This window comes from Dipteris shenzhenensis, chromosome 9 (genome assembly GCF_047967505.1).
Source record: "Dipteris shenzhenensis isolate YYH24624 ecotype China chromosome 9, Dip_SZ_1.0, whole genome shotgun sequence".
In the NCBI taxonomy this organism is placed as follows: Eukaryota; Viridiplantae; Streptophyta; class Polypodiopsida; order Gleicheniales; family Dipteridaceae; genus Dipteris; species Dipteris shenzhenensis.
Window position 1 is genome coordinate 50,805,651 of NC_141604.1, and position 72,089 is coordinate 50,877,739.

The window sequence follows — 72,089 nt, forward strand, 5'->3', positions numbered from 1 at the left end:
GTATTCTAAAAACGTGAGAAATTCGAGCCAATTTTGCTCAATTTTAGTTGGTGCACGGGTCTTTACACACCTAGGCTCTACCCCAATGGGAGTAAATAAAACTGACGGTGGGCATTGAAGGCTTTACACATCACTCGCCACATGTATCTCCTTGCATCCTACTTGGCTGCCATGTCATGCTCGAAATATGCCCATCCATGGCTGCCATGTCATGCTCGAAATATGCCCATCCTTGGGCAGCCAACTTGGGCTCCCATGGAACCACTATTCGAGCCAATGGCTTGCTTTCTCGCTAAATGAATCCAATATATGGAGTGTTGAGATTTTTTATACATGTTGGGTGGGCTGTGGATCTGTAAAGGCTTTGCCGATGGCAACTTGCTCGTCCCGTCCCAACAATGGGTACTCAGTGGCCAGCTTCCATGGTGGTCTGTAAACACCCTAAAGGGAGGTTTTTTCCTAGCACTTGTGCACTCACATATGTGGTGTGCCCTGGTTTTGCTACACCAAATTATTAACATGAGTGCGTTCAAAAGGGGCTACTTTAGCTTAAGAACTTGTGTAATGGTTTAAGGGGGTTTCACGGAGGGCTCTTCTTTTCTTCGACACATACTGGGAGAAATTTGAGATAAAATTGAGTCACTGCAAGATACAAGAAAGGGAGGTTTTTATGTAGGAGTGGTTGCACAACTCAAATCTACGTGTGCCCCAATTTTGCCCTTTCACCCGATTTTGCTTGATTAAGAGTGAAAGGGCAAAATTTTATTAAGATGAATGAGGTTGAAAAAGGGCAATGTTAGTATAACGAAGTGTTTAAGGGAGCTTTCATGGAGGCCTCTTCTCCTCTTCATCACACTAGTTCTTCTTCTTCTTCTTCTTCTTCACAGATCCAACTTGCTTCTTCTTCATTTCCATAGCCTCCTCCCTGCTCTCGCCTTTCCCATTTTCTCCTCCCCAACCATGGCCGCCATCAAATCTGTTGCCAGATCTGCCATCGTCGCATTCTCCCCCACTGCCCCCGATGTCCTCGCCACTGCTACCATGGCTGGTGCCATCGATCTCGCCTTTAGCTCTTCCGCTTCTTTAGACGTCTTCCACCTCGACTTCTCTTCCCCCGATCCTGAGCTGCCTTTGATCAAGTCCTACACCGCCAGCGAGAGATTTAACAGACTGTCCTGGAGCAGCGCCGGAGCTGGAGGCGAGGAGTACCCGTATGGTCTCATCGGAGGCGCCCTGGCCGATGGCAGCATCGGTATTTGGAATCCGTCTCCTCTCATGAGGTACAGTGGAAATAGAATTCTGTAACTCATTCGAATTTGTTAGAGCCTACCTTGATAAATTCGCGTACTCAAAGGCGGGTTTCCATCTTACAGAGGTCGAACTTTACGCTTTGATTTATTTTCCTCTTGGCAGCAATGATCCTGGTATAAACGTTGACACTTCCCTGCTCGCGAAGCTGCAAAAACATACTGGTCATGTAAGTCCTCACCGATCTTTGCTTTCGACTGCACACACGTACGCACACACACACTTAACTGCCCACAAGAACTCGACGCCCGACGAGTCGGCAGTGCCAAGAGGACTTTTTTACGATCGCCATAGTAGCATTAGTAGAAAATTGCCTGAATCGAACGACAAAGTCGAGACAGGTAATGTGCAAGAGCCGAGGCTTCAATTTTGTCAGGAGATTTCTAAGACCGGTTTTGTCTAAGAGGAGCTATTCCGCCAGAGACAAAATGATGATTTCGGCAGGATAGTCTGGTCGCTATCTAGTGCGTGGGTGGTTTTCTGTGAATGCCATAATCTATACCCTTTGTGAGTGATGAATCACAGGTGAACAATAGTTCCCTACATCTTACATAAGAGTGTAATCGGTCCCTACATATGAGTGTCAGTCTTGATAATATAAATCAGGAGTCCCTTTTTCTCCAACAAATTTTAGAAATTGTATCTCATCGTATCTTTTGATGACCATTTAACACACAGATAGATCACTGGCTTACTTTTGCTTGATGCTTTGTCTCTACTCAAAAGCTGCAATCTCAGTTTAGTGTATGATCTTCCACACGAATATGGAAGCACTATTTTCTGCTAGATTTGCACCTTTCTCTGCCAGGAACAAATAGCTTTTGCAATTTCTAATCTGCAAAAATGCCGTATTAGCAGACATGCAAATTTCACCTTGTGAAGTTTTTGTCCCAGTTGCGGCCTGCTGGTATTGTGATAATTCTTTCTATCTTAAATGGTGCCTTGCCCTATCAGCTAGATTTAGATGCTCGTTTGGGAGAGACTAAAATGAGATCGTTTAGACTTCACAAGCAGTTGTAGCTTGAATGAAGAGATATTGGACTACTTTTTGATTAGCCTTCTCCTTTAGTGCTAGCCTTCATCCTTAAATGGTGCCTTGCCCTATCAGCTAGATTTAGATGCTCGTTTGGGAGAGACTAAAATGAGATTGTTTACACTTCACAAGCAGTTGTAGCTTGAATGAAGAGATATTGGACTACTTTTTGATTAGCCTTCTCCTTTAGTGCTAGCCTTCATCATGGCGGAGTCTGCCCTTCACCTGTGGAGTGCTGACAAAAATTCAGTATGAAGACTTTGTGGGGGTGTGGATTTGTATGTGTGAGAGCATATTTTTATACTATGGTCTACACCCACTGTTGGGCGCCGATGATGTTAGTGGGGATGTCATGGCAGCTAGTCCTTGCTATGCGTGGAGTTCATGGTTTTCAATCTTATGAGTGACTATCGTGAGATTGAAACTGCACTATGTTGTGCTTTTAGAGGATGAGTTTGGGAATGTTCCTGGATTCATCTAGGTATATAAAAATGTTACTGCATCCAATTGCTGTAATCTTAGTGTGCAGATTATAATATTTGCACTGGTATTATAGGATTTCAAATATTGTTCGTTGGCAGCGAAGGAGTTTGAGTATGTTCTGGATTCATGTAGATATATATTTATTCACAAGCAGCAAAAGGGAGGATGAAGAAGCCATGATCTTGCAGAGTTGATATATCAAGAAATAACAGGGGAGGAGAACAGGAAAATGCAGTGGTTGTAAAATATATCTGCTCTTCATATAGAAACAGAAGAAGGGAAAAAAATTGTTGGTGATAACTTTTTAATCATTTAAGCTCTTTAGTTAGGAGATAACTTATCTGCATGAGTTTTGAAGCGTCTTGAAATGTGTGTTCTTAAACATTTTTTTTATGGGCTCACTGGCAGTCGGTTGGGCTGCTGAAGGGGTATTATTGGATCATGAATGATGACGTTTTGAATGTCAACCAATAGTATACCTTGTCTAGGATGCTAAAGGTTGGCATTGGGGAAGGACCTTAGTAGAGCCTTCTTTGTTCCCAAGTTGGATGCTTACATATCCAAATGTTTCCAAACGTCAAAAAAGCCTCTGAACGAGTGGACTGATCACTCTGTCTGAAGTCACAGGAGTTGCAGGCAAATCTGGTAGTTGACTAGGTATCTGAGAGCAATACTTTTTTGTGCACTCTCCAGGATCTATTAATCGGAGATTTGGTTCCGGGAATTGCCAAACTTCGGCATCCTTGTGAAATGTATCACGATACTTGGGTAAGTTGAGAAAAGATTACCAAGCAAAGCCTTCACAATGTGTCTGTGAACCTGAAATTATTATCACGAGCTTGGCCTATAAATATCAGAGTGTGAATCACGATATTATCTCTGGCCTAAGAGTATCAGAGGGTGTGCTGTAAAGCATTGAAAAAGAACCCATAAGATTTTGGTCAATGATGGCAGCTTATGCTTGGGTGCTGAACAGAACATAAGGGTAGCTGTGCCTTGCTAAGTTATATTTCCCTTTTACTTTTAGTTCTGTTTCATGCCTCTTCTGAACTTTCTTCTTCCGTTGTCTCTCTTTCATTCTCCTAGCCATCCTCTCTCTCTCTCTCTCTCATTAATTTGTAGGATAGAATAGATTTGTCTTACTAAGGTATGCACATTTTGTCTTTGTATGACCTCGAAATCTGCAAGGATTGTATAGATCAAAGTCTCAACTTGTGTGACCTCGAAATCTGCAAGGAGTTTATAGATCAAGTTTCAGACAGGGCAGTTGGATCCGCTTGGAGATTGATGCAACTGACTATCCATGCCTCAGCATGCATGTCGAATGCCAATCTACAGAGCAGAATAAAATTGCTTGTTATAGTTTTTTGAATTCTGAGTCATCCTGTGTTTGCTATGTGTCGGAAGCACTCTCTGAGACATTGCTCACATACCTGGTCAGCCTTTTTGTTGGATAACCTAGGCTTGTACCCTATCACCTTGATACCTAGCTAGACCTCCTGGAAGAACAGAGAACCAACAAAAGATTTTTCATCTAAAGAAAACACAGATGTAGATCCAACTTCAAAGAATATGTGTGCTCACAAATCAACTCACAAACACTCAGACAGCAATAGAACAGACAAAATAACTCTCAGTATAATGTCACCTGCCGCGAAGGGATGCATATGCATTTGGATGCTAAATAGAGGTCTCCTTTGCTGCTTCTAACTCTGGCCTGCATTCATAAGGCTGCGTGCTCCTGTGACCTTCAGTGGCCTTTCGGTAATGCTCTATGCCAGTCCTCCATGGGGAGGGGCTGGTCTGCCCCCCCCTTCCCGGTGCCCCCGTTGGAGGTCAACATGCCCTGATGTCACTCTAGAGAGAGAGGGCCTTGCTTGTGGGTGTGCCTGCCCAGTGTGAGGCTAGGTTAGGTTGAGGGAGGGCCTGTGTTGTGGGTGTGCCCACCCCCTGTGAGTGTAGAGTAGTGTAGGCCAGATCTGCCCATGTGGAGGTGGCTCGGGACCGGACGGGGGCCATGATGGTGGTGCGCCTTGGATGCCAGCGTGGCCTTCTGTGAGGAGACCAGCCCCTATGAGCCCTCTATAGGCTGAGGTGGGCCGACCTGCTGGTCGGCCACCTAGGCCTGTAGGTCGGGTCATATGCAGGGGGGGGGTCAGCCCTCCATATAACTGCGTGGCAGCCCCTATATGGGGCAGGAGGCTGGTTGGCTGTAGTCGGCCCTTGAGGCAGGGAACCAGCCCTTTGTAGGGCTGTTGGCTGAGGGGGTGGGCCCCTAGTAGGAGCAGTCGGCCCTGTACCACCATTCGACTAGTAGGGGGAGAGGCTCTATATGTTCCCCCCCCTCCATTGTTTGCATGATGCATTTCAGTGCGGCGCCTCTTTAGCAGGGTTGTGCAGCTCTTGAGCAGTCTTCTGTGTAGAGGTTTTCCCCAGCAGTAGAGGGGCTTTTTCCTGAGATCACTTGCAGTTCTGTCATCTCTCTCTCCTTTCCTGTTTGGTGTGTGTGAGGTTGGCTCTCTCTCTCTCTCTCTCTCTCTCTCTCTCTCTCTCTCTTCCTTTCTGATCAGTTCCGCTGCACTTCTCACATGGTATCAGAGCCACGGTTAGCTAGAGACCCGAAGTGTGGAGGGAGTGTTTTGCCAGCAAACAAAGAGGAGGTTTGGGGCTGTTGTTCGGAGGTGTTTGTAAGGAGGATTGTGTGAGGTGTGGACTGTTTGGCAGTCGAGGAAGGTACGCAGACTTCGAAGGGTGTTTTCAGTTTCGAAGGGAGCTTGTCTCAAGGGCAGGACAGCGACGTGTGAAGGTCTTGTAGGCTCATAGCCTCTTCATCACCAAATCCATCCCTCTTCTCCCCTTCTTTCCGTCCATCCCCTTCTCTCCTTCTATCCCATCCACCCTCTCTTCTCAGTTTCATTCCCTCTTCACTCCAACATATCAACCCTGCGTGAGATTGCAGAGAGCAAGGCAAAAATTTTAGTTTTGCCCACCTTCCCGATAGACTGACAAGTGGATGGACTCAATTACGATGTTTGGCGGGTCATGATGGAGTCAGTGCTACAATCATATGATCTGGCGGACTTCATTTTGGTGGGAGTTGCTAGGCCTGATCCCCTTGCGTCCAACCTTGTCATCCTTGAGCAAAAGGAGGCCAAGACCCTGTCTCGGGACCGTGTCAATGCAAGGGTAAGGTCGTTTATCTTTCTTAATTGTACTCCTCAGGTGATTAATCACGTGAAGCGCATGACGGTAGCCAAGAGTATCTGGAAGCACTTGATGTCCCTGTACAATCGAACCTCTCCCATGAAGAGGGTTTCCCTGGGAGTCTAGATGCGATTCTTGGATACCAAGAAGTCTTCATCGATGCGGTAGCACATTATCAAGTTATAGGAACTTCAACAGAAGATCCTCCAGGCAGGGAAGCAGATATCTTTCGAGGACATGGCCATAACTCTACTGTCTATTCATACTTGGTAACCAGTGGAAGGATGAATGCGTTGACCTCATAGGAATGGTCCCGATGGTGCTTGACCAAGAGGAGAGATTTGTAGATTGTACCTATGAGAGTCAGCTTGAGGCTTTGGTAGCTGAGCAGAGAGGACGGAAGCAGTTGACGGTTGAGGAATGGGAAGCACTCAAGGCGTCACGTACATGTAACCGATGTGGCTAGAAAGGTCATTATTGGTGGCAGTGTCCTCAACGGAATAGTGAGAGGACCAGTAACCAGCGGGACGGTGTTACTGCCGCTATGAGCCTATGACCTTAACTCTAGCCTTCTAGTAGCATGTGGCAAGATGCGTAGCCAGCAGGCTTTCTGGATCCAAACAGAGGATCGCTTGCTTATTTGTGGCAGCGGTACCTGCAAGATGCAGTGGCAATGGAATCTCTGATCGAGGCAGGCTTTCAGGCAGGACCTCGAGCCACAAGGAGTTGTTCTCGCTGACTCAGGAGTCAGGTGGCAGTACGTTACCAGTATGTATAATGTTTGGACGTTATGATCTGGTAGAGAGGGGTCTCCTAGTGTTTTGCTGCAGCTATTGTCTGATGAGCTGTTGGAGATCCGGATGTATTTTCTAAGTTAGAAATGTATTTTTGCCTCTTTGCAGAAACGAGACATAAGTGTAAAGTGCCATTTAACTTTTTATGTTTTAAATAAGAGAGAGAGAGAGAGAGAGAGAGAGAGAGAGAGAGAGAGTTTTTTGGAAGTTTTTGTTTCTTGACTTGCTTGTTTATTTTTGCTTAAGTCACCTGCTTCGTTTCTTCTTTATTTCTTGTTTTCATTCTGTTTTGTTTATTTGATGTATTTTAGTAAGCACTGGGTTTGCCCAAGAGACTCCACGGGTCTTTAGAAACCCAGTATAGCTGCTTATGCTTGGGCATTGATGACGACATAAGTGTTGCTTTGCTTGCTAAGTATGTCTTCCTTTTGCTTTTCATAAAAGTTTTTGTTTACCTCTTTTTTCTTCTCTTTCATTTTCTCTTTTATTTTCTTTGTAGATTTTTGATCTTTAGAACAACAAAATTTCTAAATTTGTATGATTGGACTTATTCTAGTCTTACAAAGGTATATGTTGGAGATCCGGATGGGTGAGAAGATTGCCATTGCGGGAATCCAGACACAGTTTATTGATCCTTGTGAGTTGTAATATGCCCATTGTAATTGGAGCACTGAAGTTCATCGATCTGGGGACAGTGTACGGGTTTGGACTTGAGAGGGGGGTTGTATAGCTCTGAGATACAGGTATCCATGTAGGGAAGCAGACCTTGCACAGGGGGCAGTATCAGTTGAATTACTGTTTCTGTACCTTCTGTTGGTGTGATGTACCAGCACTAGCAGTCGTATTGTTGTAGCAGATGACGTATTGTACCAGTGCCGGACCAAAGGAGTGTATCTAGCACTTGTGGTCTCGTAGCAACAGTTCCGGGTTTCCAGCGATCATGCTGAGGCAGTTCATACCAAAAGGGGGCTTCTTCGACAGTACCTGTGGCAGTCTTCAGTGATGGAGCATCTCATGACGGATTCCTCTCGTTGCTCCTGTGGCACACGCTCCTTGGCGCTTGAGTTCCATCCTGGAGCCGAGAGGGGGTGTTGCAGGTCATCTCCTGATGTCACTCGAGAGAGAACCCTTGCTTGTGGGTGTGCCTGCCCAGTGTGAGGCTAGGTTTGGTTGAGAGAGGGCATGTGTTGTGGGTGTGCCTGCCCCCTATGAGGGTAGAATAGTGTATAGGCCAGATCTGCCCATGTCAAGGAGGCTTGGGACCCGATGGGTGCCACTATGGTGGCACGCCTTGTGCTGGTCAGCCTTGGATGCCAGTGTGGCCTCTCTGTCAGGAGACCAGCCCCTATGAGCCCTTTATAGGCTGAGGTGGGCCGTTTTGCTGGTCTGCCACCTAGGCCTGTAGGTTGGGTCATATGCAGGGGGGTTCAGCCCTCCATATAGCTACATGGCAGCCCCTATATGGGGCAGGAGGCTGGTTGGCTGTAGTCAGCCCTTGAGGCAGGGGACGAGTCCCTTGTAGGGCTGGCAAAAGCAGGGGACCAGTCCCTTATAGGGCTGTTTGCCAGCCCTTATAGAGGGCCGAGGGGGTCGGCCCCCTAGCAGGAGCAGTCGGCCCCTAGGGCTGTGGGTTGGTCCACCTACAGGCTGCTGGTCGGCCCTGTACCACCAACCGACCAGGAGGGGGAGAGGCTATATATGTGCCCCCCCTCCACCCCTCCATTGTTGTTTGCATCTCAGTGTGGTGCCTCTTGAGCAGGGTTGTGCAGCTCTTGAGCAGTCTTTGTGTAGAGGTTTTCCCCAGCAATAGAGTGGCTTTTTCCTGAGATCACTTGCAGTTCTCTCTCTCTCTCTCTCTCTCTCTCTCTCTCTCTCTCTCTCTCTCTCCTTTCCTGTTGTGAGGTTCTCTCTCTCTCTCTCTCTCTCTCTCTCTCTCTCTCTCTTTTCATTTCCGTTCCGCTGCCCCCGCCCGCCCCCCCCCCCCCCCCCCCTCTCCCCCCCTTTTCCTTTCCTGGATCTGACCCCTTTTCCAGATCTGGCCGACGTGGCTAGATCTCAGAGATGGCCAGTCTGTAGATAGCCAACCAGTCTTGATTTTCCAAATCCACGGACAGCCCTGAAATGGCCGACTGCCGCAGGGCTATATGCCCCACAACCCCCATTTACTTGGGTCGTTGGCTGGGCTTCTATCTGCCCCAGCCTTTGCCTCTTTATTGCCACTGCTTCTTGCCTGCATTTGCAGGCCACATGGGCTTATCTGTTCCATCAGACCCCCATCCATTGTCAACAGATTTGCCAATCTCACTCCTCCATCTTCAAGCTCTGTTTGCTGCCCACGTGGCTGTCTTTCTGCTCTCCATGTGCGTTCGCATGCTGCCATAAACACAGCCATGTCAGCATGTCTTCATTCTTCATGCTCCCCACATGTCAGCCTTCATGCTGACCATGTGACATCTCAGTGGACAATCGTTTCCTCCCAGGTCTACCCATGTGGCATTTTCCTCTTATGCCCACTGGGCAGCTCCTCTCAACTCCCAATTCTATGCAGGCTTCATTTCCCTGTGCTCTCCTCATGGGGGGGCTTATACGTGGGATAATAAACCCTCTACGCCCTGCAATCTCTCGAAATGGAAGGTGCGAGCTCGATGATGTAGATGATGGAATTGATGCGGTTAGATGATGGAATTGATGCGGTTAGTAACTGCAATATATGCACATCCTTTTTGAATAGTGGAAGCAAGACTCAAATAAAATGTTGCCCCAGAGACTGCAGTACCCTTTAGACATTCATTCTAGCAGCATTTGATGGGTGTTAACAGTCGATGTGACAGTTGAAACATGAAATTAGAGAGACAAGGGTTTTTGATCATAGGATGAATCTTGCCTTGAATGCACACACATACACATGATGAAAACCAAAAGCACATACAAATACCAAAAATAGTGCACATACATAGACGATAGTACACATACAGAACAAAAAACAAAAGAATTATAAAAAACATGCTTTATAATGTTTCGTTTGGAAGTGCCACATTTTGTAGAAACGTTTCGTCTTGTAACACTCTTGTCAACATGATGAAACACATTTTGGTCACCATGGGCAAAGCATGTATCCCCATCAGACAACATGTAGTCAACATTCAGCAAGTCCTAACTAACACCCATAGAACCCAAAGAGTAAACTGCAATTTCCAACTACCACAACAACTCAAACGCTAAAAAATACATCTGCATCACAAAAAATATAGCTCAACCGGACACACAAGACAGAATATCATGTCAGATATGAGGGTGCACTGGCTGCCCATCACGGATGGAAAGTGCACCAATTAGATATAAAAGCAGCCTTCTTAAATGGGGATTTGTATGAAGAAGTTTTTGAGAATCAACCCATTGGTTTTGTTGCATCTGGTCCGGAAGCCAGGTGTTAAGCTCTATGTAAGTGACTCTCATGAGATTCAACTGCACAGTCTTGTGTTTTCAGAGGATGAGTTTGGGCATGCTCGTAGATTCACTCAGATATACGTGTGTAAGCTAAGAAAATCGCTTTATGGTCTCCAATAGATCTACACCCACCGTTGGGTGTTGATGACATTGGTGGGGATGTCATAGTATGTAGTTCCTCCCATGCGTGATAGAGATTATGGTTTTCAACCTTGTGACTGTCATGAGATTGAAACTGTTCTATGTATTGTGTTTTCAGAGGATGAGTTTGGGCATGTTCTCTTGCTGATATTGTGATGAATTCTTTCTATCTTAAGCGGTGTGTTGCCCTATCAGCCAGATTGTTTAAGCATTGCTTAGAGAACTAAATCTTCTTTTTCTAAAGTATCATAAGACGCTAAGGCTGAAGAATAAACACATGGAAAAAAGTAGAGAGGCATAAGAAACTGAATTTCTGCTTGGTTAAATAAGCTGCTTGTTCAGACACTTGCACTTGCTTTTCTCAAGTTTCACAATAATGGCAATCTTGCCTGATCAGTGAGCCTGCATCAGCATTTCGTGCCCCTTCTTTTGGAAGATGAGGTAGTCTGGTTCTGAAGACTTAGCAAGCGGATTATCTGTATCTGTAAGTCATATTTTTAGCTTTGGTTGGTTTGCAGCAATCAATGCTCTGCTGATTTGACAGTACTTGTGCAGGTTGGTGGGTTGGAATTCAATGTGATGACTCCCAATCTTCTTGCTTCTGGAGGGGATGATGGAGAGATTTATATTTGGGACCTGGCCAATCCAAGTTCCCCTTCCCATTTTCCTCCTCTAAAGGTAATAGAATTTTATTGTCATTATGGGTTGTAACCCTGAGCTCAATAGGAAAAAGTTGCATACTGGTGTAACACAATGAATGCCTTCAAATTCTTTCAGGGTGGGGGAGCAGCTCAAGGAGAGATTGCATCCCTGTCTTGGAACCGCAAGGTTCAACATATCCTGGCTTCAACTTCCCATAATGGGATGTCAGGTGCATATAGACAGACGCGCTTGTCTTTTGAGTTCCTTTGATGTTCCTTAATGTGGAGGGACTAATGATTTGGATTTTTCACTTTTGCAGTGGTGTGGGACTTGAAAAGGCAAAGACCTGTGATCAGGTATATCTCTTGTGCTGAGACTATCGTGTGCAATATTATAGATCACTGGGTATATATATGGGGCACAGGTTTAAGGAGGGTCTCTTTAACGTTTTTATTCCCCTGATAAATGGGCACAACCTCATAAGCTCAATTTTATTTTATTGTAGTGCTCCATCTTAATTGGTTTCTGTGAGTCTGTTTGTCATTATGATCAAGCCGTATCTTGCCTGTGTCGTTTTAAACTTCCAGTAGTATCCAATCTTGCATGCCAGTACTTTCGCAATGCAAATTTAACATGGAGTCAGGAAACAATAACTGTCTTTTGTATTGGTAGCAAACCACATGGTTGAGCCTATTTTTATTGTTGATCAGGCTGTTAGAAATTCTGTATAACTGGTCTGCATATGGATGTTTAAACTCAGAAACAGACATATTTCTTAACCACCCTTGCTTCCGAAGGCAGTGTTGAATAAATGTTCTTTAATTTCTCTCTTCCTTTGTTCCTGGGTATGTCATATATGATTCAAAAACATAGGGAATGATGTCTTAGGGAAAAATGTGAAAAGATGCTTAGGACTCCTATGAATTTCACTTCATTCATGAGATAAGTCCATAAGGAAATGACATTTTAGTGATGGCCCTTTAATCAACAAGGCTGCTGTCGGTCTGTGACCCGTTAGTGGCAATCTTGTGGATGTTTGCCCGCGGCTTGTCTCCTAGATGCATTGATGCTGACTGGGGTCGGATGGCCTGCTTGTTCGCGGCCACATGTATGATAGCTGAAGACATGTGCATGAAGAAGAGAGAATCCGCTCACGTGTGTGGTTCATGTAATCTGCCTGATGATCAAGCCAGAGGTTTGCCCTCCTCCCCTTCCTTGTCACAAAAATGAGGACGAGGGTGTAGTATCTGTTTGTGTAACAAATGAGGGTTGCTTGCTGTATAGCAAACACTTCCACAGCGGAAGAATATGCCCAGGAGTCTCACAATGCATAGATCATATCTCACTCCGTCCACTGTGCGCACAAGTATTACTGAGGTAACTCACAAGAACATGTCCTTGAAGTAGAATAGCCAACATGTAGATTAGATTGCTCCAAAATGGACAAATGCTGATACAAAACATGGTGCACAACCAGCCGCTATCTAGCAGCCTATGTGCTGCCTGGTCTTTCTGCCTGCAGAGGGCACCTCCAATGTTGTAAACCTACGCGCTCCAAAGGAGCTTCATTGAGCTGGCAAGATGCCGCTGCAATGAATTCCTTGCTGCTCTCCTTCTAGTGAAGCGCTGCAGCCAAACTATGAGGCTCTCCTGAATACTGATTTGTGTCCTGTCTGCTACCCTGAGTGCTACCAAGGCAGTGAATGGGCCCCCATCATCTGCTACACACTGCTGCCTGCACCTGTCCTCTGCTGATCTGTTGCAGGCCATGGATGGGCCCTGAGCAGCTCCTAAACAAGCTGCTCCTGCTGCTCCACATACTGCTGCAGGTGCATGCTCTTCTGCCCTCTTCCAGGGTTTGCGTAGCAGTCCCATATGCTCACACATGGCATCCTGCATGCCGCCCATGTGGCAGCCCTAACCTTCTGTGGCAGCCTCTCTGATTCCATCCTATGCTGCTGGTACAACTCCCCCATGGACTCCTCATGGGGGTGCATTGGGAGCCATAGAGCATGATATGACAGACTTGTCATCGTGTTGACCAACACATGACGACCGTTGACCAACACATGATGACCATAGATATCTCCTCCTTACTCTTTTGATTGGGGAGATAGATGACAGTGGCGCTTTCTTGAAGACCACAAAGGGGAGAGAGGGGTTGAGTATCAATAGCAATCTATAACTAAGTTCCTCTATTGACAACGCTAGCCTTCAATAGATCAACTGTCGGTCGAGATTGTTAGAGTCGCTCTTAAGGTGAATCGTAAATTCTAGCTGAATTACTTAGTAAACTTCCAATAACAATCACAATTTCTTGGATTTAACAAATTGCACGCTTATCGATACACATCCACATAGAAAAGGGAAAATAGAGAGAAATATAAGATTCCGACACCAGGTTTAAGCCCATGTATTTATCTATATTCCAATGATGCTTAGTTCCAATTACAAAGGTAATGTAGACCTTCGGATAGAATCCCAACTTGACTATGACATAGCTTTACAAGTTCCTTTGATTCAATGACCTATTCTCTGAAGAGGGTAAAAGAAATATGATTCCAGAGTGGGAAAACCACAAGAAAAGTAACCAGTGGAAGCCCCTAGTGAAAACCCGGCGAAAAGAAAACCAATACTTGCTAGTCTCTGAAAAAGCTCTCCGGAATTGTTATTTTGGCACCAACCTATCTCTTAGACTCTGAAACACATATCAGAAACAGTTCGCGGTTTCAACCTAAATGAAGTTAGGACCTTTGGAAATTGAAGGGAACATGTTCAGTATAAAAAGCCTTATGAGTTTAAAACAAAATCTGGAAACCATTGTTTGGTGGCCTGGAAGACAAAAAACGCTGATTTTCGAGGAAACGGCATAAAACAAAAACATAGGCACCATTAGGGACCCAATTGTGGAGCGCATACTTGCTTGGTGGCTGGCTCTGGAATGGGAATTGTAGAAGCAACGACCTATGGCAAGAATCCAAGAGAATTCTCAGCAAGACTTCAAATTGGAGGTGAAGGAATAACTGTAGGAGTTGGGTGAAGAGTAAGACAGCAAGAGATGTAGCAAACTGCAGAATTGGAGATATAAGATGAGTGATGAAGGTAGAGGACAGCAAGAGCACCAAGCACTTGCAAGAAGATGAGCAACTAGATCAAGAGTGCAGCTTGGGAGTGAGAGGAACAGGGCGTAGCCATGTAGCAGGAGGAACCGGGCGCTTGGGAGAAGTGAGTCATCAAGCATTGGAGGCCCTAATTATATAGATTTCAGATCACATCCACCTCTTGGTTCAATACTAGGTGATCTTGATTTGCCCTCATTGAGCTAAGCATCATTGCCTAACACACCAAGGCTCACTCCCAAAGCTAGACTAAAGGTGCTAGGAAGTAAAATTTGAGTACTAAAGACCTAGCGGTGGCTAGGAAATCCTTGTGGATGTGCGGAATATCGTCATGCTGGCACGGCATGTCGGTAATTTTATATTAGTTGGAGGGTCACCTGGTAAGTCGACTCGTAACTTGACTAAAGTGAAGTTCACTCCATGAACTAGCTCCCAGCATCCTGTCACTAGATGTGACTAATATGGATCCATCACCATACAGATTAGGGTGTGCTTGATGTTGACGCAAGAGAACAGATGCTTGATTTAGTAGATGTTGCATGCATTTATGTGGCATATGGCTTTGTCATTGTTAGTGGCATACGGCTTTGTCATCATTAGCGGCATATTGCTTTGCCATAATTTGTGCAACATGTCTCTTTGTCATTTTTGAGCAGCTTGATATAGTGAGCACAGGTGGAATAATAACAATTATGGTCGATATTTGGGCATATGTTGAGCTAATGAATCAAGAGATGTATTTAAATTACTTTGAATATTGTTTTCAAAGGCATGTGGATTAACTCTAGTTTGGTAGAAGGACAAAAAATGTCCTAGGACACTTTTATGTCGTGTTAACTTAGCCATTCCTAGAATGTACATAGAAATTGTCTTTTAATAAAATTGGCTAATCCGCAAGCCTTATTCATCTCTTAGAGGCCGTATAGCCAACTCTATTCTACGGCATTGATATTTATTTTGGGGTTTTGATCTTGGACCATAATAGCTTATGTGATGAGAAAAACTTGTAATGAGTATGGATTGGAACTCACACCTATGCATTGAGTTTTATCTAAAGTTTTGAGGTCGAGTTGTCGTCAAAATTTCAATTTGTTTTATAATTTTTAAAGATAAAATGGCCATACTTTTTTATTAGAATGAGTTTTTTCATAGTTTTAAAGCCCCATAGTGTAATAAGTATGACACATATGTTTAGATTGCTTTTGGGGTTAGATAATGATAATTACTATGATTTATGGACTCAAATTTAAATTTTGTGAATGCTGATAGTTAGGCAAAGTTGACATTATATGACATGTATAACAAGTTCCAACTCCACCATACTTTTTGTGTCTTCAATTTGATATTATGGAGTAGCATTAGTTTTTAGGGGACCTAATATGATGTAGAACATCAAATTCAAACCTTATTTTGATTGTTGGTTATGTTGCTAATTTTAAGATACAAGGATTAAGTGATATCCTAGGAACTTACTTGTAGAGTGGCTCTAGTCATGAATGAGTGATACCAACAAAAAATGCTTATATGTAGAACACTTATGGATACTTCAAAACTATAAAAGCGAGATTTGCTGTGAAACCTGTTTTGAACCTTGCCTGGGTGAACCACTTTGTTACTATACTTTTGTGGGCACTTTTGTAATCATGTGTGATGCTTCTTGTCAAAGAATTGCAACTCAATATTGGAGGGGACTTGGTTTTAATCCCTCACAAAGGCCGAAACCTGAGGTAGATAATATGGTTCCATCTTCATGTTTGCAATCTCCACGCACACCACATAAGAACATTCGAAGATATGTTCCACATACATTTTTGGGAGCTGTAGCACCCCTTTTGTTGAATCTCTCATAGACTGCATTCCATCGTCCAGACAATAGTCACTATGGCCTACCTCGCGAAGTCCTGATCCAGGATGCATCAACTTATATTCGTTATATTTTTTAAAAATTGTCTTACGAGTCTACCTTAAGCTAAAGGTCGAGAGGAAATTCTCAAAAAATATATCTAGATGAAGTTGTGAATTTTTGGCTAATACATCAAAAGGACACTTTTATGTCTTGTTTTGCTACTAAAGTAGTGTTAAAGACTTGTACTTGGTTGATTCATTAGTAGACAGCTTTTTGTGACTTTATGTGGGTGTATCTTAAAAGATGGGGGTTTTCATTTTCCGAGCAAAAAACCTCCGAGCGACGAGCGGACAAGAGGTGGGAGGGGTCAAAATATATAAGCTCAAGTCATTTTTGGGAAGCACAAAATTTTAAATTATTTCAAGGAATATGTTAGTAAATTTGCAATATTGATGAATAGAGATAGATATAAATATACCTTTATATAATATTCATATATAATCTCCAAATGGCGACTTATTTTATGACTTTCAAATATCCTTTCTTTTCCTTTCACCATTGATTGGATCATAAAATTTTGAGCAAATATTCTTTTTACAGCTCCTCAGGATGAGCTAAGAACAATATATAACGTCTTTTTAATAGATCCTCTAAGTGTATTTTGCTAGAGGAATATGGTTTGAAGAGCTTGTTCCAAGACTATTTCGTCGGCGGAATACCCTTGGAGAGCCTACAAATAATGGGTCATAACTTTTGCTCCTTAGCTCAGATTGAAGAGCTGTAAAAAGGAAAAATATTCAAAATTTCATGATCTATGCAATGGTGGGTTAAAATTATAATTTTTATAGTTATAGAAGAGATAAATTGGAAATTTCAAGATGTATATGAGAGTTACAACTTTTTCCTAATTCATATTATGGTACGAAGGAGTTCGGTAGGGACCACATTTCCTTAAAAGTACTTAGGTTTGGAGAATTGGGAATGTTTTTAAAATACCTCCCTTGCTTTCCCATATTTGATAATGTATTAGAGATTAATTTATGATTGATAGTAATGGCTTTAATTATGAGATTTTTAATATCCTTTTCCTACTCATCCAAGGAATATGGTATACATTGTTACTGAGAGCTTCTCAATACTTCAAATATGGGATTGCTAAAGCTAATGGAAACTCTTTTAAATCAATGGAATTACCATAATTCTCAAAAGAGAGTATGGTAGGGAGGGATTTATAGGAGTTTCTAAAGTGTTCACTATTTGTTCATATGTAGTTGATGTTCTCTAAAAGAGGGGTTATAAGGATAAATAAGTAAGTATATGGTTCCATAAATGAGAAATTAAGAAAGAATTGTATATTCCTTTGAGAAATATACTAGCATGGTTGGTGCCAAACATTATCGCTCGGACTTTTCTGCTCGTAGGTTTTTGCTCGAAAAATGTGCACATCCCTTAAAAGATAAATATGGTTTTGTGTTTTGGTAGAATTTATTTGGTATAGTTGCAAACATTATTTGAAATTGAGAGCATAGTTTATACTATGGTCTATACCCACTGCTGCTAATGACGTCAGTGGGGATGTCATAGTAGCTAGTCCCTACTATGCGTGGAGTTTATGGTTTTCAACCTTATGAGTGACTATCATGATATTGAAACTGCACACTGTGTTCTGTTTTTAGAGATGAGTTTGGGTATGTTCCTGGATTCATCTAGATATATATTATTGAAGTTGAACTATTATATTTGGTTTTGAGAAGCCCTTTGTTTTAGACTTGTATTAGTGGGGTTTCTTGGGGTATGTCTTATCCCTTTGCAATTGTTATCGTTACAAATAAAAATTGAAGCATAGGTTGAAGGGTACTCTCAATATTTTGAATCTCCCGTTTCAAGTCTAAGGCTGGTAAACATTGTATGCCCACAAGTCCAGCATGGGTTCTGGAGACTCTAGACTGCAGATTTTTGGCAAAAGTTGCAGTGGGTTTTGCTGTTGGGTATTTCCTTCAAACGTTGTGTTGGCTTGCACAAGGAGACTACAACTACAATTTGGAAAAATCAATAAGCACATATTGCTTGCTTGTGTATTCAATAACAATATTAATTTTGTTTATGTCCTTAGACACTTGCAGCTGAGCTTATCTCTTTGTTGAGAAGGTCAATGCTCCATCCTCTGTTACCCTTCACTGTAGCTTAGTTGCTCACCTGTGAGGCCGCTGAATGAGGAGAAGCCATGAGCATGTGGTGAAGATGAGATGCATAGGCATCTGTATGCATCCATCATCTTGATGAGATGGGCTTGCGTGTTCTGGCTGTCCAGACACCTTTATGCATCCATAAGGATTAGAGCCTGAGGGGGCACCAAGCCTCATGGACAGCCCTCCAAGGTGCTGATTTTGCACGCTGTATATGTGGCAGCTGTCTGGCACTGATGTGGCGGATTGATGGAAAGTGCTGATGTGGCAGACACCACGTGGACACGTACAGAAGCTGCTGATGTGGTAAACAGCCACACCGGAATGTGGCAGCATACGATGCTGCTGATGTGGTGATGTCGCAGGGGATGCATGAGCAAGTCGGCCTGCCATGTGGAAGGCCAGCCAGGTTGGCTACAAAAGCATAGTGCATCCTTGCGATTAGTTTATTCACCTCTTATCTCCGGAGTTGTGCAAGGAAAGGTACTGACATCCAAAGGAGGAGAGTGTGGTTTCCAAGAGTACTATTTCCTGGTGAGATTCATTTTCATGATTAGGCTGTGTTTATACAGATCTACTCTCTCTCTCTCTCTCTCTCTCTCTCTCTCTCTCGCTCTCTCGCATGAACTATTTTTGTTAAAGATTGTGTCCGCTTTGTGCATCACATGCATGGTTAATCTCTCTCTCTCTCTCTCTCTCTCTCTCTCTCTCTCATAGTGGGCCACACTTAGTACACACTAAGTTGGGTGCAATATTAAATTGGGAAGAAAAAGTTTTTGTTATATTAGGATATCATCATCATCATCATAAGTATTTACATGTTCTTTGGTAAAGAATAACCAGCCCCCATGGGGAGAGTTTCATCAAAACATTTCTGAGTAAAACATAAACAGTAGTAGCAAAATCAAAAGAGAGGGACATAGGAGTCCTCAGTGTCATCTGTATTGTCATCATTGAAGTAATCAGAGTAATTGAAACTCTCTGAATCTCCAGAGCTATCAGTGTCATTTGCTTTGGCTTCACAAGGTAAGTCAGGTTCCTTTTTGACCTTTGTGGAGGGTACTTGATTAAGAAACTCAGTGATCTCAGCAGGGACTTCAAAGGATGTGGAATTATCAATCCTAAAGCAGCTTTGAGTGTGTTCTTGTAAGTCAGCATTAAAGATGGCAACCTCTGCTTGGAAAGTGTGGATCAGTTCTATGATTTTCTTATGGTCCTGTTCAGCCAGTTAACAAACAGTAAGTCAGCTTGCTAAATAACTTGATTAATCTGAAGATTATTCTTGGTTACCCATATAAACCAAAGTGCATGTGCTCTTAGGGGTGACCAAGTGTCCTGTTTTGTCCTTGAAGAGTCTCCAAGCAAGATGGCTTTCCAATTCACTGGCTCCCCTGTCTCCAGTTGGACTATTTTCCATACCTTTCTAGCCACTGGACAAGCCACAAAGAGATGGAAGATACCTTCATTAGTAGAGAGACAATTCATACATTTACCATTACCCTTCCCAATCCTGAGTCCTCTGATAGTGGTCCACACAGCTTTATGCAATATGAGCCACATCAAGGCAGATAGTTTGTCCGGAAATGAAGGAGATCAGATGGCACAGAACCTGAATTTCCATTTCTCTTTGGAGTCATGAAGTTTCCACTTGTTATTAAGAACCCTACAGAGATCACCCATGTCCCTGCTTGGTGTGGATATGGGGAAGAAAGAGGAACTTTCCACCTAGCTGAACTCCCTACTGTAGATAAGGAAAGATCCCCTCTTCCATTGTTGGCTGCCACTTCAAAGTTGTAATCTACTCATTATAGCAAGTGGCTGGCTTTTGTTGTTTAGACTGAACTCTCTCCTAATCTCTACCCAAGTCTTCCACCTTAGTTCAAATCTATTCCACAGTTGCCCCCAGCTTTGCAAACCCTTTTTAAATAGAAGAGCTGCCTTGGCTATCTCTTCATTAGAAAGAACAGCTTTTTTGAAAATAACAGAAATCCAAATTGAATCCAAGGTCATAAAGGCACCTTTATCTGAAAAGACAATTTGGCTTTTAATCCCTTCAAAAGCTATCCAAAGAGAGACCCAAAGCTGGCTGCCTTTAGGTTTGCAGGGTTCTGGGTTACAAATAGCTGATAGCATGGGGTAGTTTTTCCACTTGAGAACTCTGAGGGGTCTTAGGGAGCTGACATTCCTAAGGAGAAGTTGAGCCGAGCCTTCTATATTGTTTAGGATTGCCTTTAAAATTCAGGTTGAGAAGAGTTTTAGAGTAGCCTGTTCTATGTCAATAACTCCTAATCCACCCTCTTGCCGGGGTTTAGTCCCACCTGAACTTGGGTATCTTGCCTCCCCACATAAAAGATATGCAAGTTTTTATGAATCTGTTAATTTCAGCTTTGGAGGGGGACCAAGTTGTGAGGTAGAAGATAACAATAGGATAAATGCAATGGTTAAGAACAGTTCTTCTTCTTGCCAGAGTACCCTGAAATCCTCTCCATTTCTCCATCTTGTTTTGGAATCTGTTCATGAAGTAGTCCCACCTTTGCTCGAGGGAAATATCAAACCCCATGGGGATACCCAGCAGCCTGAAGACTGAGCCATGCTCGACTCTTTGGCATCCCATCCCTTCCAACACTTGCTGTTCATCACCTTTGAGCATTGCATATCCAATTTTAGAGTGATTGATTTTGGACCTAGAGGCTTTGCAAAAAATATCTAAAGACTCCATGGCCACCTTGATATATCGTGACTCATTCTTGAGGGTTAAGTTTGTATCATCAGCAAACTGTTGACAGATAAGATGCTTGCCTGAGGGTAGCTCAATATTTTTCAACTTGTTTTCTTAGCTTTGTTGATGGAGAAGCCATCCCAGGGAGTCCGCTGCAATTGCAAAGAGTAAAGGGGCAATAGGGCACTCCTGCCTTATAGATCTTTAAGCTCAAATGGTTGGCTCATGATCCCATTAACACAAATCTTTGCTGTAGCATTTGTGAGGAGGAGTTTGATAAAAGAAATGTAAAGGGGGCCAAGATCCATATCAGCCAGAGCTTGGATGATGAACTCCCATTCAAGTCTATCATAAGCCTTGTCAAAGTCAGCCTTCAAGAAGCATATGTCCTGTTTTGTTTCTCTAGCATACTCACATCCCTCCCAAATGTTGATGATAGCTTCAAGTAAATGTCTGCCCTTTATGAAGCCTTTTTGCTTTGGTAGGATCCACTTGGCCATTCCATTTTTAATCCTCAGAGCGAGAGCTTTAGCAAAGATTTTATAGCTACAGTTGAGCATAGTAAGAGGTCTCCAGTTCCTTAGCTCAGTCTTATCTCCTTCCTTAGGAATAAGTTTTATAACACCACCATTGATATGTGTAGGCAGGAACCCACTTTCAACACTTTTCTGCCATAAGAGAAGGAGGTATGGGCCAACAGTGGACCATAGAATTCAATTGGTAGTCCATCCTCTCTTGGTGTTTTACTACCATCAGCCATCACCTTGATAGCTTCAAAGAGCTCCTTTATAGTCAGAGGTTTCTCCAAGTACTTGTTATCAAAGCTAAGAATAGTGCTTTTTCTAGCTTCCTTGCAAAGTTCTCTGGCTTTAATCACTTCATTGTCTACTTGAATGGTGGAGGACAGTAGACTCTGAAAATGAAGCTGGATGAGGTCAATGTTCTCCTCATTAGAAAGGGCCAAAGAGTTGTCAGCTTTTCTAAGAAGGGATACCTCTTCATTAGACCTTTTCCTTCTTATACTTTTGAAGTATTCCTTGGTAGGTCTGTCAGCTTTGCCAGCCCACCAATCTCTGAAGTATACCTTAGAGTCATTTAGAAGAATCTGCTCTTGAATCCTAAACTCATTTCTTTTGAGCACCAAGTCAGCCTGTGCCTGAGGGTCTCCCTGTCTAGCTAGGGTCTCCAGGGTAGTAATCATGCTCTGAATGCTATCCATCCTCTTTGCCCTAATTTTAGCTCTATCCTTTCTAGCTTTTCAGAGGAACTTTTGAGTCTGGTTAACTGCAGTATACCAGGATTCACTGGTAGAAGGAGACTCAGTGAAAGCCTTGAGCCAAATAAGTTTAACACCTTCTTGAACACTCCTTAAGTCAAAAAATTTGGGATCAGCCTTAAACCATGATGTGGTTTTTTGGCCCAGGCCAAAGTCACACTTGAGCAGGATTGGCTTGTGGTCTGAAAGAAAGAAAGAGGAAAAGACCTGGGTCTGGCAAGAGCTGGTTTGGCTAACTAGATCTTGTGAGACATATATCGTGTCCAGTCTGGCCTCTCTTGTGTTGACCCCCATTTGATTGTTTGATCATGTGAAGGTGTCCTTCATCCCCATGTCCACTAGACTTAGCTCTTCTTTCAAGTCCTCCCAGCAAGTCAGTTCTTTGCCTCTGATGATTGTTCCTTTACCCATCCATTTGTCCTTGGAGGTTTCCACCATGTTAAAGTCACCAGCCACAAAACATTTATTTCCTGTTAGTAGGAGTGATTTTCAGCTAGCCATTCTTTCCTGTGAACTGTTAGAAGCATAAAGTGACACCACTGAGAATGCTTGTCCATGTATCATGCATTAAACCATAATCCATCTGTTCTGTGTATCCACTTCCACATCCAAAATACCCTGAGCATAGTTAGATAGTATACCAATTGCTACCCCACCCTTGTCCTCCTCATGGTCAGTGAAGTACCATTTCTTTCTGTTGTCAATAACAGTCAGTCTTTTCTCCAAAAAAGGTTCAGAGACTTTAACTTCTTGCAAAGTAAGGAAAGTAGGAGAAAGAGCATTAGTTCTTAACCAATAAGCTAACTCTCCTTCTCTGCCAAGGTCAGTGAGACCTCTGACATTGAGTGAGAGGATGGCTATTGGTTTACTTGACATTCTTCTTAGTTCCCTTTCTAGGCTTGGGATTGGGGCTGTTTATCTGAGGGGAGGCATTTTTTCCTTGAGAGAGTTTTCTCTTGCTTTGTACCTGAGTAAAAGCCTTACCTTGGTCAGCAGTATCCTTTTCAGCCCCCATATCTTGATCACCTCCTAGGTCTTCCTCACTAATTTTTGAAGAGGCCATCTTATCCTCTTTGTTTATATTCTCCTCAAAATCTTTTGACGAGCTTGCTTCAATCTGAGAGTCAATGTCCAAGTTTTGATTTTTTCTTATCCATTCCTCAGTTTCACTGTCTGTCAGGGTGTCAAAAGCATTGTTCAGAGCTATGGTGTCATCAATCATCCCTTTGCCTTTATCCTGGGGGAGCAAGGGTTTGACAGAGTTTATCTTTTGGAGAAGAGTTTTTTCAGTTGAAACTGAGTTGGGGATCCCTTTTTCAGCTTGTTTACTGCTGGTTGGTGCAGCATCGTTGGGCTTAGCTTTGGTCCTCCTCTGTGGGCAGTTCTTAACTGCATGACTAGAGAGTCTACATGACTAGAGAATTTGAAAGATTTTTGTAGAGAAGGGGTTGTTCCCTGTACACACTTCCATTCCTGTTGACCATAACCAAGGTGTTGGGAAGGTCCTCAGCAATATCCATCTTAATACACACTTGTGGGTTAGCTCTAGGATTGATGAAGTTTTCCTTCTCAACTCTAACTACCTCACCCAAACAGTTGCACAAGGAAGCTAGTTGGTTGCAGAGAGAGAGAGGGGCAGATCTGGGAGCTCTACCCACACAGGAGTAACAGTGGATCTAGGGAGATCGGGGTTAAAGTTGTGCTTTCACTTCTCTAAGTAGAGTGGTTGGTGTCTGACAGTTCAGAGAGTGCAGTTGAGAGCCTTGGAGGCCATGCTTGGAGGCTCAAATAGAAAGACAAAGAAGCCTTTCCTTAGAAATCTAACATTGGTAACACTAATGCCTTGTCTAACCCAATTTGCTCTTACCCAATTCTCTATGAAGGCTAGAGGAGGTCTAGGCCCTAGGAGGAAACCAATTAATGCATGGGTACTAAGCCAATCAATGGAATCAGAGAGCAAGTCTTCATTGATGAAGGCAGCAATCTGCTTACCTCTTGTAGGTTCTTGGCCCTCACCACAAGTAGCCTCGTCTTCTTCAGCTGGTTTGATGCTGTCTTCTGGGGTCTGTGAGTCATTCTTTTTCTTCTCGCAGTGAAGGGGCTACTTGTTTCCTTCTTCTCCTTCCCCTTGGGATCCGTCGCTCCCGCTTCGGTGGATTTTGGCTCTTGGAGAAGTTCCAAAGGTTCCTCTTTCACCTCCTTTGCTACGATTGAAGAGCTTTGAACTGCTATGGGGGGATCTGGTTTCTTGTGGGTTGGGGGCTGAAGTAGAGGCAACAAGTCCTTCTTTGGCCTCCTCTGTCCTTCTTGAGCTGGCAAAGCGAGTAGTAAGCTTCTTTCTCGTTGGGAGGGAGAAGAACCCTCCTCTAGCTTTCTGAGCAGTAGCCGAGTAAGATATCGTGGCGCCTCCCCTCCCAGCTTTGAAATTTGGCGACGCGTGTCCATTCTTTTCCTATGGTGTTGGCTTTTCACTCAAGGTGGGAGAAAGTCTGTCTTGTCTGAGGGTCCTTGAGCCCCTTTTAAGGCTCGACTGGCGGAGGTTGCCAGGGAGTGTTCTTTCTCTGGGGAGTCCTGGAAATGTGTTTTCAATGGTTACATCAGAAGACCAATTTGACTGGGATCGATGATCCTGTCAATTCAGGCTCTTAGTTCTGTTTGCTGACACCAAATCTTCATTATAGTCATTTCCCAGACCTTGTCCTTTGTGAGCACTCAGTGGTGGGCGGGGGGAATCTAGTGTGTAATCTTCCGTCTTCCTCTCCATCTCCTTCGTCAATTTCCATCATAGCTGTAAGTAAAACTGTATTATTAAATTGGTTTCACCTCAGAGGTTGACAATATATCACTGTTAGAGGTTTTGTGTTTGATATTTATTAGCTTGAACTGGATGATGCCTTTGGGGCCCCCATTTTGGATGGGCAAGGCTTTCAAGCTTGCAGAAAATTTTCAGGTCTGAAAAGAATGCGGGCAGAACTGAGAAGACTGACTAGACGGGTTTTTGTCGGTGGCCTAAGGCTGACAAAAGACCATGCTCTGTGTTCATCAAAAGCAGACATATGAGCTTGTTGGCATATTCTCTGGTTGATGGAACAACAAAAATCTAAATTTGTATGATTGGACATATTCTAGTCTTACAAAGGTATATTCTCTGGTTGATGGAGTTGGAGAGGCACGGATTCCTCAGGCCTTGTGCAATCCACCTAGCAGGCCCTCTGTGCTGCAAGATAGCACGCAATTAACATGGTAGAGTGGTATTGTTGAAGCTTTCAATGCTAAGCAAGAATGCAGGTTCTTACTGCACAAGTTTCTACCCACAAGTCTTCTATAAAAGGAGGGTCTTGGCACATGAGAGCAGAGGCATGAATGTTAGAATTATTATTATATTCTAGGCTGTGGCCAATGTAATGTAATAAGTGGGTTAGGGGCACTTTTCCCTCTTAGAGGTTTTTTTTCCTAACCACAGTCTAATCCCTAACTACGGTTAGTGATTAGATAGGGTTTTGTCACTTAGACAAAACCCCTCATCTTTTCTTTGTACTTCACTTCATTCAGTCCACTATTGAGTGACCTATGTTCAGCTCACTCTCTCTTGCTCGCTCTTGCTCTCCTCCTTTCTCACATTTGGTAATAGAGCAGTGTCTTCTTCTCGGACCTGCTCCCAGCTCCCGCATCTGCTCTCAGTTCTCAGCTCTCAGATCCTGTCCATACAGCTCACGCACTTCAGCCCGCTCCAGCTCGAGATCATCATTCCGTACAGCCCGTACGACTACGGATTCTGTACCGTCGTACGGTTCTGCTCACATCTGGCGTCAGGTCCAGACGTCTGTACAGCTCCCGTGCCACCATTCCGTACAGCTCCGTGTACTGCAGTGCCGTACAGGTCGCCGTACAGCCGGCGCTATTCCGTCTGTACTGATTGCTAGTCGTCTGTACACCCGCAACATTACAGCTCGTGGTCAGCATCTGTACTGCTCGTGGGATTCTGTACAGCATCTGCGTCAGTGCCATCCATACCATCGCACCAGCTCCGTACACATTTGGTGTCCGTACATTCTGCAAGTTTTTACCTTGCAGGTGAATCTTGTAGGTGGTTTTTGTGGCATGCATTTTTTGTAGACGGCTCCATTGCTTGGCTTAGATCTTGCAGAGAATTTGGGGCATTCTGTATTTGTGGGCAGACATTGTAGTTAGTTTGCAAGTGTTGAAGAAATGTGGGGCTTTTGGTTTTACACTGCAATTTTACAGTGAAATTTGGGGCTTTTGTAGGCAGAGTGCAAATTTTGCAACATTTGGGGCTTTCAGTCTATTTGCCCTCTTTTGTATGCAATTTCCCACAAGAAATTGGGGCTTTTGCATTTGGGTTGCAATTTTGCAATTGAAAGAGCATTTTGGAGGTTTGCAAGCAATTCTAGACTCAGTGTGAGTCAATTTGCAGACTTTTGCCACTTTTTGCAGTTTTTATTTGCAGATTTTTGAGCAATTAGCAGAGCATTGTGGTGCACTTCGAGCCTTTGATAGGCTGTGATAGTATTTGTCACTGTGAGCAGATTTTCTTTGGCAGATATTACTTGTGCATTTTGCATCCGAGGAAGGGATTTTACTTTGTTCAGTTTGCTGTATTTTTGAGTTTATCTGGCAAAAATGGCTCAGAACAACCCCAATGAGGTGTTTGGAGTCCTCACACAGGGGGATAAGTTGGATGGCACCAACTACTCCTTATGGTTTGCAACATCTTGGTTGGCAGGCATCTCTGGGATTATGTCAATTGAGATGAAGCAAGGCCAAATACAGTGGCTACACCTGTCACTCCTACAGTTGGAGGCAGGGGTAGAGGTCAAAATGCAGCACAAGTAGTTGGAGCTGCTGCTCTAGGGGCTCCCATAACAGAACATAAAAGATGGGATTCTAGAGATGCACAAGCTCTATCAGTGATTTCTCTTTTTGTCAAGAGGTTCATGATTCCTCACATTCGGTCATGCAAGACATCAAAGGCAGCTTGGGAGATATTGGAGAGTATGTTTGCAAGAAGAAATGATGCTAGAGTTTCCTTTCTGTAGCGAGAGCTTTCCGATACGCATATGGATGAGGGAGATTCCATGAATACTCACCTCACAAAGCTTCATGATTTGAGGGAGCAATTGTTGAATATTGATGAAGTCATTCCGGATTCAGAGATGATTACCACCACTCTGAATTCTCTTCCTTAGTCCTATATTAGTTTCCACACCTCGCTGAATTTGTCATTGAGGGGGGCAGCAATCGTCTCTTTTTTCATGAGTTGCTAGGGCTTCTGTTGCAGGAGGAGCAGACACGAAGAAATATGGCAACACGGGTTGGTGAGCATGCCATGCTTTCAAGCCCAAGGGAAAAGGGCAGCAAAAGCAACATGCGAGTCAGCCTGCACATCAGCATAAAGCTGATTCAGGACCACCCTCTTACAAGGCTAAGGGTGATGTAGATAAGCCTAGAAAGAAGGGCATTTGTCACTACTGCAAGAAGCCAGGTGATTATATTGGTGAATGTAAGAAGCGCATAGCTAAAGAAAAGAAAATGGATTCAGGTATGGCTGTGTCAAATGCATTAGCTCCTCATTCACATGATGGGGGAGATGCTACAACCAACTTGATGGAAGAGCACTATTGAGGATGACCCTTATGCTTTCTTGACTTGCAGTTATGATCCTTCAAAGGATGCATGCTCTCTCAGTGTCAATGAGACACTGAATACTTGGTATTTTGATATTGGTGCTTCAAAGCTTATCACTTCTAATAAGAGCCTTTTTGCATCTCTGCACCACCTACTAAAAAGAAGGTGACTTAGGGTTGCATCCTTGGCAAGATGCATAGATTTCCTTTCAGGAAGGATGATGCAGTGAGAGCTACACGCAAATTACAGGTCATTCACAGTGATGTCTGCGGTCCCATGAGGACACCTACTTTTGGAGGTTATCTTTATTATGTTACATTCATAGATGACTTTACCAACTACACTTGGGTCTATGGTCTTTAGGCAAAATCAGAAGTGTTTATGCATTTTAAACACTTTGTGGCTATGGTTGAGAATGAGACAGGACTCAAGGTGCAGACTCTTCGCAGAGATAGAGGGAGGGAGTATATGTCTCATGAGTTTGAGGCATTTTTAAAGGAGAAAGGCATCACGCATCAGTTTACAGTGAGGCTTACACCTCAACAAAATGGTAAAGTTAAGCGCAAGAATCGCACTCTTATGGAGATGGATAGATGCATGCTTACCAGTAAAAAGTTCCCTCACAGGTTTTGGCTTGAAGGTCTCATGTGTGCAAACTATGTTTTGAATTGGGCTCCCACAAAGGCTTTGAGGACAATCACTCCCTATGAGGAATGGCATGGGAGAAAGCCTTTCGTGGTTCACTTCAGAGTTTTTGGTTGTGTTGCATATGCCCACATGCCTGTGGAGTTTCGACACAAGTTGTCTGATAAGGCACTTAAATGCATTTTTGTTGGGTATAGTGCACAAAGCAAAGGCTATCGTCTCTACAATCCTGCTTCACGCAAGATTTTTGTTAGTAGAGATGTTATATTTTCAGAGAATTCAGCACATACACATGCAGAATTTAATATTTCAGTTTCTTCTGATGATGTTTTTGAGGGGATGCTTCCTATAGCATTTGGTTCCCCAGCTGAGGTTCATGCTGAAAATCAGAATTTACAGCAACCTCCTCTTGATCCACATGCCCCGATTCAGCCACCGGTTGATTTTGTACCTTCACAGGGTGTGGATGAAGTTGTTAGGCAAGAGATTCAAGAGATACATGCAGCCAAAACAGTCCCAAATTGGTTGCTACAGACTCTCGGGGAGAGTAGGCTTGAGGCCCCATTGCTTGGCAAGACTCGTAGTGCAGTAAGGCACGCAGGGGGTGCTCTTTCAGTTGAGACAGCTTATGTAGGTACTCTTCTTGATGAAGAAGAACGTGACTCTTTTGAAGAAGCAAATGATAATGTGCATTTGATGCATGCCATGCACAATGAATTACAGTCCATTGAGAAAAATCAGACTTGGGATGTTGTGGATTTGCCACCAGGGAACCATGCCATTGTAACCAAGTGGGTTTTCAAGGTGAAAAGGAAGCCAAATGGGTCCATAGATAGGTACAAGCCAAGGCTGGCTACCAAAGGCTATGCACAGAAAAAGGGCATAGATTATGAGGAGACTTTTGCTCCTACATCCCAGATGACTACCATATGGTCAGTTATTGCAATGGCTGCAAATTTTATTTGGAATGTCCATCAGTTGGACATAAAAACAGCTTTCCTTAATGGGGACTTGCAGGAAGAGATTTATGTCAAACAACCTCCTGGATTTGAACTTTCTGGCAATGCACTTTAGGTTTGTACTTGTGGCATGACAAGAATAACACCATATCTATAGTGTTTTTTGGTTTTTGGTTTGGGTGCACATTCTATGTTGGTATTGTATTTTTGGTGCTACGTGGTTGGTAAAGTATTTGTGCGGACTTTCGAGACAAACCTAGAGGGTATGGGGTGGAAGTATCAAAAGGGTGCACAACACCACTTCTCTAGGAAAAGGTATATCATGAAAGTTCATTGGAATCAATCTCAAAACTATAAGCTTGTGGGTTTGAACTCAGGAAAAAATCATATTCTGGGTGAAGTTTCATATATTCATCATCTCACTACATTATAATGTGGTATACAATTAGTATGTCTGTAATACTACAATTAGTATGTGTGTATCCTTTTCTCTTCTCATTCTCTCCCACCTTCTCTAGTAGTTGTCATGTAGCTTTTGGTCCCTAGGTAGCTTACCATGGTGTAAAAGAGAAGAAGGCAAAGATTGAAATGTTAATGCAATCACTCAAGATACTACAAAAAGGATACACGTGGTAGATATAATGCTTCAAAGAGGTGACATTACATAGAAAAGGAAATGAAAAAATAGAAAATCATGATATGGAATAGAATTCCAATTAGCAAATTTATGTCATTTGAAAGAGAAGAAGGTTAAGGTTGGATGTTGCAAGTAAGGGGTTACATAATAGTCCCATGGAAAGCACCCTCTACATCAAGAAGGATGGGGGGGATATTTTGGTCATCATTCTTTATGTAGATGACATGTTGCTCACAGGGTCAAATGAGGCAATAATTGCAGATTTCAAAGCCCAGTTAAAAGCTGAATTTGATATTAGAAATTTGGGCATGTTAAATTTTTGTTTGGGGATCCAGTTTATACAAGACAAGCGTGGCATCGTTATGTCTCAATCCACTTATGTGCAGAAGCTCTTGGATAGGTTCAACATGCATGATTGTAAGCCTATAGCCACTCCCATGGAGCCGGGGCTGAAGCTTACTATGTATGATGCAGGTAAATCAGTGGATGCACACTTTACAGCCAGGCTATTGGATGCCTCATATACTTGTGCAATACACGGCCCGATATTCAGTATGCAGTATCTCAAGTGAGCAGATATATGTGTTAGAAATGACCCAATAGAGGGTACGCACAGCGGAACACTGATAGTAATGCCCAAGAGCTCACACAATGTGGTGTGGGGTGTGGAATCACAAACTTCTTAACTTATGTGCATAGACGTGCAAGCCAGTAAATAGACAATGCTCATAGACAAATATAGAGGAACGCTTTATATTTTCGTCCGTTCAGAAACTAGGACAGGATACAATACCAAAAGGTCCTTCTACTACAAGTCTGGCACTTCTAGATCTTTGAGCCCGCGTGCTCCACCTCGAGCATATGTAGACTCTCTGTCTAGATCCCTTCCACCTTGCTGTCCGGAAGCCAGCCTAGGTGGGCAGCCACTCTAGCTTAGTCTGCAGCTTCTCCTAGGTGACCTTGTACTCTTGAATGTAGGCTTAAGGCTCCCCCTTTACTGCTCTTGTCTGCTGTCCTGAGGGCTGCTCCAAGTTATCATGATCACAACACCTTGCTGCCCTAGAAGACAGCCAAGGTCCAGCCTATAGGGAACTCAGTCTGCAGCACACCTTCCACTCTCCCTCACCCCCAGTGTGAGGCCCAAGGGAGTGGCTTCTGGCTGCTCCTGTTTGCTCCTTTCCTTGCTGAATGTTGGATGATTTATGAGGCCCAAGGCCTCTCCTTTTATAGGGCACAAGGCCCTTTCAAATGGACCGACCAGCCAGCCCTAACTGGGTCGACTGGACCAACTTGGTTGGCTGGCCCAACCGACCTGGTCGGTTCAGCCCAACCAGCCCCATTAAGGGCCGTTTGTTGGCCCCTTCCAGTACAGCCCATAGGTCCCGCCCTTTTCCAGGCCCTTCTACAGGTCGCAATCCTGCCCACAAGGCACGCTTTGGCTCCTGCTATGCTGCGCCATGTGCCAGTTCTGCTTGCAGGTCATGTCCCTGCCTGTAGACACCCGCCATGCTGCCGTATAGGGGCCGTACCTGTCCGTACAGGTCCTGGCCTGTCCTGCCACCTTTTGTGCCTCTGCCAAGCTCTTGTGCTGCCACACCACCTGCTGTACACTGCCCTGTAGCAGTCCGTACTGATACGTACAATGGTGCCATGTGCAGGTATGTCTTGAGCTCTGCTGCCCACATGACAGCCTTGCTGCTGTCCATGTTACAGCCCCCTCCCTTTCTCTTCTCTCTGGGCATCTTCTGCCCTAGGTCTCCCTCCCCCACGCTCTCCTCATATGGGGGCTTACAAATGGGGCATTCCAACAATATGCACAGCCCAAAGACAACACATTGACAGGTTGTAAAACACATATTCCGTTATTTGCAAGGCACAAAGTCTTATGTTTCCCAACGGGGGTGACTTGCAGATGCATGCTTACAGTGATTCAGATTGGGCTGGAGACTATGATACCAGGCAGTCCACTAGTGGTAATTGTTTCTTTTTGGACAAAGCTTGCATTTCTTGTTTGAGCAAGAAGCAATCTACAGTGGCTATTTCCTCATGTGAAGCTGAGTACAGGGCAGCTTTCACAGCAACAGTTGAATGTGTTTCGCTGATCTTCGTCTCTTATTGGAGGGTCCTTCTCTAATTCTCACTGATAGTCAGAGTGCTATAGCAGTGGCAAAGAATCTTGTATTTCATGCTCGCACGAAGCACATTGAGGTTCATTATCATTATGTTAGAGAGAAGTTGCATGGAGGGGATATCAGTATGATCTATGTTTCAACACATGACAATGTTGCAGACATCTTCACCAAAGCACTTCCACGTGAGAAGGCATGTCGAAGTGCCCTAAGCTTATCTCCTTTTGGTGATTGATCACTACCTTGTACACCACATTGGCACTGCAGGGGGATGTTAGAATTATTATTATATTCTAGGCAGTGGTCAATGTAATGTAATAAGTGGGTTAGGGGCACTTTTTCCTCTTAGAGGTTTTTCCCCCTAACCACAGTCTAATCCCTGACTACGGTTAGTGATTAGATAGGGTTTTGTCACTTAGACAAAACCCCTCATCTCTTCTTAGCTCCAAGCTCTCATAGGGAAGTTTCTTTGTTTCTAATTCAGCCTGCTGAAGGAACTACAGGAAGGTGTGGGTTATATGCCTAAGGAGTGCGTGGTTAGCTTTAGTCTTGGAGGCTAGCCTTCCTCATCAGCAGGCCGATCCCTTTCCTTTAGAGGAGATGATAGAGTTTCAGCACATGTTTGTCTATGCTTTATCCAATAAGAGCACACACTTGTGTACACAGCACCTTGTCAATGCACAAACAATATAGTAGCAATTCATAGCATGTACATCTTATTGAGTTGTTTCTATGTGTAGACTCCCGAAGCACACATTCTTGATAAGTTTTGTGATGCTAAAGGTGAAGGAACTGCCTGAGCTTTTATTTACATTTACTCGTGATATGATGCGTTGTTTATGCAGTTTCACAGATCCCAATAGCAGGAGGCGCTGCTCAGCGCTGCAGTGGAATCCAGATTTGGCAACACAGATGATAGCTGCTTCAGACGATGACAGATCTCCTGCTCTTCAGGTAATCCTTACAGCTGCTTTGTCACTTCATTGCCAGGACTTACCTACATTGAAGCATGACTCCAATTTATGCAGAAAATGTATCCTTGGCTTGCCTGCTGTCACAAATGGATTCTTTTTTTAGTTATATTACAGCTTTGGAATGTAACCTGTGACACAGGTTTGGGATCTGCGTAACTCTGTTTCCCCAGTGAAGGAGCTTGTTGGACACACAAAAGGCATGTGACTTGGAAAGGCATCTCATTTCAGGATAATCTTTAGTCCCTATTTGCAGTTTCTATAATTTTTGTTCAATTGAGTTTCAAGTCTCAATTTTGCAGGTGTGCTGGCAATGGCATGGTGTCCTTGTGACAGTGCTTTCCTTTTAAGTTGTGGAAAGGATAATCGTACTATATGCTGGGATACTGTCTCTGGAGAGGTTCCTTTTCAGATTTTTTTGCAGAGTCTTTGTACAATTTTTAAAGCAAATCAAAGATTTCATTTATAGTGATATCCTTTGTTAAATACTGCAGATACTTTGTGAGCTCCCAGTTAGCAATAACTGGAACTTTAATGTCCAGTGGTCTCCACGTATAGCTGGTGTATTCTCTACATCTTCTTTTGATGGAAGGGTAAATCTTTATAACATTGAGGTAAGAGCCGATGCTTGCATTATCTTGTTCATGTTCTATATTATGTTTTTAAATGCTTGGGTTGGAACTCTCTCTTTTATCCTACAGTAGTGGTTGTGGACATCTGCTCACATACACGCTTAGGGAGGAAGGATTAAAGTCTTCAAACGACAAAAGAAACTCCATGAAACAATTGTGAATACAGTTGAATTAATTAATTTCTTCCCCTCTCCCTCCCCAATTCCGATTAATCTATGCCTCCCCCCCCCCAAATTAATCACTTCCCTATTCACAAATTAACCTATCGCGGCCCTGCTCTCCTCCCGCTGCCCTCCTCCTCTGCTCCCTTCTTCCTCCCCTCCCTCCTCCCTCCTCCCGCTTCCCACTCCTCCTCCTCCTTCCCTCCCCTTGCTCCCGCTTCCCACTCCTCCGCACTCCTCCTCCTTCCCCTACTCCTCCGCTCCCTCCTTCTCACTCCTCCGCTTCCTGCTTGCCCCTTCCCACTCTCCTCTCCCCCCTCCTCCCCTTCTTCCTCCTTAGTATTGGGAGGGCTTTACAAACCCCCTGCCTGTACTATACCGCTCCCCCCTCCTCTTGTAAGCAGGGGCGAACTTTCTCGAATCTGTGGCTTCTCGAAGAAGCCACCAATTAATTAATCACGCCCTCGCCTTAGGTTAATCGCACATCTCCCCTCCTGCGGCACGTTAATTAATTAATAGGCCCCCTTCCACCGACGGGGGGGCCCTATTGCGCATACTGGTTGGTGGGCATCCAAGATCTTGTATTGCTCAAAAGTCAAAACATAGAATCATTATACTTTGCTTAACTTAGAAAAGCGCCATCCTTAGTTTGTTCAACTTCAACACCCATAATGTAATGCAAGGAACCCAATATTATTTCCTGAACCTCTTTGGTCAACTTGTTGCTGTTGCCCACAATAATAAGGTCATCCATGTAAAGTGCTATGATTGTGAGAAGATCGTACTTCTCAGCACACACTCCATGATGTAGTTCCACTTCTTGTGAAGGAGTTGTCAGTCATTCTGTATGAAGCCCTTGGAGATTGCTTCACACCAACATAAAGAAAGAGGATGTCTAGACGCCCGATGTGGAATCAATTACAGCTTTTACAGCTGTGGTCCTAGATTGTGATCACACACACGGCTACTTGTAGGGACTAGAGAACCAAAGAAAAGGGTTTTCGGGGAAGGAATGTTGTGCTGCAATGTGGATTGTGTTAGTGAGAAGAAGAGCTTTGGCTTCTATATCTGGTTGCTTCATGTATGTGCTCTAAGAAAGTGGCTACCATAGATGTGGTCTAGTGAATGATAAAGTCATAGGAGGTGGGCATGTGGAAATCCTGTAAGGGTTGAGGAAGGGTCAGGTCAAAGGATATACGTGAGTGGTCTGCTCCTGGCATAGGGAGGTGCCATGAGGCCAGAAATCTGTGATGTGAAGGTAGTGGATCCCATGAATGCACATGCATGCACATGAACATGCCCGCACGTGCACGCAAAAAGAAGGTCCAAGGGCCTTGGTGAGGCTTACAAACCTTTGTTCACAATTTGTTCTCACCTATAGTCCATAATGCCAGCCATCACAAGGCTGGAGGATTGCCAGAGGGTTATCACAAGTCGAAATGTTAGTTAGCCACAGTGTTCTCCACACAGTGTCTAGATAGTTGCATCATGTGAAGTTGACATAATTATTTGGGGATTTTTACCTGGATGACTCCTATGGAATCAGGTTCATGTGGTTTATGGTTTGGGTTTAAATATTTAGTGATTTGAATCCCCTTTGTAGTTACCTTACTGGATAAGTCAATGCAGAATGAATGAATAAATCTAAAACACCTTTGTGCCTGAGATAATGGGAGTTTCAACACAAATTTTCTTTTTTTAGAGGCTGTGTTTCTTTAATAAATTATAGTGATCTCCCATGATCTGATCTGTTGCATTTGTTTCTGAGTTACTTGGCTCACTTTATGCTTCTCCCCCAGCTCAGGCCTGCAGTCGGACACTTCCAAGTGAAGGAGATTTTGATGGAGCAATAATTGCTGGATCTTCTCCAGGTGTGTTAGAACTTAGCTTTGAGACTAGTTGGTTTCTTCTCAATTGACCAACAGATTTCTAAATGTTCTCACAGTAGATGTATGAATATGGTAAGCCTTAGACTTTTAGCCCTTATATCATATTGGTTGCAGCATCGATGAGAGCTCCGCGATGGTTGAAGCGACCTGCTGGCGTAACTTTTGGATTTGGAGGAAAACTTGTATCGTTTGGTCTGAAGAAGGCAGCTTCAGGAGCAACTGGATCTTTATCAGAGGTTCATGAAGTTTCCCTGCTTTCAAACTTCCCCTTGAAAGGAAGTCTGTGTGTTCAGTGTTTAATGGATGGTGATCTTGTGCCTAGAATTCCATTGAATGTATACCTTAATTGATGTCAGTGTGGTTTAAAACTAGAGAGCAAAATGCTTGGTGAGATTTGAGGGCATTTATTACAAATTGATGGCCCTGTTGGGCAGGTTAAGATCCAAACGGTTGTTACTGAGGAGGATTTGGTTAGCAGATCAGAGGAGTTCAGGGTTGCTATTGCAGATCCTGGTGACAAGTCCTCTATGCGATCTTTGTGTGAAAGCAAATCTCAAGCAACTGGGTAAGTATGAGGTCAATAGAAAAAATCTGGTTTGGAAGCTGTCTCTGCAAAATATGGTTTCCTAATCTACATGTATTTCAGATCTGATGATGAGAAGGAGATCTGGAACTTTTTGAAAATCATGTTTGAGGAAAATGCGCGCACTTGCCTTCTCCGTCACCTGGGATTTGTTGTACAATCAAGTGAGAATGATAGCTTACAAGAGGAAGCAGACAAGTTACAAGCTGAGATGACCGAAAAATTAAACCTTGCTAATGGTGCAGTTGAAAAGAGCCAAGAAGATTTAGGTTTCTCAGGTCAACTCGACGTACAAAGAGAATCAAATGATGATGAAGCAGATTTTTTCAACAGCCTTGCAACTCCAAAGGGGATCGTTTCTCCTCAGTTAATACCAAAGGTTGAGAAAGAAGTTGGAGAGAGTATGCTGCTTTCGGAAGATGAGCAGGATGGGGTTGATGATGAAGATGACTGTGACAGGGCAGTGCAACATGCACTGGTGATTGGAGATTTTAGGGGAGCTGTAGACCTGTGCCTTTCTGCAAACAGAATGGCGGATGCGCTAGTTCTTGCTCATGTTGGTGGTCCTGAGCTTTGGGAAAAGACATTAGTAGAGCATATGCGGAAAAATCGCCGGAGTTATCGAAAGGTATGATGTTCTTAATTAATATTTGGAGGGTTTTTCTTGTATCCTTGGAATTTGAATTCACTCCACATTTAAAAATCAGTCGTCTCTTTGAAAGCAGCAATGGTTATTTGTCCTTTGTGCTATCCTTTTTTCTATTTTCTATTGTCGATACATGTTGGTTGTTCTTTGAATCTGCTACCTCCTAATAGCCTATGCTGCTTTTGGTACTGTCACTTATGTACACTGTCATTGCTGAATCCCATACCACCACTTTGGCTCTGTAGTGTGAGTTTGTGTGGGATGGAATCATAGACATAGCCAAGGGCATGCTTGTGCCCTTGCCCCTGCATTCTTCAACCTAGCTACCTATGAGGCATGGACCTGGTGGCTACTACAATCTGATGTGTGACCGATGGCTTGCTGCGGATCATTTTTTGAGCAAGAAGTAGAACTTGAAGTCTCTATACAAGTCCAATCTTTCTTTGGTAGGATTTCCCCCAAAAGAGATTGCTATACATCCGAGCTGGGCAAACAAGCGAATCAAATAGAGGAGACTTGGTACTAGGATCTTGGAAATGCGAGTGAAAGAACTAATGCTTGAGTTTGCTAGTGTAGCATACCCTTTTCCCAAATGAGCTTGCATTGGTGGTTGCATTGTGAAGATCTGGCCCGAAAGACAGTCCCCAGATATGTATAGGATGTAACAATCTCATGTACCCTGAAGATCGTAGCCTTGGTTTTACCCAACTTGACCTTCAAATCATGTGTCTCACACAAAGAGTGGAGTGCATCCAAATGCAGCTAGAGACCCTTGGATGATGAGGAGAGTAGAATCACAGCATCTGCATATAGTAGAATTGGGATTAGGGAACTAGTTAAAGGAGATTCTGCTCCTCCCAATGATTTGATGAAGAACTCGAGCTTATCGATGTAGGGCAAACAAGGTTGGTGACAAAGGATAACCTTGTTTGACCTCGTTTGTGCTCATATCTCTTTCGGCCACCCATTTGAAGTTCTGACTATACATACATACAAACATATGGATGCATGCATGAACGCATGGATGGTCTGCGTGTGTAGAGAGAGAGAGAGAGAGAGAGAGAGAGGGGGGGGGGGGGTAAATGTTTTCTTGAAAGCAACTCGTCTTCTTAATGATGATCATTCACTTGCATAGCTTTTGTTGGTTGGATGTTGGTTTGTATGTGTAATTTGAAGTTCGCCATCTTGCTTTAGGGTGAAACCTTAACCAATACCAAGATCAGCCTTACTAAACCAATTCTCAGCTCTTAAGAACCAATAATTACCTGAGTTAGCAGGCTGAACCCTAAACTCAGCCTTCTGGAGCAGAAAAACAGCTCCCTTGTCAAATCGCATTGGATGCTAGGGCCTTTTAGGGCTGGAATTTTGATCGCAGCAAAGAACTGGCTGCCTGGGATAGAAATTGCAGTAGAATCTCTCTCTCTGGACATTCACATGTGCGATCATTGCAAGATTATGAAGCTGGAACAAATCGCAATTTGGTCTAGGAGTAGAAACAATTCACAGCAGTAGAAAGAGCTCTAGGAGGAGGAGGGAGAGAACAAAACACAGCACTAGGGGCGCTTATAGGCTTTTCTTCCTAAATTGGAGGCTTTAGGCGCCTTTTTAGTCTTGTGGGCCCTCTTTTTAAAGAGGTGCTCCGTTGTCCTTGCTTTAGACCCTTGTGGGACCTGCTTTTTGGTGCTTTTCTCCCCAATCTTGGGTCCTTTTTGCACTCTCTTGGGTCCTACATATTGCACAAAGTTCAAACAAATTCCAACACTTTAACCCATTAGAGGTTGGTGAAATGCATGCATTCCTAGTTCTTGGACTAATCCTAGTCCCTTGTGGGCATCCCCACAGTTCTGAGAGAAGTACCAAATGGTGACATAGGGTGTATATGAAATATCACTTTATAAATGTGATTGTTTGAACAATAGTATGATATATGTCTTGCACTTGTTCTTCATTATTTGCTTTATGGCAGTGGCCACTGTAGCAGCTTTGAGGCTTGCATGACAGTTCAAAGATGATCTGTTTGTTGATTTGTGGATACATAAATACTTATTTATGTTTCATAATTTATAAAATGTGTTTACAGACGGATCTGGTTGACCTGATAGCTGGATAAACTCTTCACCTAACATGCTTATTTGATGGTGGCTTTTCATTTTTCAAGGTTATGGCAGCTGTTGTTGCTCGTGATATAGGGAACCTGGTAAATAGCAGGCCATTGAAGGAGTGGAGGGAGACACTTGCTCTACTTTGCTCTGTAAGATTATTTAAGCCTGTCACAAGGCAGACTTTTACTGTTCTGGGAGAGTGCAGTTTTATATGTTTGCTTAAGTATTCTGTGATTTGGGTGGCAGTATGCAGGATCTGAGGATTGGTCAATGCTTTGCGATGCATTGGCAGCAAGACTAGATGCTACTGGCTGTACACAAGCTGCCATTCTTTGTTACATATGTGCTGCAAACATAGAGGAAGCAGTTAAAATTTGGTATCGTGGTCTTCTGTCAAATCAAGCTGGTGTGGCATTTGTCAGTCAACTCCAGGTATGCATGAAACCTCCATATGTAAAACGTCATGCCTTTTCTTTTTAACCTTCCTTGCTTGCTGAAATCTCAGGAGACAAACTGCTGCAAAACACTCTCTCTCTTGCTCACAGTCTCTCCCTCTCCCTCTCTCTACAGACACACTAGGGCTCAGGACAAACGTTGGGCTGGACCCCCCCGAAGGTTTTTAGTACTTGAGAGAGAATTCATTACAAGAGTTCAGCGTAGAGCTGCTTTTCTGATACAAAATCTAACGCGAATCAATATTACAAGAGCTTCAAGCTCATTTAAAATTGGCAACGTGCCACTTGTCTAAAATCTAGATTAAGTCCTATTACATGCCACTAAGGGCAACCTTGGAGTCTTCGAAGCACTTGGTCACGCGAACCGCCTCCTAGATGCTTGTTAGGCTTTGTAGCGCTAAGGAAAAATAACCCTTCCTAGTACTTGCAACAATTAATTAAAGCGCACCACCATGGCATCCATTAATTGTTAGCGCTTTGCATGCAAGTAACACATTGTGGACTAATTCTAGTCACGGTGGGCGTCCCCATTGAACACATGTGCCATATAACAAATATATATAAATATATTTATTCTTTGGTTGACCGGAGTCAACACTCTTGATTATAAATAAGGAGCTTTGACCAAGGGTCAAGGCGTCTTAATTATAATCAAGTCTCTCCAACCGAAGTTGGCACAGCTCTCCAACTGAAGTTGGCACATCTTGCTTAACCGTAGTTAACCCTCTTGGCACACGCCACGTCTCGTTGATCGAAGTCAATACTCTTTGATCGTAGTCAGCTCTGTGGTTCTCTAGTTAACCGTAGTTAACCCTCTTGGTAATAAACCAAGTCTCCCCAACCGAAGTCAGGCTTACTTGAACAGAGTCAAGTATTTTTGACCGTAGTCAATTCTTTGACCATAATTAACGCATATGAAAACTCTTTAATTATGATCAAATAAATGGTCAACTGTACTTTGACTTAGGATATTTACATTGTGGTGACAATGCATATGATATAGCTGATTAGTCATGACGTGTACTTTTTGCTGTTTGATAATCTACACATTCATTCTGTTGGGTGCAACACTCAAAGGGAAGTGGATAGTAATTTCTGTTTTAATAACAAAGTTAAAGATAAATTTCTTATTGTGTATGTGAGAGAGAGAACGAGAAAAATAAAGGTTTATCAATATCTGTGGAATGACAGGGAGCCTAATGACACCAACTTTAATTAGATCATATAGAAAAACACCGTGGTAGGGCAATCTACAGGTGTTTGCCACACCCTTAAAAGTCTAGTGCCAAAACTGAAACTGAAACTAGAAACTAGAAGAATGGATAAACTCCTAGTGGTGGGAGTTATGCCTTGGCACGTGTCATTGGTGAGTAATTTGAGGCCCAACTGCTGATGCCTCTTCAGTAACGGTCAGCACAAGAGCACAGTATCGGATACTGAGAGGCAAATTCTGATTTCGTTGTTTTGAGTTATAGATGAGCTTGCACTCTCGCATAATTGGTCATCTATTGATTGGTCACAATAGCAACATCTCACGTGTGCTATCGTCCTGCAATCTGCTCTTCAGTAATCATGATGTCTGCTTCCTTCAAGTGGAGAAGGGCTGCATCTTGGGTGGGCTGAAGCACCTGTGAAATGAGAAATGTCAAAACCTTTAAAGATGGGGGGTGGACCAGAGAGAGGGGGGAAGCAGAGGTGCCTATCACACTAATCTACTGATGACTGAGACAAGGACTGACATGAGAGAGAGAGAGAGAGAGAGAGAGAGAGAGAGCTATGGTTTGGTTCTGACTTTATACTGAAAACTTTTTTTTGCTGACTGTCTTAGGATCTGATGGAGAAAACCATTGTATTGGCCTTGGCCAAAGGTGAAAAACGTGCCACTCCTACATTGGCCAGATTAGTAGGAAGCTATGTGGAATTGTTAGCTAGTCAAGGCATATCAAAGACAGCTTTGGAATATCTAGGTCTTGTTACATTTGAAGAGTCATCTGCAGAGCTTTCACTTTTAAGAGATCGCCTTTGTCACAGTCAGCAAGGTATTTTTTGTCTCATTGCCCTTTTTTAAATCAAAATTTTAAAATATCCATTGATTTTCTATCAATGGAAATGCGCCGCGAAGGTATGTAATTAATCTTTAGAATTGTTTTCTTACTCAGCTGCAGAAAAAGTGAAAGATGAGACTTTTGTTTATCCTGGTGGGTCTCTGGATCCTTTCCCAGTTCCAGCAGTCGATCAATCTCCCTATGTGGTTGGGCGAACTTCTGCAGTGCAACTCCCTACGGTATGCTGCTTGTAACTTGTGCAAACACTAGAGAGATAACCTGAGATGCCTTTCTAATGTTTGGATTTTAAAGCTTATGGAAATCTGAATTTAGGATTCAGAGTTTCATGAAGAGCAAGTTGTATGGGTAATTTCTTGTCTTTGAATTCCAAAGAAAATCTTGCTTGGCTGCTATGCTGTTTGATATGGTGTTAGAGCTAGTGGTATTTGAGAACATATTACGATTTTCAGGGAAGCAATTATCTTTATTATAAAATGGTTCTGTTTGAACCTCCTTTTTTTCTGGTGGTGTACTATCCTACGATTGAGTAATCTTATTCCAATACTTCTGGCAAGTCGTCTTTGCAGACTGCTGACGTATGCATGTATGCTTTTCTTTAACATGGTCATTTAACCTTAAATGTTAAGGGGAAATGGATATGAGAATATACTTGAATCCCGTTTTCCAGCTCCTTATGGGATGAAGCTTTGTCAAAATTTCCCTTTTTACTGAAGTTTGAGATGGATTCATTGCTAAGAGATGGAATTCCCACTGTAGGAATAGTTTTATGCTGCAACATCTTTAACATGGTCTATGTCTACACAGTTTTCTCTAGCATGGGTTAGGATGCTCGCATAGTAGCTCCACCCTTTTGCTCATTGTATCAGGTTTTCTATCAGTCTCATAGACCCATCGTTCTCTAGTAGACTTTAATAATCTCTCTCTCTTGCTGTCCCATAGACCTGTTGGTCTCCCGTGGACATTAATAGACTTTCTCTCTCTCCCCCCCCCCTTGTGGGCCTATGAACACATCAAAGAAAGATATGATGACAGCATAGGCAGCCTGAAAAATTAATAGGAACAGCCAGATACAAATCTAGTAAGCTATCTATAAGAAGTTCTGGAATGCAGACAAAGTCCTTCGGCTAGCACACAAACTAGCCCATAAATAAATAGCAGTCTATAGTATTCTATTCACTGGATGTAAAAAGTCATTATTGTAGAGAGTGATCACTAGTCCCACAGATCCCGAAGGGTCTCAAGAGGACTTTAATACAATCATAGCATATCATTCATCTCTCTCTCTCTCTCTCTCTCTCTCTCTCTCTCTCTCTCTCCCCCCCACAACACACACCACAAGAAGATGCATGCGAGATAAGGGAGTTAGTGACTTGGAAAATGCTACAGAAACTCTGGCAAGACCAATGCAATTTTACAAACAGAAAATTAATCTGATGGACAGTTATGGAATGCAAAATTACCTTCGGGAAGACATATCAATGTTTAAAAGGCATCTAATCTGCAAAATAAGAACCAGCTCGCATGATCTAGAGGTGGAGAGGGGCAGGTGGGTAAGACCGAGGGTCCCAAGAAAGGAATTAATATGCAACATCTGCCCCACCAGGAGGTAGAAAATGAGGAGCATGTACCCCTAAGGTGTCGAGCCAATGCACACACCAGAAAATCTATGGGATAGCAGGATAAATCAGACTAGCACACAAGCTCAACAAGTACTCACTACATAGCAAGTTTATAGTATGTTATTTCACTAGATGTAAAAGGTCACTATTTGTTAATCGTGATCACTTGTCCCATAGACCTTGAAGGGTCACACATGGACTTTAATACAACCATATCATATCATCTCTCTCTCTCTCTCTCTCTCTCTCTCTCTCTCTCTCTCTCTCTCTCTCAATACAACCATATCATATCATCTCTCTCTCTCTCTCTGTCTCTGTCTCTCTCTGTCTCTCTCTCTCTCTGTGAATTGGCAAGCAAATGCATTAAGAAATCAAAAAAAGGGAAACAAGAATAAGGAGGAAGAACACCATTGGGAGATGCAATTGGTCCGGATACAACCTTAAACCCACCACAAACACGACCTAGCATGACAAGCCACAAATCCCTACCTACACTTCTAGAATTGGTGCAGCACAAGATCCCTACAATTGAAAATCCACCTAGCATTGTCTTCTATGCCTTCAGACGGCTAACATGACCAGCCATAAATCCTTACCTACAACGTCTAACATTGTCATGCATGCCTAGCATGACCAGCGATAAATCCCGAACATACTTCTGCTAAAGATGATGCAGCATAGAACTATCCCTATAGTGGAAATTCCATCTATTAGCAATGAATCCATCTCAAACTTTAGGTAAAAACAAAATTTTGACAAAGCTTCAACCCATAAGGAGCTGGAAAATGGGATTCAAGGATATTCTCACATCCATTTCTCCTTAACATTTAAGGTTAAATAGTCAATGATATCATCATACATGTCACCATAGTCATAGACATCCTTGGCATCATCATCCTCATAGTAGATGCAGTTTGATCTAATACATTGCAGCATACACAAGGTAGGAAAGCGTCAATGTACACCCGATGATGAACCCAGCCGTGTAGGCAAGAAGCCCGTAATAGATTGTTGTATGCTATCTGGATAAATAGTCCGTCGTGCCCTCTTGACGCCTACTCTACGCATGATGAGCGCCATAGTGACCCTGGTCGGCCGTATCCGAGGTCTGAAAATAGAAGAAATGTCAGTGAGTTTGATCTGTGTGTCTGTTCTTTGTCGAGTGTGTTGCGTCTCGATCTCGGAGTCTCTACCTCTCATGCTATCTATGGTCGGGGGGCAACATGCTCTGACAGGAAGAACTCTGTGATCATACTCTGGGATGGACCATCGAGTGTGCTGCGTCTCGATCTCGGTGTCTCTGCCTCTCATGCTATTTGTGGTCGGGGGGCAACATGCTTTGACCAGAAGAACTCTGTGATCATACTCTGGGGTGGACCGTTGTTGAACTCGTTGCCCCGAAACGGGACAAATGGACCATGAATGCTGTACTGAAAGGGTGGCAACTTGTCTATATGGAAGCCCAATCTCTCAAACCATCCACCTAGAGCTGCTAATGCCATAGAAGATGCTAACGCCAACCAAGGTATCTTGTGTCGCCTTGCAGTACAGGATCCATAATCTCGCACATGGTATAGATAGGTGATAGTCTGGAATGCCGCATCTAACTTTAATGGAGATGCCCCGAACTCAGCCTGAGTGATTTGATGACGAAGAGATGGCTTACTGCAGATCATCCGTGATAACAAGAGAACGTGTAATCTCTCCACTCGAGTCCACTTTGTGTTGGATAGGTCTGGCCCCCAGCAAGTGCTGCCATACTTGCCTGCAGGTTGGACCAAGAAGTCAAAAAGGAGAACCTTGGTCCATGGGTCCTGAAAATGTGAATGGAAGCACTCTCTCTCCAGTCGGGCAACGGAGGTGTATCCTCTACTCAGGCGGGCTTGCATAGCCGGTCTTATCGTGAAGATAAGTCTAGAGAATAGAACTCCTAGGTAAGTGTATGATGAGACAATTTGAACTGGTGACCTGTCAAAAGAAAACTGCTTTCTGCATATAGCTGCTGTGGAGGTGTTGAAGATCATAACCGTGGTTTTACCTAGGTTGACCTTCAAGTCATGGGACTTGCAAAAAGCCAATAGTGCATCTAGATGTCTCTGGAAAGCCTCATGATCTTTTGCTTGGCCATTGTGAAGTTTCATAACTGTGTCTTTGCCGCCCCCCTTAGTGAATAGTGTGCAAGAGGTCGGTTGTGGTGTGTGTGAGAGATCAGTAGTGGATTGGTTGGGGATGTCATATATATAATGTGCGGGCGTTGTTGTGCCAAGCATGAGTCTCTGTGAGTGGTGAGGGGGACTGTTATTCAAGAACCCGTTGGCAAAAGTCTTTGGAGTTATTACTAAACAAGATGTTTAGTAATTCCTCCTCGTTCCGGCAAAGAAAGTTTCGTTTCTTTTGGCGAACTAAACAGCGATACTCATGTAACGTGTCCGGTTTGCTCAGCAGGCCATGCATGGCACGGACCCTAGAGGCGGTGGACGGTTGGAGTGTGTGGTGTACGGGAAGGCGTGAAGGGCAGCCTAGTGCAGTGATCAGCTAATCAAAGCGGCCCGGTCCTCTAGAAGAGGTATATGGTCAATATAGGTGAGTAGAGTGTAGAGTTGTGCAAAATATCTTGGTGAGAGGTTATATTGAAGTGTATGTCGTGATAGGTAGTGTAAGTGGGTGGTGTGGTAGGTGGTGTGGCAAGGCTAGGAGTGGGGATACTCAAAGAAAAGATATGTATGATCAGCCCTAGGTGGAGGTGGTGAAACAAAGAAGTCCGTGATGTGTGAGAGAGTTGTATTAATGTCTTCAAAAGGCCTCATGGGCCTTTGAGACAAAGTACACTTCCAAAAAAGAGTACCATTACATCTCTGAGTGTTAGAGAGAGTTGAGGAGTGCACATGCTCAAATTACTTAGCACATTACTAAACGTAGTCCTATCATGATGTTCTTTCATGAAATCGCCAGTACGGTAACAAATGCTATAGCTCTATGAGGGCCAAGTAAGATCTATGGGACTGCCAGTTACCAACTGTGGCATACATTTACTCACTGCAGCTCTATGTTTCTGCACTGTCTAACAGAGGACTAATGTGTGATCTAAGCCTTTGAAATCCTTGCTGTTTTAAAGTCTCTGCAATGGAGCTGTGGGGGAAAGGCTGTTGTGTAAGAGGCTGGATTTAATGATTTTTTTTAATGGCCTCTTTGAGGCCTGAGGGGGAGGGAAGGAGAGAGGATGATATACTAAGTGTTCTTATATTGTTTCAGGAGAGTCCTTACCCTGTGTACGCTCCTCAGGAGACTTCTGTTTATCCTCCTCAAGACTCTTCATATCAAGCGCATGCACAAGCTCAGCCAGGAATATTTTATCCAACGCCTGTGCAGCATCCCTCACAGGTCAGCATCTACTGTGAAACAGGGATATTTTACTTGCTGGTACTTTGCTACAGTGGAGCTGCAATACTGTTAGAATAGTAAGCTAGGAAGTTTTAACGACTTTTTCGGGAGATATCTAACAATCAGTGAATTGTTCAAAGAATTTTTTATTGCGAGTTGAAAAAAAAACTTAAATTTGCTTATTGCAGCAGCCGCCAAGTGTGCCTCCAACGTCCTTTCTTCCACAGGCAGGGATATCTTTTGCTCCTGTTGATTCTTCAAACATGGGGAGTTTTCCTCCATCTTCAAGGAATCAGTCATTTAGGGTGAGAGCTTGTTGACTGTGTGTATTAGTTGAAGGGATTTTTGCTTTTTGGCATCACTATCCTAATGGCATTTGATATTTTCAGGGTGCCCAAGATTTCCCAAGCAATTCTTACACTTTTCAAAGGTCTTCTCAACCTTCAAATCCCCCTCAAGCAATGCCGAGTATGATGTTTCCAGGAGCAGCTAACCCATCTGTCATTGCTGCACCTACTCAACAGCGCTTTGTTCCTGTAAGTGCTCCAAGAGCTCCTGTCACTCAACAACCAACCATGTTGACTCCTGGAATGCAACCTCAAAGTCCTAGTAGTATGAGCACACCAGTGCCAGTACAGCCACCAGCAGCTACTCCAGCACCTCCTCCGACTATCCAAACTGTTGACACAACAAACGTGGCAGGTAGCCTTATACTACTCGACTACTTCAACAGTCCATTTTTTGCGCGCACACTTTTCTGGTTCATGTCCTGGGCTTGGCTACACATTGTTCATATGATGTCGAAATTTGATGTTTTTGCAGCTGATTTGAAGCCTGTCATTTTCACCCTGTTGAGACTTTATAATGAGACTTCGGAGGCTGTAGGAGGTGCTAGAGCAAACCCTGCAAAGAAGCGAGAAATAGAAGATAATTCTAGAAAGCTTGGGGCCTTGTTTGTAAAGCTTAATTCTGCAGACATATCACCCAATGCCAGGTCGAAGCTGGTCCAGCTTTGCCAAAGGCTTGATGCTGGGGATTACCAAACTGCCTTACATATACAGGTATCATTTCTTGTGGTAACAGTGTGTGTCGTACATGGCTTGTTTGAGACGACCATTTTCATGGCACCTTTTGTCTGCATATTGAATTAATCCCTTATGCCTGGTTTGTCCTTGTGGTTGTGGAACTATGTAGGTGGGATTGACAACTAGTGATTGGGATGAGTGTGGATTTTGGCTTGCTACTCTCAAGAGGATGATCAAGACAAGACAGGTCCTAGGATAGTGGATTGGTGCTGTTGTAATAGCACTTTCACCTGGGAGTCCTGTGTTTGCTAGTGGTGCATTATCACTATGCTCTGTTGTGTTTAGCGCTTCATTCAGAAGTCGGCATGAGAATTGATGGAGTAGCCGCGTTCATTCTGTGATGAGGAATTAATAGTTTTTTTCGACAAAGAGCGTTTCTTTTGCATGGGCAGATTTATGTACCTGCTAGCTGCCTTGCGTGGCGATTAGCAGTCAGATGAAGTCAAAGATGGTCTTAAATTGATCTTAAAGTGTTCGGCATCATAGGTGTTACTCAACAGGCAGAGATGATTGGATTGAGTGTCTTGCCTTGCCGGCATTCATTGTGTAGCACCATTTTTACTCTAGAAGATAGAGTGAGGAAGTCATTTAATTTAATTGAGGCAATTGTGCTTCTGTGTGCTTTGGTTTTGTATAGAAAGATGTACACTCGTGTGCTTTGTTCATTCCTTAACTGATAAGAGCTAACTTTAAACAACGCATTGGAGGTGATTTGAGGTTGTTATCTTCATTTCCCCATCCCCACCTACTATCCCCACTTTCCTTTGTTTTTGGGCAAACCTGTTTTAAATTGATTGGTCTAGGCAAGCAAATGCGTCCGACATATAAAGATTTTGATCCAGCTATGTCCTCGATTAATTGTTGTTGGGTTGTATTGCCATGATATAAGCTGGATATGGAGAAGTACGAGCATCAGACGCACTTACGCCTTTAAGATTGGCAGTTCTGTTTGTGGGTTTGCATTTGTGGAGCTTTAGAGTATTTAAGGTGACAATGGATGTGTATCAAAAGGCAAGCTTTTATGCATTGCAAATGGTACAGGGACATGGATTCTCACATTGCATTGGCGGGGTGAGCACTATTGTTATGATATCTTATTTATGACAGAGACTTGCATTGTGGCTGGAACCTTCAAGCTACCATGTGTACATGGGAGATGGACGTGCAAGTATGAATAAATAGGATGAAGTTCTATGATGGCCAAGAGGTCCAATGGTATACCTTTTAGAAGCTCTATTTCCAACCACCAGATGTAGCTATTGAAAAGGGATACCCTTTACCTGTCTTGCAATATATGCTTCATATAATTAAACTCAATAGGAAGCATACGTCTGAATGTTTACAATGTAACTGTATTGCTTTGGCATGCAATGCATACTAGGTGATCAAACTGCATTTTTAAAGAAGTATCAAAGGCATCCTAAAGAATTTCTACCTGAATTCTATCATCATTTAATAACTATCACGAGTGCTTTGTCTTCAAGACCATGTTTGTCGACATCCATTGAAGGAGGCTTCGATTTGAGTATGGCATTGTCTGTTTACGAATGATGCAGCTGATGGCTTGCTAAATTCATCTCGAAGATCGACAATCTATGTTGGAATGAAAGGAAGAAAGGAATTGACCATTTAAAGAGGGTATGCATGCATTGGTAATTTAACTCGTAATTTAAGAAATAATGCATGCATTGGTAATTAAAATAAATAGATAATGCAATATTGCAAGTAAAATTAGATTTACAATCCTTGGATTGCTAATTAAAATCAAATTATGACATTGAATATGCCTCTAATGTGTGACGTAGTGTATGCATCATTGTAGACGGTGGCTTGCTAAATTCAGGGAGAAGATTGACAATTTAAGTTGGAATGAAAGGAAGAAAGAAAGTGATAATGTAAGAGGGAATCATGCATCGGTAATTAAAGTTTGTAATTTAAGATAGTGCATGCATTGGTAGTTGAAATTAAATTGATAATGCATGCATTGGTAAGTAAAATGGAATTGATAATGCATGCGGTGGTAATTAAAAGACACTGAATAAAAATCGTGTTACTCTAATGTGAATGCTAGACCTCGGGTTAAGCTAACAGGAGGGTGGTCGTCGAGCGTTGATCTTGGTTGGAAGTTGGAGTCGGTTGAGCATCGATTTTGTTGCAGAGGTGTAGTTTATTGCGAGGTTGGTGCACTGAGCGCATCTCTTCTAGAAGGTGGTTTCTCAGGTAGATATGGTTGTAACAGTCGGAGAACTTGAGTTTGCTAGGATAGGGAGTGTTCACTGCAAGCTGAGGCAGCTTGGTTGCATCAAGAGAGTTTGATAGAAGTAAAGAATCAATGGATTGTCTATTTTGCTCAATTCTATCATGTATACTCCATTGTTTAAGTGTGATTATAACTCGGTATTCTCCCATCATAACATGGTTCCTCTCCGGTAGCTAGTTCCTCTCCTGGAGCTAACCCTGACCTCTGAGTGTTTTATATGTTGGCACCTGTTTTGCACTGAAGCATATTCACTTAGGACTGCAATAGTGAGCATCTTCATCTATTGGGTTGTGAACGGAGCATTTATTTTGAGTTAGTCGGGTCAAAGAACCGAAACGTTAACATTTTTTGATCTTGCTAGGGAAGGGTCAAGCGAATTCCAAGTTGATGAGCTATCAGGAAGGAGGTTTAGAGAACCAAGTTGGTAAGCTTAGTGTCAGTAGAATAAGAAGTGAGTTCATGTTAACCCATGACAAAGTAAAACAATTGTTGGGAGTTGTGGGCTACTATAGAAAATTTATTCAAGTAACTCCAGACGAGTGACATCAACTGGTAGTGTGCTTGAAGATTAGTGTGTGGAACATAGAAAGTATTCGGATTGCTGGCACCTGTTTTGCACTCGAGCACATCCACTTAGGACTGCAAGAGCGAGCATTTTCATCGAGAACAACATTGGGTTGGGTTGTGAACCGAGCATTTCTGAGTTAGTTGGGTGAGAGAACTGGAGGGTCAACATTTTGGCGATCTTGTTGGGGAACGGTCAAGTGAATTCCGACTTGACGAGCTATCAGAAAGGAGATTTAGAGAACCAAGTTGGTAAGCTTAATGTCAGTAGAACAAGAAGAGAGTTCATGTTAACCCATGACGAAGTCAAACAGCTGTTGGGAATCGTGGCCTACTATAGAAAATTTATTCAAGTAACTCCTGATGAGTGGCACCAATTGGTAGTATGCTGAAGACCGGTGTGTGGAACACAGAAAGTACTTGAATTACTATTCGACTACTTTTTGCCTTACGCAATGTCTGACATGCGCTCAGAAAGACGAAGAAGATATGTGGCCAGACGTGACGAGTATCTAAGCCAGAGGTAGTGGTTACATCCGATTATGAGAAGTAAAGAAGTCCCAATAGTTCAATGCCCGAAGGAGATTGGCAGAAGCAATTGTCCAATAGGAGCAACAACCGTGAGGAGAGAGACTCCGCTACGCTACACTAGGATTGGAAGTTGACTACTATGCAAAGGCATAAGATTGGAATGATGGTGCCGAGCCGAGACGTCCTAGATGATTGGCGGATGAAGGTCCATCGTGGCAAATAGAATTCGAGAACTCATCTATGGAGAGTTAAGATTTCAAATGGATGGCCATCTCCTCAATTGAGCATCAAAATAAATGCGAAGACCAACTCAGAGAGCGGCAAAAATGTCTTCGGCAGCACTTGGCTATCATTCTAGAAGGATTGCGTTGAGAAATGTATGAAGATAGACGACGGGCTACAACTGATGGACAAAGAATCCATCGTCGGGAAGATAGGCATGCTTCTAATGGAGAGAGGCACCCCCGAAGATCCGAGGTGAATGAAGAGTAGCTAAGGCAGTTCGTTCGAACAACATACAGAAATACTACTAGGTCGACAGGTATGCGACAAACTGTATCCTTAAGGCTTAAAGATAGTACCAACCGAGTCAGGAGGAGTCTATAACGACCTCACAACCATGAGAGCGGTCATGATAGGTGGGGAGCTAGTGAATCGGTTCTTCCGAGTGGAAGACTTGCTTACTTAGGTTTTGGAGCGGAAAAGTTTAAGTCCAGCTCCAATATCAAGGTAAAGTTTCAAAATTTCAACGGCATGGATGATGATCCTTACAAGTCACTAGCAGAGTTTTTTGCGTGTTTGTCACATCAATAGTGCAACAATAGATGAAGAGTATATGAACTATTTCCCATGCATCTTAATTATTTCCCCCATTGGCATGCAATGTTTGAAGCATTCTTGCAAAGATTCCGACAGAAAATTAACGAGGATGATGTGAGGACAAAGCTTAGTTAGTTAAAGCAGAACACAGGAGAATTTGTCCAAGAATCTGTGCTTAGGATGAGAGCTCTTATCAATCAATTGATTACGGTTCTAGATGACAAGTCTATGCAAGCTTGGTTAATCACAGGATGTACCTCGATAGATTTATGCAAGCAAGAAATAGTCAAGTCAACTAGAACCTATGAGGAACTGTTAAACTGAGCTGTCTCCTTGGAGAAGAGCGAATGTTCAAAAAACAAGGTGAAGAAAAAAGATGCTGAAAGTGACATTGAGGAGACGCCTACAAAGAAAGATAATTGAAAACTGAGTTGAAGAAGGCCTTAAAAGAATTGGGCATTCGAGCTAAGCCAGGTAACAATGAGAAGTGGTGTAATAGATGTTTTAGAGGTCGACTTGTGGAAGAGGAATGCAAGACTAAGTATTGCAATACGTGCACCAAATTCGGCCATGATGAATTAGATTGTTGATTTAATTGTAAAAATCGCTAAGTGTCAACGAACCAAATGGCGACTAATAACCGGGCACCGAGCGAAAAACCACTATGTCCCAAGCCAAAAGATAAGGGTGACAATGGTAAATATAAGACTGATCCATCTAAAATCAAGTGTTTTTGTTGTGGAGAAAATCATTTACGTTCTGATTGTCCAATCTAGGTAGAAGACTTGAGGTTCTTGAAGAATAACAAAAGAGGTAGATCCAGAATGCTGAGCAATCGTAGCCAAGTTTCCAAAAACAATTGATGCTCAAGTAATCACTCAGTTGAGAGGGCCAGTGACAACCTCTAAAGAAAATTATGCTTCAAGCAAAGATATCAATTGGAAAGCACAAAAGGAATTGGCGGCTAAAATTGCAAAGGAATTGAAGGGAAAAGCTCCAGCAGTAGAAATGTCTGGGAAAACTCAGTATTCTATCATCGAGACTCGAAATGCGAGTCCAAAGAAGCAGAATCAAACACATCACATGAAACTAGCAAAGAGCCCGAGCATGGGAAACATTCAAGAATATGCAAGTTAGTTTAACCTTTACCGAGCTAATGCAAATGGCTCCATAGTGCCATGACTTCTTTGCTCAACAGATCAAGGAGTCATCCGAGCAACCAAAGGAAGTGCAATCCCTAGCCACTATGCCTGCTCCGGTAGTTGATGATGAAGTTTCGATGATTACTATCAAGATTAAGAAGCCAACTATACCAAGTGTAATAGTGGATGGAGGATTAGGAGTGAATATCATTTTTGAAGAGATTGCATAGAGGCTGAAGTTTAAATCATATAAGCCATCACCCTTTCGAGTGCACATGGCAGATCAACGACTGGTTGATCCCAAAGGTACATTGCAAGATGTAGTCATATCGATAGGCAGCATGTATTATATAATTAGTTTCATTGTGATTGCTATGGAGTAGCATGCTTACCCAATTTTGTTTGGGACGACCTTGGCTAAAAAGTGCAAAAGTACTCCATGATTGGGGTACAGAAGAAATGACTATTAAGACATATGGTCAAGATGTGTGTATATCGACCAACCCCCGAAAAGTCCCGAGTTGTTGTTGACCCAAGATTTTGAAAGTCAAAGATTCATTTTCGTAGGATGTTGAGCCTCAGTTGATGGAGTTGCACATCCTACCCATTGGTGGTGAGATAGGATTTTTCAAGTGGTTGCAGGCATTAAACAAAAGTTGAGGGATGAGTAGATTGCTAAGCAGAAGGATCTTTTTTCGAGTGATTTCACTTAGGACATTGAAGGAGAAAGGGAGATTGCTGAGATACCAGTGACTATCACTCGACTTGGTACCCAACAGCTAGTTCCAGAGCCTACACAAGAATTGAATCTTGGCACACAAGATCACCCAGCTATGGTAGTGGTGAGTGCCAATCTTCCTTTTGAGCAACTTGGAATGATAAGAGATTTATTTATCATGTTCAAGGATGTGTTATGGAGGTATACAGACTTAAGGGGAGTTCCTCCTGATTGTGTCAACATAAGATACTGTTAGTGCAAGATGCTAAGCCAATACGGCAACAAAGATACATAATGAAAGCTAATTATGCCAAGCAAGTCAATGCTGAGTTGGATCAACTACTATGTGCTAGGTTTATATATGCCATTGATCGTAGTGATTGGATCTTTCCTATTGTGGTTGTGCTTAAGAAAAATGATAAACTCTGAGTCTGTGTGGCCTATAGGAAGTTGAATGCCCAGACAGTTCATCCTGATGCATTTCCTATACCCTTTACTGACAGAATTTTGGATCAAGTTGCATGACATTAGATGTACTCATTTAGGGATGATTATTTTGGGCTTAACTAGATTATAGTGAGAAATGCCCCATCAACCTTTCAAAAGTTTATGGTTGAGACTTTTCACGATTAGCTCACTGAGTTCATTGCTCTTTATTTAGATGATTTCTGTGTATATTTCTCAGATATTGATCATCTTGGATACTCGGAGAAGGTTTTTCTGAGATACAAACAAGCAAGTATCTCTTTAAATCCAGCTAAGCATGCATTTTGTGTTCAAATTGGTATGCTACTCGGCCATGTTATTTTTAAAGATGGTATCAGAACCGAATTAGGTAAAATTAAAGCCATCCAGTAGATGCTTAAGCCTCAGAACTTGACTCAGCTACGTTCTATTGTGGGGTTTATTAGCTTCCATCGAACATTCATTAAAGACTTGTCAGAATTGCATCACTTTTGTGTGAATTGATTAAAAAAGATGCTAAGTTTGAATGGAATGCCGAGTTGACTATAGTCTTCAATGATTTGAAAAACCGAGCAATGGCTACTCCAATTCTTAGACAATCCAAGTGGGACGTTAACTTCCATGTTCATGTCGATGCTTCTAGTTATGCTTTAGGCATTATTCTGGCTCAGCTGAATGGTTGATTGGACTATCCAATTTATTATGCTAGCAGATTGCTAACTCCTGCAGAGTCACATTATAGCACTACCGAGCGAGGAGCTTTGGGAATGGTAATTTTATTGTGTAAAAGCTAAGGCACTATTTACTCGATAACCTCTTTGTGTTCTATGTGGATCATCAAGCATTACTTTATCTTATCAATAAGACTGTCATTCAAGGACGACTTGTTAGTTGGATGCTTCTGTTGCAAGAATTCAACTTAAAAATTGTTCAGACAAGAGCCCTGTGGATGCTGACTGTTTGTCCAGGTCCAGCACCCAAGGAAACACAAGGAGTTGATATGGAATTGCCAGATACTGAATTGTTTGCAATTAATTATTGTGAGAATGAATATGCCAAGTGGGTGGATTATCTATCTAAAGGCATATTTCTTGAAACCATGCCTCGAGACAAATGCAAGCAATTAGCATTAAAGGTTTTGAAACTTTGATTTTGGTGGATAACTATATCGTTAGTGTGCAAATGGGGTTCTGTGACATTGGGCTTTACCACATGAGCAAGTTGTCAAGTTGTAGGAGGCTCACTCGGGTCCTTCAAGAGGACATTTCCAAGGGGAGATGACCACCAAAAGAATGTTGCAAGTAGGTTTATGGTGGGAAACTTTATCTAAAGATGCTAATACCAAGTGTATGCAATGTAATGTTTGTCAACGCACTGGGTAGCTATTGTCAAATCAGTCTATGCCTTTGCAACCTACAAGACCATGGGAAGCTTTTTAGTGCTGGGTTTTGGATTTTGTTAATTTACCTAGAATAAATATATCATCGTTGCCACTGATTATGCTACTAAAGTGGGCAGAAGCTAAGGCACTCCGAGATAACTCGACTCGGAGTACAACTAAGTTCATATTTGAAAACATTATATGCAAGTATGGATGCCCTTTGTAGCTTGTCACTGATTAAGGGACACATTTCCTCAATGATGTGATGCAGTTCCTCAAAACCGAATTCAAATCATGCATGCAGTCTCAACTACTTACTATGCTCGTGGGTAATGGTGAAGCTAAGTCAACTAAAAAGACATTGAAACTCATCCTCATAGCAGTCCAGTTCGCTAGGGGTGAATGAGATACAAAGCTACACTCTACTTTATGGGCTTACCAGATTGCTTGCAAGGTGACTTCCAATCTTACATCCTTTCATATGGTCTTCGACTTAGAAGCAGTTGCTCCCTTAGAATTTATTGTTTTAAGTATTTGGATTGCTACCAAGCATCACTTAGGTGAGACCGAGGCAATCAAGGGGTGATTGCATCAGCTAGGCCACCTAGATGAGTTACGTCTCCGAGCTTCTTGGTCACAGATGGTCATACAATGGAGAAGGAAGGCCTGGCATGATTGACATATTGTACCTAAGCATTTGAAGAAGGGTATGCTTGTGTCACTCTATACTGCTAAGATGCGGCCTATCAAAACCAAATTTAAGTTGGGTTGGAATGGACCCTATAGGTTAGTGGAAGTTTTTAACAATGGGACAACTCAAACTCGCAGATTTGGAAGGTAATGTGTTCTCCGAGTTGTACAATGGAAGCAAAGTAAAGACATACTGAGCAGCCACAAGTTCTTCAGACAAATAGAACTCGGAAACAAAAAGTTGGTTTACAATGCCTTTGTAAAATTTTCAAAAAGATAACATGCTAGCTGATATTGGTGGCTATTTAATTGGCTATAAGCTTGGTGGCTAAAAGTTACAAAATTAAGTCATTTCACTTAATCCTAATCCAAATTCGAAGCATCATCATTTCATCTCAACACTATTCTTTTCTCCATCATTAGCTAATTAACGATCGCTTTGCTACCTACTGTTATGTTATGTTACATAACCAATTCATTTAATTTAAAGAGAACCTAAGTAACAAGGGTCTTAACTAAAACTAGTACTCACTAACTGGTACTGAAAATAGTCAGGAGTCATGCATGCAATTGAATTTTAAAACAACACACATCCCAATTAAGCCAATTTTGACTCCATGTGATGGATAAAACCACTGAATCAAAGATGCACCATCATTATTATAAGTGTCCATGGACCAATTAAGCCAATTAAGACATGCATGTCAACTGGCCATCATGCAAGCCTAGTGGGTGCAATTGAATGCTAAAACTGAACAAGCATCTCCTTGATCATTTAGTATTTCCTTCAATGCAATGGGTAAAATTAGAGAAGTTCGATCATCTTACCTCTCCTTATTAGCCTTGCGTCCTCTCCTACTTACTGCTTGTAGCCCTACTTATTCCTTACAATCCTTGCACCTCACAAGCCTTAATCTTTTCAAATTTCGTTCCTCATATTATTGATCAGGATTGCGACTTGCAAGCCTTCTCCCTACAACTTCTGTACCTCATATTGATCACGAAAGTCTCAGCAAAGGCACACTGCAAGGTCTAATGTCCTTTGGCTAGTTCCTCTGCAGTGACACCAATGGGTCCACTACTTTAACCAATCTTGCAATCACGACATCCAATGCATCCGCTTCTCTCTCCAGTATTAGTACATTTACAAAAAATCTGAAAGCAATGAATGTGAAGGTATGATACATTGTCTGTGGAAATACTACAGTCCACCTCGTCCACCTCAACACAAAGATGGTTGAGGACATGCTCAAAGTCCCCGGAGCAAATTTTCAAGTTGGTTCCTTAGAGTGTCCATGGAAGAAATAAGATCTCATTAAGGAATCCCCCCTTGTACAAGTTAGCAACATGGTTGAGTCAAGTTTTCAAGCTTGTTAGAAGTTCAAAAAGTTATAAAGAAAATGGGACATTTATTTTGGATACTCAAGGGACCGCAAAGTACTGGCAAGTTCAAGAAATACTAGAGAAACTATATGAAGGTCAAGTATCCTATTCAACAAAACTGTGTTAACCAACTTAAAGAATAGTTTTGAGCACGATCCTCCATTATCACCTCATGCCAATGAGATAGGAGTGCATCTGCTAAAAATGGGCCTTACAAATCAGTTGTGTACAAAATTGATAAAGAGATGAGGAAGGTATAGAGGATATCTAGTGAAGAACACTGAATGCAGTATTTGAGCAACATCTTAGGGATGATATTGAATCCAAGGTAGAGCAAGCACAATCTGAGGCAAATGCACACAAGGAAATTGCCAGTACAATTGTAAAACCAAGGTAGTTGAGGAAAAGGAAAAGGAAATTGAAAAGTTTGCTATGGAGGAGAGGCATAGAAGACAAGAAGAAGAGGAGCATATCAAGTGCCTAAAGCAACAACTAAAGGACAGTAAAGAGTGCGCAGAGGAAGCTCAAGTCCATGGCAACATATCTTGAGTCTTGACAATCAGAGGATGGAAAAGGGTAGACTTTTCAAACAATTTTGCAATATGCAAATTGCATTGATAATTGAAAAGGCAGCAATCAAGACAAAGGATAGTGTGGAACCTAGAGAGGTGTTAGGGGCCTACACAAATTCTTGAAAGCTCGAGAAAATGCTAGGATTCATATTGAGCAAAGAGCATCTCCTGGCAAGATGAAATGACTATATTGGAGGAGGATGTTCTACAAATTGGAACTTGAGCAGAATGCCATTGTGCAGGAGCTTGGTAAGGCTATTGATAATGTTGAGAGGAAAGGTTCCTATAATGCGAATTGGAGGGTGGAGCGATCCTGGTATAGGTTGCTTACTTAGATCTTTGAGAAAAAATTAGAACTTTTCAAAAATAGTTGGTGGCCTCTGATTATTCCATTGCCGAAAGTGAGTACATAGAGGAGCATATGAAGGACAATATCCACACCATCAAGTTAAGAAAATAATTAAAAAATAGCTTGCCTTGATGAGTCATAAATAGTGATCCTCATGGTAGCATACGTAAAATCTAAAAGGTATACTGCAGAGATGCAACAGGGTTAAAAGTGCACTTCTATTACTTTGAAGTATTCATGAAGGAAACATCGACACATAGTTTGTGTAACTATCCATTGCCTAACACATGGATAGATCAGATGTGTGTTTGCCTCATGAAACTATTGACAAAAAGGTGGAAGCTATCCAGGCAATCCATGGAGAGATTGATGATGAACTTCCATCCACAACAAGAAGTAAAGATGGGGGAGATAAGTTGTGGATATCCACCAAAAAATAAGGCAAATCAGGGAGAGCCAAGTTGCGGGTGTCCAGTTGTTTCTCAGCCATTGTTGGATCAATCTTGGCATGTGACTTGAGACTTTCAGTTCAAATACCATCTTGATGTTTGTTTTATGATGTATCAGAGCTCAATCATGATACCTATATGATGACTGATTACAATTTAATTTCTCACTTTTTTATTACGTGTTCATTTGGGTGGTGGCCAATTGCCTTGCAGCCTAGCCTTCTTGTTGTTTGGATTTTGGAATTTTAATTCTGAGATGTGACTTGCAGTTCTGTACCCTAAAATCCATTGTCTCTATACCATAATATTTAATGTTACGAATGTCAAAACTCACTTGAGATAGAGCTTTCATGATGGACTTGGTCTTCTTCCGTATAGCGACATTGAATTGGCACTTTCACACAAGAGCATGGGGCAGCTTCATGACAATTTTTGTAGCTTGCTATGATCTTGGTTGGATGGCACCGAGCCCAGTAGTATTCAAACATTTAATAGCTGGGTATATCTATCATCGATGCCTACAAGACACCGCATGATGTGCTCATGAGTGTCTACATCTATTTTAAAGATCCTTTTACATTTCTTTCCTCCCGATACAACTTGCATTCAAAACTTGATAGATTTGACTAGATGAGCATAAACAAATATCTATGCTTTTTATTTAAGATCCTATATTTGTAGCCTTTCTTGGATGTCTTCGCGTACCAAATATCTCCAACCACTACTTTTCAATTCTTATAGACATGGTGTCTACAAGCTGCAAACTCTAGCACAATGATTACAACTAGCACAATGGTTTCAACCAACATAAATGTGGCTATTATTTGTACCCTCATTATAGTCCCTTGCAAAATGGTTCTCTCTCTCTCTCTCTCTCTCCCCAACCCCCAAGTTTAGAAATGTGATACATTTTTTAAACCTTGCAAAAATGGCCACACCCTAGCCTAGCTCTATATGAGAATCCGGACCCATATTTTGATTTTTGTTTATCCAATCTTTAGTTTCACTCTTTGCCAGGGCATCAAATGCATTGTTAAGTGCTAGAGAGTCATCTAGCTTCACTTTGCCTTTGTCAAGAGAGAGTAAGGGTTCGGCAGGACCTTCCTTCTGATGAAAGATTTTTTTAGAAGTACCTAGGACCTTGGGGATCCATCTTTCAATTTGCTTGTTGTTGATAGGTGCAGGAGGATCCTTGGGTTTAGCTTTGGCTCTCCTATGCGGGCAATTTTTAACTGCATGACTTGATAGTCCACAAAGGAAGCACGAATTTGGGAGATTTTTATAGAGAACGGGTTGCTCTCTGTACACACTACCATTCCTATTCACCATTACCAAGGTGTTGGGCAGATCCTTAGCAATGCCCATTTTGATACAAACCTGAGGATTAGCTCTAGGACTAATAAAGCTTTTTTTCTCAACTCCAATATCTTTCCCAACCCACTGCACGAAGAGGCCATTTGGTTGTAGAGAGAGAGGGGCAAATCTAGGAGCTCAACCCACAAAGGGGTAATGGTGGACCTAGGTAGATCAGGATTGCAGTTCTGCTTCCACCTCTCTAAGTAGAGAGTTTGGTGTCTGATAGTCCACAAAGTAAAAAAAAAAGCCTTGGAGACCATGCTAGGAGACTCAAAGAGGAAGACAAAAAAACCTTTCCTCATAAATCTAACATTGGTAACATTGATGCCTTGTCTTACCCAGTTTGTTCTCACCCAACTCTCAATCAAAGCTAAAAGAGGTCTGGGTCCTGGAAGAAATCCTATCAGAGCATGAGTGCTAAGCCATTCTATAGATTCAAATAGAAGATCTTCGTTGATAAAGGTGACGATTTGCTTACCTCTTGCATATTTTTGGCTCTCACTAGCAATAGCCTCTTTCTCTTCATCAGTAGGTGTATTAGAGCATTGACCTAGCAATTCTTGACACCAGCAGGACACCATCGGTTGGGTTCTTAGTGCTTCTTCATTGTTTTCGAGCTGTCAAGAAATGCTATTTAGATTGCCTTTTGCACAAACAACAATTTTCAGTAAGATCATAAACTATCATAGTCAATCACATCAGCGCAATCACTCAGATATGGGCGATGCTATGCGAGATCCATGAGATCACTACAAGAACACATCTTGGAGAGAGGAGCCGTGAGAGGACATGCTTTTAGGCCAAGGGAGAACTTCCCATTTGACTGTAGAGTCCGCGTTACACTCCATACTAGTCATGATTCTTGTAGAGTTGGGTTCAGAGCTGGGTTCAAAAAAAGCATCACGAGCCTCAAATCATGAACTAGCTGCTTGCTACTACTGCTACAGTTGGTAAAGAATAGCATCAATAAACACTACATCAGGAGGGGAGATGCCACAGTGGTGGAGAAGGAGGGGCGGATTGGAGCATGATGGTTGGAGCATGAAGACCGTAGCAAAAGAGGAGGGGGTATGCCTACGAAGGACCTGGAGGGCAGACCAAGATATGTCCGTGAAGGAGAATTCAAAAAAGGGTGGGGACAATGGATGGGGCAACGTGTTTTCCTTGGGCAACAATGTTAAGGGGGACTTAAACTAAATGACACTAACAACAATGCTAATGGGAATTTAACCTGCCTATCCTAACTTCACTTGAAACTAACCTTACTCACTTTATCTAACACAAGACTAGTCCAACCAAACCTGGCACCATAATGTGAACTCGGCTTGACCCTAACTAGCCACTGCCACTACCTAACATTCTTTTAGATTCCGAGAGTACTTCTCCATGTCTCCTTTTACTAAACCATGGATTAGGAAATATAAAAATTTAAAAACCTAAGATTATCTACCACTTTAAGTAGATTAAACAATCATTAATATGACTTTTAGCCCAACCAATAATCTCATAAGAGATTACCACATGACCACACCAAAATTAATAAATAAAATTAAAGCGTAAATGGCTAACAACAAACATTACACTTATTAATTAGAAATATTAGTAACTCTCATCATCATTAAAAGTAAGTAGTCTATACTAATTCCTATTACCAATTTGAAATGAAAACCTACTGACCTTGGCATATCAATTAAGACCGCATAATAGTACTCACAACTCATCATCCTCTATCAAGAACTTATAGGCTAACTTTTTAAAGAGGAACCCTAATATACACACACACACATAGCAAAGAAACAACCACACATACACACACATAGAAAAGAAACAACCACACACACACACACACACACACACACACATGTACACTCCACGTACACATCTTTTAATATCATATGCCACCATATGGATCCATATTAACAAAGGCTACATAGAAAATGTCACCCAAAAAGTCCACATAAAAAATTTCATTCTTTAATTTTGTCATTTAAATCATTTGATTCTTCTTGCTAAGAGTCTACTTGTTGCTTATGTTTACCTATGTAATGTAGTGTCCTTCCATGTCCTAATTGAAGATAGAAGCATGAAGACATATATCCCTAATATATGACTTGACGAGGGGTAGACATAGTGCTAGTGATGGGCCTATCATAGGCTTAAGTTAGCCAAATATATGTTGGATATAAGGGCACACATTGGTCCAGTTAAGGTACTAATTGAGTACTAAATTCAATTTGTACTATCTCGGATATATTGGCTACAATAGTACATTGCATTTACATTTCATGAAATATCAAATGGCTTCATGTTCAAATAGATAAAACCTCCTCATTATTATCATTCTAGCAAACATTAAATGTTAACACTAGATTGTACTTGATTGGACAAGTCTTCTTTTGGTGCTTAATTTTATAGATCTAGCCAAATTTTAAAAATTTATATTTAATATGCTGGCGAAAATTTCCCAAATATATATATTTATTATATTAAACTTTGATGAATTTTGATGGACTTTATTTATAATTTTATAATCTTAAAGGCTAAACCTAGCTCTTTCTTTAATTTTAGTTTCAAATTGTGGCGAATATACTGAGATGTTATTTTTATAAAAGCATATAAACTTTCACAAGCCATATAAAACTTTCGCTTATTAATGAAACTAACGTGAAAAAATCATCCCTGGTCACAGATTTGTTAATTGATGAAATTGTGTCCATATAAGCTTATTGTAGCATGGGATGGTGAAACCAATGTTAATTGTGAATAATTCTGCTATGAGAACTCACCCTGGTCATGGCCATACCAATGTTGAGGGGGATGTTACTCCTGAACAGTAATTGTTGTGGTTGTCTCTAGGAAGTCAAGGTCAGAATGTTGCTACTAGGTCGATTATTGTAGGTGTGATTGGTTGCTGAGAGCCAGGACACTGGTCATGGCAAGACCAATGTTGAGGGGGATGCTACTGCTGTGCAGTAATTATTGTGGCTGTCTCTAGGAAGTCAAGTTTAGAATGTTACTACTAGGTTGATTTATTGTAGGTGTGATTAGTTGCTAAGAGCCTAGACAAGATGTACAATCTGCAAAAAGACAATCTTAGTTGTTGCGAATGGATAGGTACTGGTGTCATAGAATAGACTCAAACCTCACATGCAGTGAAATGAACTGATGAACTCTTTCCAAGGACTCTAGATGCACTCACTAAAGACATTTAGAACAACATGAGCCTTCTTTAGCATGTACACTTATAGATGCATGGCAGTTGGTCAAACCACATGTTGTGATATTACTTTTCAATGGAAGGGCTCCTTCATTTCGCTTGACTGTGCGCATTTTAAGTGTCTAAGGTGACAAATTTAAATAAATGCAGCAAAGCATGTTGCATCTATAATTTTACAGCAGCAATATTAAAATGAAATCTGATTTGCTGCTATCATTATGCTTTATTGCTTCGTTCAACAGTTCAACAATGTCCAACACCAGTTATCCAGATGCTTAAAATCCAAAGCAGGTTAAAATGTCCACGTAAACTTGAAGGCAATCTCCAACAGATTCATTGTCTCCTTTGGCAATTGGCTGGTTTGCAATTAGCTGTAGCTTTGCCATGCAATTGCTGTGGCTTCAGTTGCAGCAACTGTGACTACTTATGTAGTGTAGACACTCTGGGAAAGGAGGTATAGTCCCTACAATTCACAAATATTTTATGTTGGGAAAGAAAGTATGAAAGGAACGGAATAGCAAAGGAAAATTGACATTCCCCTTCATCATTCTGGACTAGTATTCAACTTTTTATATGCAGAACATAATAGCAATAGTACGATTACAATTGCACCTGCAATTAACCTTACATTCCCTTGGAAATGCGGTTAGACTCTTTCACGTATCAGATTAATTTGGGAACAATAAACAACAGTGAGCCAAAAACTTCTCCGCAGAGGTATGGAAATGAAGTAAAAAATTAAAAGTGTACTGTGTGCTTGTAAATCCATGTAGAAACAGTGAGACACAAAATGTAGTTGTTTATTCATAGAGTGGTTACATATATAGGCAACTGCCTCCATGTAGGTAGATCCCAGATCCATAATCATCTCCCTAGTTATCTCAATCAATCACCTCCTATGATCACTCACTCATCACACCAACCTGACACACCTAACTAGAACCTTCTAGCACACCTACACTTCCACACTTCTTGCATAGGACTCCAAGCCCATAGGCGCGCGCACACACACACACACACACACACACACACACATCAATTTTCCCCTTCATTCCCCCTCACAAATTGATGACCTCATCCCTTAGCAGTAGTACATGGGATTCTCCATGGCTTGCCCACTATCATGTGGCAACACTCATGGCCCCAACCTGTGACTCACTCATAGGGTTCTTGGTTTACAACTGAGAGATGGACACAGACTATGTATGTAAAGCCCAATGAGTCCAACAAGGAAAAATCTCAAAAGACTAACAATCATTTAAGGATGGACTTATCCATGGCAGAGAACCATTATTGACCTCATACACACATAACTCAGAAAACATATGGATCCTTACCCTTGTCAGATTTGACTTGGGTGTTGTAAGCAGTGAGAGCTTGAGTTTTAACATTCTTTGGTTCTTCTTCTTCTTCAGTTTCTGCTTCCTCAACAAGATTTGCTGAACATCTCTTTTTGGCATAACATTGCTTTTCAAAGTGTCCAAGTTTGCCACAAAAGTTACATTTCATTTTGCTCTTTCCCTTGAAATTGCTTAAGTTGCTTCTGGCCAAATATGCTCCTTCTTTACTTATCTCTGGAATATTGGTAAGTGTGGTTACAATAGTGCCATATTCTTCATTGAGACTTCTAAGTAAGATGGCAATGACAATATCTTCATCAAGATTAAACTTGATGTCAGATAACTCAAAATGCTCTTCATTGAATTTAGATGTGAAGAGATGGTCTCCCCCCTATCCAATCTTAAGTCAAAAAACTAGATAAGCAAGCTATACTTAGAGCATCTTCCCTGTGCTCCAAATACATGCTCAAGATGAGTCCATGCAGCATGAGCAGTCTCACATCTATCAATGTGATGAATAAAGGAATCACTTAGACCAAGAGCAATTATTGTAAGAGCTTTTTCATCTTTTGGAAGCCATGAAGCTTCTCCTTCTCTAGTTGTAGGTTTAGTTTCTATTTGCTACCTTCCATATTCCCTTTTTCATGAGAATAAACTTCAGTCTTGTTTGCCAAGTGTGGAACCCCTCTCCTTCAAACTTATCTATTTTCAATTTGGAAGCCATTTAGGAAGGTCTTACCAAATTAATAACAGTGTCTAATCCCTTTACAAAAGGTCAATCTTTCTGAACAAAAAAATCACCTTCACCATATAGATGCAAATTACAAGATAAGAATTCTGAAAAACCTAATTGTTTGGCATAATCATAACCAATTGGCTTCTCCCACAACCTCTTAACTGGAGTCTTTTTCACCTTGTACTTTGTCTTTGTAGTCTTCTTGATTTTGGAAGAGCTTTGAGAACTTGAGGTTTTGGCATGTTGTCAAGAGATTAGCACCAACTGAACTAACATTCTCTACACTGAAATGACATACTTTGAACTGATTTTTGAAAGAATAATCTTTGAACAGAGTGTTTTACTCCTCAAGCATTTAGTGTAGCATAAAAAACTCCAAAAAATACACTAGAGATGCTTGTAGAGTACATGTAAACTTGAAGGATGAAATTTAACCAAATGAGAGCAGCTCTTTGAGGGCTTTTGTTGCACAATCAAAGATATAGGACTAGAGAAGACCCAATACCAAGCTTGGGCGAAATGTCGCATCAAGTTGCCATAGCTAGAAGCTCCAAAGTCAACTGGTTTTTTCGTAAAGTACGCCTCAATTATTGGAGCATTTGCCTTCATATTTGAGCTATGGATAGCTCTTGGTGTCGCCCAACTTCCTCTAAGAGGAATTACCAAAATGTACCTCCAACAGGTCGCATTTGAAGAAATTGTGTAGACTGTATATATTATCGGCATGAGCTGTAGGAGCACTAACTTCACAATTCCTTCAAGGTGGACGTGCGCCCTAGTGAGGGGAAGCTACAGCAAAAAGGACTAGGAAAATGGTGGCTTGTAGGTGGAGAACAAGCCTAAGGAAATTCAGGAAGGAAGGAGGGAGAGAAAATCTTCATTTGGTGAAGATGAAGAATCTAGGAGAATCTTAGTGGAATCCAAGAAAGGCTCAAAGAAGAGAACTCAAGGAGGCTCATGGAGGCTAAGTGGCTCCATGTAGAAACAATGAGACACAAAATGTAGTTGGTTATTTATAGAGTGGTCACATATATAGGCAACTTCCTCCATGTAGGTAGATCCCAAATCCACAATCATCTCCTTGATTATCTCAATCAATCACCTCCTATGATCACTCACTCATCACACCAACCTAACACACCTAACTAGAACCTTCTAGCACACCTACACTCGCACACTTCTTGCATTGGACTCCAAGCCCATAGGCACACACACACACATCAATTTGCCCCATTAGTGCTACTGATTAATTTCAATGACATGGCATCAATAAGGCGTTCACTGAGCTGTTACATTCACATCACATAAATATATTCTGCTCCAATTGATTCTTTCACGTATCGGATTAATTTGGGAACAATAAACAACAATGAGCCAAAAACTTCTCAGCAGAGGTATGGAAATGAAGTAAAAAATTAAAAGTGTACAGTGTGCTACTGATTAATTTCAATGACATGGCATCAACAACATGTTCACTGAGCTGTTACATTCACATCACATAAATATATTCTACTCCAATTGAGCTGTTACATTCACATCACATAAACATATTCTGCTCCAATTCATTTCAAAAGAAAATTGAAGGTACAAACAGCAGCAGCAGAAAATATGTTGGGACAAGTCAATGTTTGTGAGGCAAGCTGAACGAACATAAAAGTTCGAACAAACTTGTGGACACAGGTGATGTATATAACATTGCCCAAACAAAAAACATTGGTTTTCCATGTCATTGGGAATCCACTTATTACATTGCAAATTATTCGAGAAGGAGCTCAAGCAACTCGCTCCTTGTACTATGCAACATCATCATGCATTGGGTTCAAACGCTATGATGGACCCAACACTGTTTATTGTGAAGCTGCCACTAGGCTTGATGTCGAGCAACAGCGAACAAGTTTGCACAACGCTAGTAGCATGAAGTTCCAAGAATGGAGCGTCTATCTAGAGAAGAGCGTCCACATGGTTCCCACAAATCTGCACAGCAACATCTGAAGCATTTGGCAAAAGGATCCGTCCAGTCAAGCAGGGAGTTTTGACTATACGTTGCACCAAGTCACATGTAAAACAAAAAGGGCGACCTAGCTCACGGCTAACTTGTACGCCTCCACATGAAGCGCACTGGTAGTCAATAAGCTGACCATTTAGGTGTGAAATGAAGCACGCCCATCACCTATTAAAAACACGAAATGAATCATTCAGACAAAAAGCATTATGTATGTACTTCAAAACCTTCGATTGTCAACACATCATACCTTCCGCCCGTACCCCAAGTCTGAAACTTGGCTCATGAATGCTTGCTACTACAATTCCTCTCTTTTGCCCATCTGGGGTCTCAGCTAGAATAGTAAAATCAATAAAACCCAAGGAATTTTTTCCATGCATGTAGGAGACATTTCTGAGGGTGTACATGACAATGCCCTCTTCATGGTATTCCTGGATTAAGCGTGACAATACATTCTTCCGCTCGCCAACAAAGTGTGAAGTTGAAAGAATGTTGTTCAAAAATCAGATTAACGACTTTGATGGAGAGCTGTTGTCTCACAAAATTATCTATGACAACATACTGATACTTACAATAGCTCGGTCTTCGTGCAACGGCCCATCTGCTATTGTCAAACTATCTGTGTCAGCATTTATTATCACAAAAGCAAATGATAGGAGATGCCCAAGGCACGTAACAAGAAATTGTGGTCTCAGGAAGCATTCTAAGAACACCTTCGAAAGGTTCTCCTCTAATAACATTCATAGTCGCATCTACATGTTGAAGGGACAAGTTGCATGTTCCACCTTCACCAATAGTTTTCTTAACAATGGTGGGGCCCTAAATCTGGTAGGAGGAGTCAATGACTAGGTTATCTCTATATTGGGGCACATACACATGTGGCACAACCAAAGTGACTGTCATTATCAGTGAAATCGGCCCTCAAACATGTGGGATATAATGCCTCCCTAGCCTTATAAGTCCCATATTTGACTAAAAGCCTCCCCTCAAATGCGAACGGGAATCGTATGAACTCAGAAAACTCTACAATTCACAGTACTGGAAGTGAATTTCCACCTCGCACAAAGTTTGGTGGAGCAGCTAGCACTGTTGATGCACGCTCTGGTGCACTCAAAGGAGGCTGACAAATGGACCTAGCTACAGGATCACGCAATGAATTCACCTCCTCAGATAATTCCTGTTTCACTGATGAGTTTTTAATGGCTGCAAGCCAGTGTACAACCGTGCTAGATGAAGTTCAACGTGATTAAAGCATGTTGTGCAAAGAATATTGTGCCCCACTCATATCATCACTTAGGCTGCAATCAAAGACACTAGTGCGAGCAACAGAATGGAATCTACACCAATAAATATTCGAGATAATGGTACGCAAGAGGGAATCCGATTGCAAAAGAATTTGAATTCCATGTCAAAAGTGAACAAGTGATCATGTATTAAATGAACGTTGTTTTGGACAACATACAGGACCTCATAACTGTCCACTATGTGAAAACAACCAGTTCACTACATAGGACAACATGTGCTCACGATGATGTTCTGTGCAAAATGCTTACTACATCTATTTCTAGGCTCAAAAGCGCATTAGAAACAGAAAATACTGCAGTCACTATGACCTATACTTGCAACCATAGCCTACGGTTTCTGTAAAAAATACCTGCAGCAAAAATCACAATTGTGGACAAGTGTCACTACTTTTTTTACACAACATCTATCGCTGCCATACAACAGCAGATTTCCCCAAAATATCTATGTGACTACCTTCAGCGTAAGCTTGCCTAGCCGCAGCAAGAAAAGCTTTCCTTAAAGATTTCGCAGAGCTAGATTTCTTAATTGCACCAATGTTTGAAATGCCACCGGACTTCAAAGCCTTATAGTACGGAGTCAGAGCCAAAGGTGCATTGGAGGAAGTTGTATCCTCTAATGAACAGAAAAAATAAGCAATACGTGTGTAAAGAGATGATCAGCACATGCTTGAACTTACTTTCAGACATTAAGGTTAATATAAAAACATGTCCACCACAAATGATCAATTGGCATACCTTCAATATTGGTCATTGGAAACTTGGATGATTGACAAACTTCTCATGCGGTATTGAGTGGTGATAAGCCTATAGAATGGGAGGCAATGACCATTGCAATAAAACAAAACTAAAGAGAAAAACAAACACACATAACTAATGCAGATGGATTGCCCTTACCCTTGAAAACGTTGCTACCCTCATTGCAACAAATGTCAACATCCTCCAGGCTCTTTACCCTTCCAAGTGTCCTTCTCCCTTGATTTCTCGTAATACGATGGAATGCCTTCCACAAAAGAACGTGACAACGGGCTGTAGCCTGCAGATTCTTCAGTAAGAAATGGGCAGAAAAGTAAATACATGTCCTCATTCCATGTAAATCCTCTGCCCCAGTCAGTCAACAAGCACCCTTACATAATGCAATCAAAAATAAATTCTATGTGGTTTGTCAAGAGCAGAGGGAATAAACCACACAATACCCATGGTTTGCACATAAATATGTATCCTCCTCTGCAAGCATGCAAGCAGTTCATAATGCACATGAAAAAAAACTATTAAAAGACAAAGGGACACTAACCCTCTTGAAGCATAGAGAAAAGTCTCTACAAATCTCGTAAACGACTCAAACATTACAAATCTCTACTGCTCAAGGGTAAGTGAGCCAACAGAGTGAAACAAAACAGTCAGATAGTAGTGCTGAGTGAAGCACGCAGAAATTAGGATAGGCCTTCCTCACAATTCCACAGTTAACAGCTGCACCCAAGGAGTTCAATACGCTATGAGAAAAATTGGGAGATCGAAAAGAAGCTGAATAAAAAGTACAGGTTCATTGCGCTATGCATTAGGCAAGATCACAAACATTATGTCGTTCTGGCATATGGCAACGTGTGTAAGTAATAAATGAACAGCACATGGTCAACAACGAGTACCAGTTTAGGCTCAGGATGCCAAAATTTTATTTGCCAAACGCTAATACCTTATCAAGAAAGGAGCAAGATGAAACATTTCGCTCCTGCTTCCTTTGCAATCTTCTGCTCTACCGTTCATTCTTGGAAGCTCTTGGTGGGCATCGCATGTATAGTTGTTGGAACCGCAAAGGATTGCAAGAGCTAGTGTAACGATACCTAGAATGTTTTCGTGTAATCACATCAACAATCGAACAGCTTTTTCTGGGAATTCTTGCAATCGTAGGATGATTGCCTGTCTTGGACAACTGGCAGAAATCTTTGGTTGGCTACCCAATATGCACGAATTGCTTGAGAATCTGTGACATCTACACCATTCTCGGTTACTCACGATCCTTGTAGTTTAATTCTGCCTCACAGCTCAACGTTCCCAACCCTTGCTACTGTTGGAAGGACGTTTCGTGTAGCTCGGGTAATGCCCATCTCATTGCTGGCATCTCCCACGTCCCTTACCTTAACCTCTCCAACAACCGTTTGACACAAAACATCCCAGTCGGATTGATGTTCGTATCCGAACTAAAAATTCCTTGAACAAAACTATCCACACAGGCATGGCTCAGAATAGACAGCGCCCAAGACTACTATTCATGAATCGCAATAGCATGAGACTCTACAGTTCTAGCATGATCCAACTCGCAGACAACGGAGAAAAATAACAAAACGAACCGCTGGACTCCGAACTCGCATCATACGGTTTCTCATTCGACTTCTCTTGTTGATGGTTTCCAAAGTTCTTCTCCAAATATGCGGGAAATCAAGACAAAAGAAGGGAAGTAAGCAAAGGAATATCAATTTGAAGTGAAGGAAGATGAAGAAAAATGAACGAAAAGTGCGAAACCTCTCCCAAAAGTAGTGCTTTCAGTATCAATGGCCTCTACAATGCTCTCGGTTGTGTTGCTGGCCGCCATAGCTTGTACGGAAGATAAACGATAGTATAGAAGTCATGCAATGAAGAAAATCTTGGCAAAACGGAACCCCACAGTGGAGGTACCAAAAACATGAAGATCAAGAGAGACCAGTCAAACAGCCAAAGACGATGTCATGACATGATTAGTGGATCATTCTAGGGAATCTGTACATTACCCTATGGTTGTCACAAGGTAAACTAGCCAATTGAATATAATAAAATATGCACGTTTGCATTAGGTCCTAGGATGGTTAGGAAAGCGTAGCATTGTGCATGGGTATTGCATTAATCAATGGTAGGCATAAGGAGTCATAGGTTAAGGGTAGAATAATGGGGTATGCCCAAAGGATGTGATCCCAAGAGGCATGAGGGTTGTACCTTCTCGTGTCATTCATGGTGTGTGAGTATGGGCATTTGCATG

General features: G+C 42.1%; 1 protein-coding gene and 1 long non-coding RNA gene across 10 annotated transcripts; one reads left to right on the forward strand and one right to left on the reverse strand.

Moving 5' to 3' along the window:
* Positions 1-812: 812 nt before the first annotated feature.
* Positions 813-48,864, forward strand: LOC147898795 (transducin family protein / WD-40 repeat family protein). Of its 3 annotated transcripts, none has more exons than XM_087378798.1 (22): positions 813-1,280; positions 1,414-1,477; positions 10,966-11,088; positions 11,188-11,281; positions 11,372-11,408; positions 33,060-33,168; positions 33,328-33,385; positions 33,488-33,585; positions 33,680-33,799; positions 35,783-35,849; positions 35,982-36,103; positions 36,302-36,432; positions 36,514-37,078; positions 39,255-39,347; positions 39,445-39,630; positions 41,482-41,692; positions 41,813-41,937; positions 46,591-46,719; positions 46,911-47,024; positions 47,109-47,421; positions 47,542-47,780; positions 47,914-48,864. In XM_087378798.1, the coding sequence occupies exons 1-22, from the start codon at positions 961-963 to the stop codon at positions 48,001-48,003; spliced, it is 3,408 nt and encodes a 1,135-aa protein (XP_087234924.1). In that variant the 5' UTR covers positions 813-960; the 3' UTR covers positions 48,004-48,864. The 3 variants fall into 3 exon arrangements, with proteins under 3 accessions (XP_087234924.1, XP_087234925.1, XP_087234922.1); XM_087378799.1 differs by having other exon boundaries at positions 41,819-41,937; positions 46,908-47,024; XM_087378796.1 differs by having other exon boundaries at positions 46,908-47,024; positions 47,914-48,863.
* Positions 48,865-67,337: 18,473 nt separating this feature from the next.
* On the reverse strand, positions 67,338-71,738 carry LOC147898796 (uncharacterized). 7 transcript variants are annotated; one of them, XR_015541548.1, is made up of 5 exons: positions 71,600-71,738; positions 69,977-70,115; positions 69,818-69,886; positions 69,537-69,695; positions 67,338-67,750 (listed from the first exon to the last, which is right to left on the reverse strand). It is a non-coding gene; the product is annotated as an uncharacterized LOC147898796 (long non-coding RNA). The 7 variants fall into 7 exon arrangements; XR_015541547.1 differs by having other exon boundaries at positions 70,374-71,738; XR_015541545.1 differs by having other exon boundaries at positions 69,977-71,738.
* Between the last annotated feature and the right edge of the window lie 351 nt (positions 71,739-72,089).

Excerpts from the sequence above, each read along its gene's own strand:
- LOC147898795 (XM_087378796.1), top strand. The coding sequence starts at position 961 with ATGGCCGCCATCAAATCTGTTGCCAGATCTGCCATCGTCGCATTCTCC. Across the intron at positions 46,720-46,907 it reads CTGTGCAGCATCCCTCACAG|CAGCCGCCAAGTGTGCCTCC; the intron begins GTCAGCATCTAC and ends TGCTTATTGCAG. Across the intron at positions 47,781-47,913 it reads AAACTGCCTTACATATACAG|GTGGGATTGACAACTAGTGA; the intron begins GTATCATTTCTT and ends GGAACTATGTAG.